The 61,653-nt window shown below is 38.1% G+C and overlaps 1 protein-coding gene across 3 annotated transcripts; it reads right to left on the reverse strand.

Moving 5' to 3' along the window:
- Nucleotides 1-22,330: 22,330 nt before the first annotated feature.
- kita (KIT proto-oncogene, receptor tyrosine kinase a) lies at nucleotides 22,331-53,186 on the reverse strand. 3 transcript variants are annotated; one of them, XM_066676642.1, is made up of 21 exons: nucleotides 53,065-53,186; nucleotides 44,849-45,109; nucleotides 43,183-43,467; nucleotides 42,352-42,491; nucleotides 41,460-41,628; nucleotides 40,624-40,810; nucleotides 38,556-38,671; nucleotides 37,884-37,998; nucleotides 35,017-35,201; nucleotides 30,967-31,073; nucleotides 30,310-30,436; nucleotides 29,777-29,881; nucleotides 29,120-29,230; nucleotides 28,862-28,994; nucleotides 28,645-28,724; nucleotides 28,365-28,492; nucleotides 27,023-27,145; nucleotides 26,572-26,683; nucleotides 26,377-26,476; nucleotides 26,036-26,141; nucleotides 22,331-25,931 (listed from the first exon to the last, which is right to left on the reverse strand). In XM_066676642.1, the coding sequence occupies exons 1-21, from the start codon at nucleotides 53,117-53,119 to the stop codon at nucleotides 25,755-25,757; spliced, it is 2,922 nt and encodes a 973-aa protein (XP_066532739.1). In that variant the 5' UTR covers nucleotides 53,120-53,186; the 3' UTR covers nucleotides 22,331-25,754. The 3 variants fall into 3 exon arrangements, with proteins under 3 accessions (XP_066532739.1, XP_066532738.1, XP_066532737.1); XM_066676641.1 differs by having other exon boundaries at nucleotides 43,183-43,470; XM_066676640.1 differs by having other exon boundaries at nucleotides 43,183-43,482.
- Nucleotides 53,187-61,653: the final 8,467 nt, after the last annotated feature.

The raw sequence follows: 61,653 nt of genomic DNA on the forward strand, positions 1-61,653 counted from the left end.
ATGGCCAAACCTCCTACTCAGAGCAAGTCTTCTGGGGTGTTCCTGATACGCAGTGGTTAGCACCAATCAAAAGTTGTGCAATGAAGGACAAACAGTACACCAGCAATAGGTTTGTAGGCTCACTGATGCAGGAGGGAACAAAGGGATCAGCACAGACATGCAGCCCATACGCAGCAAGCTGCAATACCCTGTGTGTTTTAAGTGCTTTCTATCATAGCTATAATTAACTTTTTAAGCTCTTCTGTGTGATCTGACCATGCTAGCCTTTGCTGTTGACCCACATCAGTGAGTAATGAGCACCCTTAACTTTGCTGCAAGTTCACTGGTTGTCCTTGGACCACCTTTGGTAAGAACTAAGAATTACATATGGCAACACCCAATAAAAATCTGCTGTTTCAATATGACCATCACAATTTGGTCCTTGTTCAACTTGCTCAATTCCTCGCCCAATGTCCCACTCTTCACATACTGCCTAATATAGTACACCCCTTGGCAGATGCCTTTGTAATGAGATAATTAAATGTTATTCATGTCAAATGTCAGTGGTTTAAACTTGTGATTGACCAGTGTATATATTTACACATCATGAAATTTTTGGTATTGAATATTTGTTAACAGAAAACAGATATCTGAGTGCTCTATTTAAAGTTTTCTCCAACAAAACCATCTAGACTCTGATCTTCAAAGTTAACTCAAGGCTATGTTTTGAAGTGACACCACAAATAAACCTCAGTCACACGAACTTTGCCAAGATAGAGCGAAAGCATGTGTGAGAAATAAATATGAAGCTTTGGTGGTTGTGTACGCTACATTAGTTGAACCCAAACCTCTGTCTGAACATGTCTCCTATTTCCATTGCCAGCAGCATGTCAGGAAAAGGATGTCTAAATCAGGCACCTTTAGAAATTTAGAGGGTGATTTGTACTTTTTCTGTTCTGTCTGTGTGTGGAAAGCCATAAGGCTCATCATTCAGCTGTGGATCACTGTTCTCTGGACTGATGGAACACCTTGGAGAAGAATCTGTGATCTAAACTAATCCAACATAATGTCTGAACTTCATTAATATTGTGTGGCTGAATGCAGTCAAAGCAATATTTAAAATTCTAGTACAAATCCTTCCCTGCCAAAAAAAGATGCTACTGCTGTTTTAATACCCTTTATTTAATTCAGAGGAAATATTTAAAAAGCAGGTTTCCAAAAACTAGCCATATACTAGCACACTCTGCAATGTGAGAGTGTTTTTTATTTTACATTAAAAGATATTCACGGATCTCGTCGGGCCTGAATGTCCCAAACACTTACTTGTCACAAACATTTCTCTAAAAATGGCAACTTATTAACAGCTGTGGACAAACTTGAATGAGAAGATTCTTCGGATGACTGAAGCTGCCCACAGAAAACACAACCACATTTGTGTTTTTGATTCTTCCAAGATGCCTGGCCAAATTCCGGAAAGCGCTCCTGACCTCTTGGAAATCCCATTTTAATAAGATGCCTCTCTTACCCATAGCCCCCTTACCCAAACAAGCTTATTTATTGGAAAGAGAGGAAGGGTACATGCCCTTGGGCTAACAAAAATAAAGACGCTCATCACACGGATATGAGAAAATGGCAGACAGAGAAGGATTGTTTTGGGTCAGCACAGCAGTGGAAAAATAATAAGGAAAGAAAGAAAAGGTTGCTTTTGCTGTGTGTTTTTGCCAAAAGCCGTTTAAAAAAAAAAATAAAGTACTGATACACATGCTGGCCACATTGAAGATAGCCACTTCTGGTTACACAATGTGTTCTTTATATTAAGATTATTAAGATTTATATGGTAGAGTCAGCCTTTCGTTAAAGGGGTCATATTATGAAAACAACACTTTTTCACTGTATGTGCACACTAATTTAGATATCTGAAGCTCCTTCCAAGAAGAGCAGAAAAACGGTGCAACTCTAACCTGAGGACTTCACACCATCTAAAGGCAGTTTGTTTGTGTCAGTGCCTTAACTTGGAACCGTGAGATCATACTGACGAATGTAAATGTCCAATGTTAATTCCTAAGAAACTGAGAAGAAGAGGGAGGGTTAGCTGGCAGGGGTAGAGGGGGCAGTTATGCATCATGAGAACTGTTTCTGCAAACTAGATAAATGAACAAAATCTTTCTGTTTCTCTTATTCTGCCTTAATTGATATGACAAAGGTATGTAAACATGCAATTATAGTGTATTATGAGAATTAAGGAGACAAACAGGACTTGGAGAAAACTGTGGCACACCCAAACAAAGTAAGTTCCTAAAAAAAAAACGAGAGAGATGGGGAGGGATATTCACAAATGAGGGGAATTACATGGCAAGATAGCACATGCAGATCTTAATTCATTACTCTCGTTTCCCTCGTAACTGTATGTGTATTAAGGATTGCACAAGACAACTTAATTATCACCTTCCCATATCTTTTAACCACTTCAACACCGAGGCCTGCATAAGGGGCCATACATCCTCATTCTGAACTGAATAAAGCCTGGGGTTTAAATGGTTAAAGCCACATTCCATCAGTGTCCCAAACTGAGCACTATCCTCAGCACAGATCTGAAATTGGGAAACATTCTCATGGAGATGGAACCAGAGAAGCAGGCAGGTCAACAGAGGATCACGCGGCTAACTCCTCTTAGTTTACACAAAGCTCAAGTTGGCCCCTTCTTCACCAGCTTCTTTTTCAAATTTGCTTTTCCACCTATAATTGTGCAGCAGTTAAATTCCAGTTTAACAGTACAATGTAACGGCAGCTACATTTAAGGTGGAGCAGTGGCACAAGAATGTAACGGCTGTGCCATGGAACTGAAGATGGTGTGGAAAAACTGAATAGTCTAATCTGTCTGTGGTTCATCCATCACAAGTCTAACCGTAAACCAAGATCCAAAATCTGATGCAGAGAAATTGGATATAGACCAGTTGTCACGGTTTCCTACAAAATTTGTCCAAGTATGTGATTAGTCAGTTTGTGTTTCTGTATATGATGTAAGCAACTGCTGATAAATGAACAAAGCTGGCTGCAGGGAAGAGCACATCTTTTTGTTAAATATAGTACACTCCTCAGCCAATCAAACTTTGTGGTCGGAACTAAAAGTTGTGTAATGCTTCTGAAAACTCCTTACATGGAAGTGTTATGAACATACACCCTAAAGCATAAGACTTTTTTTTTTTTATAAGATCTGAGATAATCATTCTAAGATGGAGAGGTGCATGCAAGATGTTTTAAGGCAAAAAAAGTCCCAACCAAACAAATGTATCATTATCAGCACTGCATATTGTTGCTGTTGGAACAAAAATTCATATCTATAAAAATATATAACTCTCTGTGTAAATAGTAATAACTGTAGCTATGCATAATTTCAGTAATCTTATCTTGGCATATATCATCATTCATGTGGAATACAAGCGAAATCACATTTTCTTACAGTGATTCCATTGAATTGTTAGATTCTGTTGGATTGTGGCATCAAGCCAACCGTTGCCTGCCTTCACTGAAGCATATGAGTTCCCATCGACTCAAGCTGATGTCTGTCAAGGTATGGAGATAAAGGTGCAGCCCCTTCTGGCTAAAGATTTTAAGACGTATTTAAACCAAATACGACTTTTCTTTGGTAGAAAAATGCAGAAATTCCATTTAACATGGTGAAACCTTAACATATTCAAAGTTGTCCATCATCACCGCTAACCAGGGTATCCATTATCCCAGTCTCTTCCACTTTCATCTTAATTTCCCATTTAGCATTGATGAAGAATTTGTACACAACAGGAACCAACATTCTACAAAAAGTCCAGACAGAGAAGTGATTCATCCACCCCACACTCATATTAAATTCGAAAATGTCATGTTCTGCAAATAGTTACACTGTTTGTAAATGTGTTCTACCACCATTCAACTGGTCTGCAACCAAGGCAACAGTGCTGTGATTGGATTGTTAATGACAGTCAATGCCAGAAAGTATGTCAAGTATCATTTTAAAGAATTAACTGAGGAGAAATATGGCTAGATTGACAGCTTTTTATTAAATTGGCCTATCTTTGATAGCTTCAAATGCTAAAAATATACGGGCCCTGTCCCTCTCTGAGTGTTTGAAATATGCAGTCTTAACATATGTGTGTTCATTGCAACACAATGTTTCGAATTTTTAACCCCTATTCTCCCATATTGTTTGTAGGGTACTTCTCAGAATATTGGCTCTTCCTTGTGTAATTCCAACCTGAAGGTGCTTTTGAGGTTTAACCTTGTAATTGCTTAGGTTACATTGCTAGTGTCATGTTTGCTGAACCTGCAGTTGCTACTGGCTCTTACACTTTGCGTGCACTATTACAAATAAATCTGTCAAAATGTCAGCTTTGACACCTCTGCAGTAAGGCCTAAAAATGCACAAAGGTTTCTTAAAGCAGAGGTCCTCAACAATGCTCCTGAAATTCCCTAAAATGACCATTTAAGAAATAATCCAAAAAGCTGAGGAAGGATTTAACTAGATAATCAAAAATATTGGAACACAACGTTAAGGTGCCAGGTAAAGAACTTCACTAGAATTGTAATTTTGAGCCAATAAGAATAGGAACATAATTTTTGGGTAATGAAACAAACTTGACAGTATCTATAGAGTGCTTCTTAATAATCCCAACAATTAAATTCCTAAAAAAATAATTAATTAAAAATATAATAATAAATAACAATAAAAAAAGTGGTGTACATCTTTAAGGATCCAGGCTGCAACACACCTTTCCCCCATCTGGAATTGTATTATGGAATACACCTGGATGGAAAGTTTCTACTTAAATGCTGATTTGATTTCAAATACCTGGCAGAAATTAAGCTTGTATTCATTTAATTGGCAGGAACATCACACTACACCAACAAAAATCTTTGGGCAAGTCCATTAATGCTAAATTCATCTACCTGCCAAATGCTGTCATGGTACTGCTGATTGTTCTGAATAGTCATATAAAGTATGTGTGTTGTAGTGCTTGTATATGTTTTCTGTTATGTTTGTATTGTTGTTGCCAATATTTTTGTTCTAAAGATTCTCCAAGAGTTTATTTTTTTCTTTTGCTAATTTACAGACAGTGGGGCTTCATGAATACAATAGATTGTTCACAAACAGATTGTAGAGCTAGCAAATGGTAGGGAAAAAACATCTGAATTTTATTAAAGGTGTGTTTTATTTATTTATTTTTTTTCATGATCGTGACTGTCACCTCTTCACCTATCTGTCAATCTATTCTTTCTTTGCTTCTTAAATGCTGTGTTTTAACTTTCTGGGCCACCATACCCCTGATAATATTTTGCCTCTCTCTCACACAAACACACACCCTCATATGTACAGTGAATCCAGTCCTCACTTCTAAAGCTAGGCCTTGTTTTTAACCGCTCATAACGCCCACATAACACACGACGATTGGTTCCTCCCTCCACTCCACACCTTAATGACCCTCTTTCACTATTCACTGCTACATCATGTAAATTATTCACCATTCAAAACAGAGGCATGAATGGTGTGTATAAGGTCAGTCTGGGAGTGCTGGGGAGTAATGGACAAGAGTTTGGCCTTGGAACATTCCGGGTGTGGAACTATCCGCTGTCTCCTCATTAAAGATGCAACAGCACGAGTGAGGGGTCACAAAGGCCAGCGCCTCCAGTTTCATTTTCGTTGTCATTGTCCATTTCCTTTGGTGGGGTGTCCAGTGTTTGACCGATCCCTGTTGAAACTTGCATGTGATGGCTACATGACTGTACTGCTCTAGTATTCTGTTCTTCATTCAGCTTCAGTGGCGTGTCCTAACTTCATTTACCGTCTCTCTCTGCAGTGACGAATGGGGGTTTTCCACTCAGTGTTTTTCTGGATTCCCAGTCAGGCGTAATATGAAATATTACAGTGATGACAGCCATTCACTTCATCTTGCCATTCCTTTACTGAGGGCTTTGCTTTTATATTTGTTTGTTTTTAAGTTTATGATATGGAATGGCAGATCGATACATATATATAAACACGTCAGTTTACTTTTAAGAATCAAATCTGGCTCCAAAATATGAACATAATTTGTTTATTTATTTTGTATGATGTCCTATATCCTAGCTGTCTATTAATAATATAATGCCACCATAAATAGTGTCAGAGAATATGAACTACTTCCCCTTCTGCCTTCTCTCCCTCTGCTGCCCCACACAGAGAACATGGCACAGGCAGCCACTTTGAATCTTTTGGCAGTGGCAGGCTTTATGCAGGTTTTCAGGTGGTATAATTGATAAGGCAATTTTCACAACTGACTGTGGGGGAGTGATTCACATCTTTTTAGGCTCTGTTTGTGTTTACATTTCCTGTCATTCTTTGAACAACAGAATGGCATGTTAATTCACTTAGTTATAAATATTGTATTATAATCATACACAGGATAAGATGTAAAATATCCTATGCCAATCCATTAGAGCTTTATATAGGGCCCACCACACTCTCTTCCTACCAGCAGCTAAATAATTTCTATTGTTCCAATCCTACAGCTACACCCTAAGGTTGCTGTGGCCATTTATGATCTGATCAGCAACCAGCTACCCTTTACATCTACAGTTACTCATTGAGCCCATCATGAGTACCCAAACCACCCACTGTATCACTAGCTCTTCACAGGGGTCATCAGGTAGGCACTTCCCTCGTCAATGTTTCACTGAATTAGGCCCATTTGAGGATGCAGTAGACGAAGCACTGCCACCCATGTTCCCTCATCTCAGCCGCAAAGTCGGCGTACTTCAGTTTTTTCCATTCAAATGCTTTGTCTACTGCATCCTCAAATGGAAATGTTAACTCTATGAAATAAACTCTCAGTTTACTTTCAGAGTACAGCACCATATCTGGCCTCAGTGTAGTCAATGCAATGCACTCTGGGACCTGCAGTTTTTTACCTATGTCCACCAGCAATTTCCAATTGTATGCTTTGCCCCATCTACCAACCCCTGTAAATAATCTACATTTAGGGTCTTCACCTACCCACTGTCCAAGATTTTGTGGATTTGGAAGGACATCATAAGGAAATAAATGTTAAATAAATATAATTATTATGAATTAAGTAAATAAATATAATAGTTATACAAAATTATTTTTATGTTCATCTGCCCTTTCTGAATCAATTTAAAAAATACTGAAAATATCAGTATCAGTATCGACAATACCAGCCTGGGTTTTACCTTGTATCAGCTTGGAAGGAAAATGTGTGGTATTGCACATGGCTAGTTTACAGCCCTCTTTCGAAAGTATGTGCCACTGTGTTTTAACCTAGGTTTAGGCTTAGTTTGACCTATGTTTTATCACACTGCTTTGATCAAAACTAAGCTTCATTAATTTATTTAACAATCTTCATTTGAATTTAGCCCCAGTGACAGTTCCATTGCTCTTCAGCGCAGTGCTGAGTGTTTTCATAACTCTACCCAAAACACAGCTGGGTATATGGGCATAAGGCTTGTGCAGAGGCTTTAAAACACCCCATTTCGTTTATTTTCTCCGCGATAAAGATAGTGCTGAACTAGCATTTTTGCATGCAAAAAAACAAGGTTAAATGCAGCAAAAGAAAATGATGAGAGCACAGAAATAAGAGTACTGAGTAAATATGAGGAAAATGAGAACAGAGACAAAAGAGAACTGAGCGAAAATGACTTAAAAACAGAGGTTCTGCTCCTCTCTCCTCCCACTCGATTGGCAGTACAGCAGAGTAGCAGTGGACATAGCAGTCACACTGGGCCAGCGTATACTGCAGAGTAGCAGTGAGGGAAAGCACCAATTTGGAGACTCTCTAGAAAGTACAATTATGTCAACAAAATAATCAAACAAAACCACACCAAAGACACAAAAGACATCTGTAGGTTCATATATGAACGGCTGGGCAATGCCAGTTCAACCCTCCTTTGCCATTGTATTGTGTATCTTGTGTAAAATGACAACAGTTCAGAGCAAAATCCCAGTAAAAAACCTGCGACTGCTCTGTCTTGAAGCTGTGTGTTGCCATGACAACATAAACAACTTTCTGTTATCCAGTGATAACTGTCAGTCATGCACTGTCATTAGTATATTGGACCATGCCCACACTGTTCTCAGAGAGCTCTGAGGAATGTATTATGGTCACTTTAAAATTAAAAATATATTTTTACATTTTTACCTAATATGTAAGAAATGCAAAAAGAGTAATGAACTAAAGGAACTAAAGGGACAGGATTTGTTAACATATATTTTTTGAATGTCCGGACACAAGTGGTGAACAGCACTTTGTAGTATTCACACAGTTTGCTCCATCTGGGCCTCAAATACCTCCACAGATGGTGGGAGACGGATGGTGAAGTGGACTGTTCAGTATAGACAGGGCAGTGTGGACCTGAGCACTGCCAGCCATGCAGGGAAAAACAAGCCAAGAAAGTCAAAGTCAAGGCCCATGCATGAATAATTAAGTAGGGCTAAAAAATGTGGTACATCCCTTCAGGGCAAAAACTCGCTTTATATAGCAAATGTGGAACCAACTCTGGGAAAAACTTTAATATGGAATAAGTGGTGACCTTTGGAATTGAGTGGACAGAAGGAAAATCATTTCACTGCAATGTTGTACTTGTATAACTTTGTATGTGACAAATAAATTGAATCTAATCTAATCTAATCTAATACACACACACACACACACACGTACATATAAATAACACTAAACAGTACAACACTGCCAACAGAATGGCATACTTGGAGCCCATGGAATTACCGTGCTCAGTACCATAGCATAGACTAGATGGGTATAAAGCCTGCAGCACTGGGTTGAGGAGTGGTTGAACTTTGTGTTTTGGACTGGTGAAGCACCACTCAATGCTCCTATTTGTTGAATGCAATCAAATTCTCTTTAAAATTTCCTGTTAACTCCTATTAAAGTATACACAATGAAACAAATCACAAATGCAGCGATGACCTGTTGGTTCTCATGATTGGCACTGAAGGATTAGGAGATCCCAACAGTCATTCGTAAAATAGGGTGTGTGATTAGGGTCATTTTGCTGTCACGGGGTTGTTTTTCTTCTTTCAGTGTGATACATTCATAGTCATGTCTACGTTTAAGCTGATCTTTTCAAGCTGTGTTTTTTTGAAGTTCGTTACCACGAGTGCAATACTTATAAGTATTTTTTTTTAATTCTTCATAAACATGTTTTCAAGGAAATGTGGGTTACTATGATTGTACTATGATGCAGGTGAGAGTTGTGTGTGTGTCTGTGTGTAGGCACTCATATATGAACATGTGGGCATTTGTGTGTATTTGTGTGTGCTACTGTTCTTGCAAAACTCCTGTGGTAGTGCCAGAGGAAGTGCAGTGTATCTAAGATAAACGAAGCACTTGTTTCCCCACTCCTCCTCCCTCTTATCCCTCTATCCTTCTCCACTGAGTTTTCAGACACATCTCTCTACCATTAAGTGGGTGTGAGTGAGAGAGAGAGAGAGAGAAGAGAAAGAAAAATGTAGAGAAAAGGAGGGGCAAGGAAGAGTAGACGGTTATATAGATAGGAGAGATAAACAGCTAGAGCATCAATGAGAGTTACAGATATGGAGGACGGGACAGCAAGAGACAAGAAAGTCTGAAAGAGAGTCCAGAAAGAGGGACAACAGGAGAAATGTTTACAGAATGCAAGAAAGACAGAGAGGGACGAGAGAGAAATTAAAGAAGAAAAAAAACACATGGAATGTGTAAAATGCCAGTCTAGCTTGACCTTCTGATGCCCCCACAACAGTGACCATCTACACACTCTACTGGCACACACTTGCTACACACACACACCCAGGACACACACACTTCCTCAGCAGCTGGGAGAAAGCAGGAAGTGGCAGCTCCTCAATACGTAACAAACACACACACACACACACACACACACACACACACACACACATATTTTGAAGACACACAAATACCCAGAACACTCTCTCTCTGCTCCTCACTCATATTCACCACTTGTACTGAGGCTAACACTAGCTCCCTCCCCTCAACACCCCCACCTCCAAGTTCCCAGCACTGTTAAATGTTCTTGAAAAACAGCCCAAGGCACTGAAGGACAATAACAGTCACTAATAACTCAACATCACATGGTGACCCATACCGTTCACCGCAGGCTGCTTCTGCTGTGCTGCAGTCACTTCCCAGACTGTCCTGTGAACATGCCCCCCACTACTGCAGTACAACCGCATACACAGCTCACTGCAAAACCATCAGGAGGCTCTCAGAGACACTATGAAGCATATTGTTATACATGTCCAAACGTTTGTAGAGTTAAGTTGTTTCAGCTACTTTGTGCTTACAGGTGTACAGTTTTATAGTCACAGCCTTGTATGAAATGAGTCACTACAAACGAGTTTAATGTCACCATGCTCAATAAAAGGTGAGATCTAGATGGGTACAAAGTTTTGGGATGGGATCAGTGGAATTGCTGTGGATGCTAATGAGCATCCTCCAATACCTCTGGTATGATCATTATCCAACACCAGTACCTGCCCTCGTGGCTACACCAGTAAAATGCTTACAGCAATGCTCCAACATCTAGTCCTCTCAAAAGAGTAGAGGCTGTTACTGCAGCAAAAAGGGGACAAACATCCTATCACAGCCAGCATGGTGGTGCAAAATGATGCTCTTACCTTGGGGTCTTGGGTTCGACCCTTACCTTGGATCACTGTAGATGAGCAGCTTGATTCATTTTCTGTGCACATGCAATGGTTATGTCTAGGTGCTCTGTTCCTCAGGCTGGTAGGTTGAGTGGCTATCCTAAATTGTCCATAGGTACTGGAAAGCTCAAAGATGGACTGATGCCCGGTGAATCCACTGTGACCCTGATCAGGATCATCATCATCTTTTCCACTTCAGGGTCGCAGTCCTGATCAGGATGGTTACAGAAAATCAAAGACTGGTTACAGAGTTACTTAACTTCCTATTAATACCCTTTATAACAGGATAAATGTAGGATAAGCTGCCATTCTGAAAACAATGCTCATATACTCAACAGAATGTGTATCCTTGACTAAACCACTGTAAAACGAATGGATATTCAACATATCACTGAATTAAAAACAGTGGCATACAATATGCCTGAACTTGACCATTGCTGTGATTTCTAGACCAGACATGACCTGACCAGGCGTGACTGTTCCTGCTAAATTAATACACTGTGTGGTAGCCCACACACAAACATGATTTTATAGTAATCTACAATAGGGATTCTAAAGACCTTGGAAACTTTAAGCATGGCTCCACGTGTTTTTTTTTTTCTTGCTTAACATGCACACAACAAGCAACAGAGGAATAAAAACATACTCTGGTTTTATTTTTGTAATTTATCCAGGCCCAGGCTAAAACATAAATGGGGTGGCCTACTTCATTCTCCACCAAACAGGTTCCACTCTAACATTCCCTTTCAAACGTTTACATTTACATGGCCAAAACAATGTGAACTTCATTCAGAAACAATGGGAATGTTGCATAGACCTCTTTTGGTTGAAAATTACTAAAAACGTATATTTGCAGGACAAGCAAGCATCTGCTTACGTAGTTCCATCTCATCATTTATGTTTGATAACGGCATCTACTTAAATATTTTATCACAGAAGAAAAATACACCTGTTTTACTGTCTCCTTTTAACGAGGATAACCGTTTCACCGTAGGTAATGTGTCAGTTTCACACTAAAAACTATAATTCATATGTCGTTACACATGAATGTTTCAGCTGTTGTTCTGGCACATTTGCAGCAGTTAAATTGTGGCACCAATAATTCAAACATTTAGTTGAAGACTATAATTCAAACCAAGGGCATAGGACTGTGTTAGGGGTTCTTCTCATAAAAATATAAGATACAAAATACAAATATTTTTATCACTAATCCATTTTGGAATTCACCTCATTTCCTTTCTTTGTCACTTTCACCTGCCCCGCCCTTGCCTTCTCATAATAAGACATTAAATGATATTTAAAACAAGGTAAAACTAGGCTAGGTTAGTGACTGATTATGAAATGATATTGTCTTTGTGTGTAAAACCCGTTGTCTACTTACACAAATGCTACTTTAAATAAAATAAATAAATGAATTAATAAAACTACACTGGGCAGCATGGTGGTGCAGCAGGTAGTGTCGCAGTCACACAGCTCCAGGGACCTGGAGGTTGTGGGTTCGATTCCCGCTCCGGGTGACTGTCTGTGAGGAGTTGGTGTGTTCTCCCTGTGTCCGTGTGGGTTTCCTCCGGGTGCTCCGGTTTCCTCCCACAGTCCAAAAACACACGTTGGTAGGTGGATTGGCGACTCAAAAGTGTCCGTAGGTGTGAATGTGTGTGTGTCTTTGTTGCCCTGTGAAGGACTGCGGCCCCCTCCAGGGTGTATTCACGCCTTGCGCCCAATGATTCCAGGTAGGCTCTGGACCCCTGAACTGGATAAGCGGTTACAGATAATGAATGAATGAATGAATAAAACTACAGTAAAGTTGTGTGATGGTTTTCTTTACAAAACAAATTACGTTAACACCGAGGTAGTTCGAGTTTGACTGAGACAAGATTAACATCAATCTTAAACAGTGAGGCTGTGCCCCATACATATTATTGATATTATTTATAATGTGTACCCATTAAATATTATTCATTGCAGCAGTATGCCATTTGGGACACGGACGGAAACTATAACGTAAACTTGCTGCATATTTAGAGTTTGTTCTCACATTAACACAGCTAACGTTAAGATTTTATATATATATATATATATAATCATAGCAGTTGAGCTTTATCATTATTGAATTAGACCACCATAGCAAATCAGTGATTGGAAAAAGTTTTTTTTTTTTTTAAACAAATGGGAATGTTTAAAGGGGGATTAAAGTAATTAAATACTGAGAAAAATTCATGGAATATTAAAAAGGACCAGCCTTGCACCCATTGATTCTGGGTAGGCTCCGGACCCACCGCAACCCTGAAGTACGTTACAGACAATGAATTAATTAAAAGGACCATAATTGGGAAAAAAAAAAATCTCAGCTTTTGACACTGCACTTCTGACTGCACCTTGTGTCACAACAAAACAACTAACAACAAAAAAATAAATTCTCCACTGCAGTGCACAAAAGATGTTATAGTGTATACATTCTACCAACTTGCAATGAGTAAATAAGAAGGAACAAGAAAACTGGAACTATAACCTTCAAAGAAAATTACATTGGCAGTGTAAACAATGATGAGGTAACATTCAGGGGACAGATGTTCTGGAAACTTTAAGAAAAACTGACTTTTTTCACTTTCAGGAACCATTTCCAAAGCAGACTTAAGAAAAAAAAGAGAACATTCCAGTGCAACAGTCCCAACAATAGATACAAAATACCAAAACACAACATTATGGTAACATTCTAAGAACATTATTTCCAAGACAACGTTCCTAGGATGTAATATTCTTGGTGTAAATGAGGTTGAGGTAATGCTCCCGGAACGTTTTTGTAATAAAAAAATATATATATATATATATTTATATAGATAGATAGATAGATAGATAGATAGATAGATAGATAAATTCACGTTGAGAGAACATTCCAGTGCAATGTTCCCACAACTAAAACGTTAGGGGAACGATCTGAGACCGTAATTTTGTTAGCTGGGTAAACGCTCATATTTGTTATATTCTGCAAATACACACGCTTGCTGCACTGAGCTATCAGTCAAAAACCATGGGAAGGCACCCCTGAGAAAACCCCGCCCACGCGAGAGGTTTCTGCCAAAACTGCTCGCAAAACTCAAAGCACGCTCAAAGGTCAGAGCGGGAAATTTTGTTTGCCAGTTATAAGTTTGGAGAAGTGTGGAAAGTTACTCATTCTTGAAGATAAAGCTCTTCTTTGCTTTGGAAAAAAGTCTCTTTGCTGCTATATGCGTCAAGGTCACCGCATGCGCCGCGCAGATCGTGTAGTGACACGGTATAATACCTTCTGACTTACTGCCAAAACGCGTTAACGTTGGTGGCGCACTTTCAAAATAAAAGTTTGCTAAAAAACATATTTTTCCCCTTTCCGTGGTATATTATTTCCCCCTTTCTCGTCTCCTCATGTCACGGTTACATACTGTAGGCAATGGTTGCCGTTTATGGTGAAAAAAAAAACTAACTGAAAAATAACTAGGCAACTGCAGCTTAGCTTCTTTATTTAGCACTCAAATCATGCAATATATTCAACAGTACTATTTTTTAGGTTTCTGTTATTTGGTTCATTTTTCAATCAGTGACCATATGTTTGCCTGAAAGCTCATGTTTTGTAAGGGTCAGGGGTGAAACATTGGTAAAAGTATTTATATGTATAAATATACATCCTACTTGATAAAAGCCACTGCATGAACATGCATACACGTGCACAGATAGACGATCAGAGTGGAACTGATAAACAACCCAATATTTCAGGCTTTGCTTAGAATATTCCTGATAATAGATGCTCTGAATATTCACAGACCGATAATCTGAGGCTGAGAATAGTGATACCCTTACTGAATAGATATTATTTTAAAGCACTTATAGGAATATCTAAATCTTCCATAACTAAAAACCAGTGGAAACTAAACCCATATGGCTCTCAAGGTCCTGATACGCAGCGAAAAGCCAGTGATTCTAGAGTCTGTGGCAAACCTTTGTAGACCACAGCTTACATGTCATAGATCAGAGTGGATCCAGTCACAAGAACCTTTATGAAATCATATAATGATATGATTAGTTATGTCATAAACACCACTCCAACTCATCCTAAAGGCATTGTATGGCATGCCATCACTCCACAGGTTCCCCTGCTCCACAGATCCTAGGGGCCCTCTACCACTCCAGCCCACACTTAGCATAGTGACCTAGGTTCTTGCTTTGCTTTTTGTGAAAGCTTTTTCTATAGAGATTATACAAGCAGTGTGTTAAAGTATAAAAGGTGTCAACATGTTTTTGGACACATAAAAATGATAGCAGAACCTTTACACATTTGCATAGCTCCACTCAGAGAATGATACTGAGTAACCAGTGACTTTTCTTCATCATTAGTGGATGCCAGAATGGGATTTGTCTAAGAGTGATAACCATACATAGAAATCCTTTATGCTACATGGGTAACAGGATGTTATGTGTTATCTGAAAGAGGGTCTTGTGTGAACAAAATTAAGTGGAATAAAGCTGACCGTTATATAAGCACAGGTCATGCAGGTTATGTAAAATTTAAAATTGCTTGCAATGTTCTTGTGAAACCCTCCTGAATTGGTGTGTGCTCCTTCATATCGGCTTTCTTAATCTCATTACCCCATCTTGTTTTACTGCTGTTCTCCTTACCGCTCCCTTCCCCCTCCTCCAACACTTTTCTGTTCTGTACACAACTCTGAGGTCAAACTGTCAGCAAAGCCACAGAAACCACGGGAAGGTGACATACTCATTAAAGCAGACCACTCTCTCTTTCCCCCTTTTCTCGGACAAGCACACACACACACACACACAGCAACTTGTCTCAACCACCACTGAAACTGCTTTTACCACACGTAATATTCTCATTTCTCACTCTCTGACACTGACACACACACACACACACACACACACACACACATATGAGAGGCCACCGAGGTTATGAAGGCTGAACCTGACCCTTTAAACCCTTTTAATAACCTTTTTAAAAGGTTCTGCTAATTTTACAGAAACCTTTTTCAGCACTAAACAACACAACCATTTGTGGATGCATTTGACATATACCCTTGAATCTTGACATGGGCCAGTCCAGTTTCACTTGCATTGGTGATTTTTTGGATTGAAGCCGAAGTAAAATTCAAACCCCAAAACTCACTGCTGAATATTTACGTTTGTCCCGAACCTGTCCTAAAATCTAAGATTTGGTGGTACTAAGGTCCAGTAGCAGATTTCTAGCATTCATACAAATATAAAGGCCATTTGAAGGAGGTTATGGTTTTGTAGGAGGTCACATGTGATTGTCACGTGAACTGCTCCCATGCTGTGTCACTGGCGGGAGAATACACAAGTATCATTTGTGCTTCTGCACCTTTCTCCTGCCTGCAGCCTGCATCAGCAATACATACTACAAATGAAACTATTGTAACAAGCAGAATCGGCTGACTCCTAGCCATTCCTGCCAAAAGTCAGCACGGCAGAGTGGAGAGAAAGAGTGTGTGTGTTTTTGTGTGAACTCAAGAAGAACTGAATAAACACTTTTAGACAGATGAGTATATGGCTTGGCTTATAAATGTGATCCTTATAAAGCATAAGCACTTGAGAACATGTGTCATAGTGAAAGAAGAATATATCCCAATGCAAATATAAAACAATATGTTCAAAAATTATTTGTTGTGAAATGGTTCATTGAATAAAATGACAGACTCAGTTGTCTTCACAGTTTTGGGTGTGAACCAATATGTCTTCAATACAAATACAGGCATTATAGTTATGATCCAAAATTTATAGTGATGTAATATAATAATATAATATTATGATGTAAAAAAAATAAGTTATAAGTGGGGACTTTTTCATAATGAAAATATTGGATGTACAAATATTTATTATTGTAATTCCAAATCCAAACATTCTTTTTCCCTTTGTCTTTTTATGGTAACTGTTGAGTAGTATTACAATTGTTATTTAATGAAATAAAAATAATTTAAAAATCAAGTGGTTTGAAAATAGTGAGCAAGAAGAAGAGGTTTGTCACAGAAAAAGTGCCTCCAAAGCATGTGCATCAATTTTTCTTGGGCTTAATATTGTGTCCAACTGTACATGTGAATTTAACTTTAGACGATTTAAAGACTTTACTGTTAGTGATCAGGAAAGTAGCATATTAATACATTACAAAAATACAAAAAATTAAAATAAATATCAGTATTTAAATAACTGGCCAAGTTTAAAAAGACCAAACTTAAAAACAGAAGGCGTGAAAAGTTAATCTAAATGTGAACTAAGACATATAAATGCCTATAAATAGCATTTAAATGTCAGCGATATGTTGGCTGGTCAACTGCTGTAGGCTGGTCTACAATGAAGTGTAGAAGGAGGCAGTCTTTATGTTTCTCCTTGGACCAGTAAGAGCCAGTACAAAATGATCCAAGGAAGTGTGTATATCAGGATGTATCCGAGAGCCATTCAGAAAGCAACTGGCAGAATCCTGACAGTGAGGCCAGGTTAGTGCACTGAAAGTATCAGACACAAACAACAAACAACAAAGTTGCATCTGGTGTAGCTACAAATCAGATTCCAAAAAAGTTGGGACACTAAACAAATTGTGAATAAAAACTGAATGCAAATGATGTGAAGGTGCCAACATCTAATTTTTTATTCAGAATAGAACACAAATCACAGATCAAAAGTTTAAACTGGGGGAATGTATCATTTTAAGGGAAAAATGTTGTTTCAAAATTTCACAGTGTCAACAAATCCCCAAAAAGTTGGGACAAGGCCATTCCCCCTTCTTCTTACAACACTCAACGTCTGGGGACAGAGGAGACGAGTTTCTCAAGTTTAGAAATAGGAACGCTCTCCCATTCATGCCTAATACAGGCCTCTAACTGTTCAATCGTCTTGGGCCTTCTTTGTCACACCTTCCTCTTTATGATGCACCAAATGTTCTCTATAGGTGAAAGATCAGCAGGCTGGCCATTTCAGTACCCGGATCCTTCTCCTACGTAGCCATGATGTTGTGATTGCTGCAGAATGTGGTCTGGCATTATCTTGTTGAAAAAAGCAGGGTCTTTCCTGAAAGAGATGACGTCTAGATGGGAGCATATGTTGTTCTAGAACCTGAACATAGTTCTCTACATTAATGGTGCCTTTCCAGACATGCAAGCTGCCCATGCCACAAGCACTCATGCAACCCCATACCATCAGTGATGCAGGCTTCTGAACGGAGCGTTGATAACAACTTGGGTTATCCTTGTCCTCTCCGGTCCGGATGACATGGCGTCCCAGTGTTCCATAAAGAACTTCAAACCGGACTCATCTGACCACAGAACAGTCTTCCATTTTGCCACACTCCATTTTAAAAGACCCCTGGCCCAGTGCAAACGTCTGAGCTTGTGGAGCTTGCTTAGAAATGGCTTCCTCTTTGCACTGTAGAGTTTCAGCTGGCAACGGCGGATGGCACAGTGGATTGTGTTCACTGACAATGCTTTCTGGAAGTATTCCTGAGCCCATTCTGTTATTTCCTTGACAGTGGCATTCCTGTTTGAGGTGCAGTGACGTTTAAGGGCCCGGAGATCATGAGCATCCAGTAGAGTTTGACGGCCTTGACCCTTAGGCACAGCAATTGTTCCAGATTCTCTGAATCTTTTGATGATGTTATGCACGGTTGATGATGATAACTTAAGTCTTTGCTATTTTACACTGGGTAATACCATTCTGATATTGCTGCACTATCTTTCTGCTCAACAATGGTGGAATTGGTGATCCTCTTACCATCTTGGCTTCAGAGAGACACTGACACACTGAGAAGCTCTTTTTATACCCAATCATGTTGTCAATTGACCTAATTAGTGTTAATTGGTCTTCCAGCTGTTCGTTATATGCTCAATTTCCTTTTTCCAGCCACTTATTGCTACTTGTCCCAACTTTTTTGGGATTTGTTGACACTGTGAAATTTCAATGAATCAACATATTTTTCCTTTAAAATGTTACATTTACTCAGATTAAACTTTTGATTTGTCATCTATGTTCTATTATGAATAAAATATTGACATTTGCCATCTCCACATCATTGCATTCAGTTTTTATTCACAATTTGTTTAGTGTCCCAACTTTTTTGGAATCCAGTTTGTAGATTTGCTGCCATTGTTTCCTTTTTACAAAAAACAGGCAATCAACTGTTCGGATGTCAGCAGTTTTTACAAATTACAATCAACCTTTTTTTCTAATGATATTTTAAACCAATTTCTTTAACATTCACTATACAAGGAAAAAGCTGTATACATTGTGATGGTGACAGTTGCTTGCATTCCTTCTGATTGGCTTGTCATTAGCGCAGTATTACCATAGTGCAGTTAATACGTCAGCCTCATGCATGAAATTTTGAATTTATTTTTATGTTGGCCCATATTTCAATTCTTCTTTCATAACAATGTCATTTTTGGATTTCTTCAGTATAGTCTTTAGCAGTTACTGAATAATATGTCTTAAGATGAATGACTGAATAATAAACCTGCTTTTTGTAGTCATTAATATAATCCTGTCTCACAGCTGCAGCAAACTCATCTGTCAAGTCTGACACATATACAGCATGACTCACTGGAAGCAAAGGAACTCCGCTGCATGAGTCACATTTGTCAAAATACGCTGATCTGCAATCAGTTTTAACAGTCTCTGAATTCTGTCTGTGTGAATAACAGGAAATTTACCTCGATCATCATTCTTCTCAGGAGACCTATTTTAACATGTGATTCTTTGCATACATTTGCATGGTTCTCTGTGCCAGCCCTGTCTATAAGGAAAATTTCATCAAAATTTCCTATTGTCAAATCTGATTGTAAAATGAGTGTATGCAAATGTTATTGTTTCATCATTGCGGTGTATGTATGATCAAACCTTTCTAATAGAAATGTATGTAAATGTAGATAATATGTCAACAGCCTGTAAAATGCAGTGTGTGGTTAAAAAAATCTACATTGTATCAGTATCAGTATTGTATTCCTTTTAACGTAAACATGTTTTTTTTTAACATAAAAAGCTGTGGCCTATAAATGAAGCAGTGCCTTTCCTACTCAAGCCACAATGCTGCTTAATATACAAAAATTGCGCATGATCTGTTTTATTGGCTCACTGTGGTACTTAAGGTACATGTTGAATAATGCAAATTGTATATTTTAAGGATGATCAACTCTGTATTTTGTTTGTTTGCTGAAAAAAGAGCAAATTATCTCTTGCTTTTCTCTGTTGGAAGTGACCTTGTGTTTAATCTGTAAACTTTTGGAGCTTTTCTTGTATCTGACACCTAGTGAGAAAAATTTCCAACACTAGAGAAAAATCAGTGAAAGGTCTGTCTAAATAAAACCCCCAAAAAGGAACCAGGGGTTTATGCAGGTGTTTCTCATCCAACAAAACATGACGTGCTGGTAAATTCAAACTCGCTCAGCTGCGTGTTGAGTTAGGCGCAATCCTCAGGTGCTGCTTACTCACTGTGTGTTTTCAGCACGTTTCAATAGTGGGAAATCCTTCTCGTCTTATCAGATGGATGAGCAAACAATGAGCTTGAACTGTGCTGGGAGACTCACAAGGCCCGGATATGGAGCAGCAGAGATGGGACTTTTCAGCAAATGTTTTGTTTTGCCAAAGCAGACCACTTAGTATCCAAAAGCAGGGAAAGCAGACTGCCTGCTCCAGGCCTGGCTCAAAACAAATACTACTGATGAGGAAAATTTTGGTCGATACATTTCATTTCATTTTATCAACTTTCAAAGACACACCATCATGTCATAAAAAGTTGTTTCTGTTTGTGCGATCATCAGCAAGTGATAAACTAAATACAGCAACAATACGTTTATCCACTGCAATGGACAGATGCCAGCAGGGGCTACACAGCTGGTGCATTTGGACAGTCTCTCCTCAACTGTAATTTGTAAAACAGTCTTATTTTGATCAGTTGGGTGGACATAGACAGTTGGTAAACTTAACAAATGAATGCTAAGCCTGCTCTGCTGTTCATATGATATCATAGAATGCTCTGGCTTGTAATAAGCCACAGCTCGTAAAGTTAAAATGAGGCATGGAAGCAGGACGCAGACGCAGGTGGTTTGGTTTTTAATGTCCAGAACAGAAACAAAAGGCTTCGAAAACAAAGGAACGAAGCTAGACTGACAAGAGTTAAGACAAGGTTAATTTCGCAAAACTAAAGGAAAGGACTTTTACATTGAAAATGAAGACGAGGGGTATAAATACAAAGCAGAATGACAAGCAGCACCTGGGAACATCCGGTAACCATGGTGACCGATCAGAAAACTAAAACCAAAGCACATGGATCAGGTAGTTGTTTCTCAGTTTAGCCAGATAAAGTTCATGTTAAATCTGACCTCTTGCCTCTTTCATCAGATTTAACCTGCGATTTCAGACATTTTTAGGTTCTGAACTTTTAGTTTTGGCTTTTAAGGTCTTTTCTCTTTTAAAGTTTTTATATGAGCAGAAATAGCTGTCAGCATTGCCAAACTGGACACTGAGCAGACAAACGTTTATAGACTTTGGTTGCTCTGTTAGTGACAAAATGGCTGATTTATATGTGCACAAATTCCATAATATTACAAGTTATCACCACCCTGGTCATTCCCTTGGAGCATATCATGTGCTCCCATTAAACCAGTGTCCACTGCGCTGTGCAAAATAAATAAATAAATAATAGTAAAAATAAAAAACATCTTGTGAATTCAGTGTTGTTATAACGTGACAGTATGAAACACACACTGTGCTAGGAAAAGGGATATTCTATTTTACTAAAAAGATGTAGATGTGTTGTGAACTAATATAAAGAACAAAGTTTATTTCCATGTTTGCTCCTTGATTGTATGGATTTACTTCATCAACCGCATTTTTGATTAAACCTAATGACGTATTTATTAACAAGGAAAACCAATGGTTGGATGATAACTTCAAATAACACTGGCCTTCCATGATGAGAGATTAGGAAAAGGTTAAAGCAACACATTCACATACGGAATAGCACCATTTACTGTAATAATTTAAATATTTATTACTTTGTTTTAAAGCAAATGAACACGTTACACAGAGCTTTTTAAATTTCATTTTCTCAGGTGCCTAACTTTTGCACGGAATCAGCAGTTTAGCCCCATGTATTCATGCTAGAGTTATAGATGAGTTAAAAAACATCAGTCTTCATGACATATCACAGTTCCTGAGTTTACCCTGAGTTTAACACTGCAACTAAAATTACGGATGCACCATTAGTAGCAAAACACGAGTTAGCTGTGCTGTACGGTGTTAGGAGCAGATGTCAGTTTTGGGTTTGATCCAGGACCAACTTAAACAAGGACATATGACTGTGTAACGACCAAAAAGCCAGTGTTTACACGAGACAGCCATCTCTTCTGAATGGGGACGCTGCTTCAACAAAAGCTCCCGGCATCCAACTGCTCAAAACTACCCACAGATGGCCATCAATATGTGTTAAAACGATACATCTGGTACACTGGAGTTCAGTCTGAGATGTTCTCCTCCACACACACACAATAAAAAAAACAAAAAAAAAAAAAAAACCTAACAGCAAACTTTGGAGTCATAAGGAGAACACAGCATCTAACAGTCATTTGACACTCAGAGCGGGTGTTTAAAGGTTTGAAATTTAATTATATTTCAGTTTTGCATAATGATTTTTTATTTTATCTGAAGCATGAAACCAATCATCAAAATGTGGCTGTATATTATGTAAAATAATATAGACTAAGACTTTCTGTCTATGGCCAAGGACCACAAAATACTGTCACATTTTGGTTGTTTATTTACAGTGTATAGTAACAAGACATGATAGACACACATGACAGGTTTTACACAATACTTACACAACATTTCAAAATTCATATTTGAAAAATATAAACTGTAAAATAAATATACAATAATGAAATGCACAGAACAAACCTTCTCTTCAAGGGACGGGACAAAAATACCTCTATCGTCATTAGTCCGAAAACAGACCTACTGAGATAATCCATGCATGAGAGTACGGTTTCATTACCAAGCTTCATGACCATATGTCCAAGTTATATCAGTGTACATGTGATTAGATATAAATTATAATCCAGCTGTACCAGATGTGACTGCAATTGTATACTTGCTACAGGTAATAAGAATGACAAGGACAAAGAAGTGGCAGAGTAACTTCTATGCAATGGATAAAGTGAATATGAACGAGTATGAAAACTTAGGAAAACAAAGTGTCGCACTTAATTTTTAGAGCATAAGCCAGAACGTACCACACTGCCCTAAAAACAAATGACGTAACATCCATCATCATTTACACAATTTATTTACATGGCGTAAGCAAAAGAGCGGCAAGAGTGCCATCATGTCCACAAACCGGTGGCCGAACGTCAGTTTATGGCATATAGCAGTAGTTAAACGATAGTGGCTCTATTGGAGGAACCATCAGTGCTCTGGTATCTAACCAGCAAAAATCACTTGCATTTAGGCTACACTGACCACACATACAAGGACACGCACACACGAGTGCTGACAGCAGCCAGATGCACCCTCAGAACTATGCTGCAGTGTGGGAAAAGGGAGAGAGATAGAGGGAAGTGTGGGAAAAGGGAAAGAGATAGAGGGAAGAGTGGTAGAGAGAGAGAGAGAGAGAGAGAGAGAGAGAGAGAGAGAGTATGACTGGGGCATCCCCAATTCGGCCGGCCGCCCTGGAAGCGACACTTCCGCTGGAGGAAGCAGCTGGACACAAAGAACAGAGGGAGACAGAGACAGAGAGGGAGAGAGCTGGGAAGTCAGCTAATGACTGGGTGTCCTGACTACTGATGTAACAGCTTAGACTACCTGGCATAGACTGAATCATTCAGTCTGTAGCTCATGATCTTAAAAGGTATAATTTAGAGATTGTGGCTCTAATCTCTGTGTCAGCACGAACAATCATTCTGATGCAGTTCCTTTACATTTTCACTGAACCCTCAGTCTATAATGCAAGGCTGCGTTTTGCCTGTTGGAAGGTCAACAAGGAATGAGAATCCCATTAGCTACACCTTCACAGAGAAATCCTCTCACTGATTTACCCTCAGAACAGTTACCCCTCCACCAGCATACCCACTGAGATCTCTCCCACGGGATATTCCAACAGAGAGCATGCACTCCATTGGCACCCAATTCTAAAGCAGCATTAGACTTCTATTATATCCTTCAACAGCACGATTCCCATTGGCAAGAGAGCAGAGTTCTACACTAAGTATTATCCATGAGGCACAACAGTTGGTTTACGAAAAAGTGAAAAGAGGTCTGAACATTGGTTGCTGAGAACTATCACAAAAAAAATATATATAATTTGTTGTGTCTTTTTGTCAAGAAAACACTCAGATGTCTCTAACTTTAAGCCTAACACTTGTAGCTTAACATAAATAACAAATATTGATTGGAAATTCCCAAGACACTTGTTCATGATGACAAAGAAATTGAGAGACAGCTTTATGTACACAGGATACATAAACAGACAAACTAGTATAAGATACCTTATAGCAACAAGCTGTTAAAAAAATTAAAGTACAAATTACCAGCAACATATTACTCTTTACCACCATTTTGAATGTCTGCTATTAATAAATGACAACTGCTACAATAGCTACTGTACTCCTCAACTAACTAAGTCTAGACAGAGCTACCTAAAATATATACAAATGTGGAAGTGTCAGAATCATTGGTAAGAGTTTTAACCGTTCAGCCACCTCTATTCAGGTAAGTGGATGAGAACCAGTTATATTTCAAGTAGAAAGTGAACGGGTCCTTCAAACACAAGCCTATTTAGAACTAGTTAAATGACTCCTCTAGTTTGTGACTACTGTTTTGTCTCAGAGCAGCCCAAAGGACTGTATCCAATTTTGTTTTTAAAATACTTGACAAAATCCTTCACATAAACAACCAAGCATAATACTGAATTTAACGCTGAATTGTTACTTAATAGAGAACATTCTGAAAGTCAACAGCATCTTTTGTACTTCAGCACGTTCAGATGTTTCTTGTTTCAATGATAGTCATTATTAGCATTTAAATACAAATAGTAATAGGTGTTAGAAGTGAGAATGAGACTACAAACTATATGGTCATACACTAAAGGAAATGGAAAGAAGCTTAAAAACTAATGACTACTTGATACATGAATGAATTAGAATTAAATGAGCCTGTAATATTTGGTTTATGCTATTGTGTCCTTGTAAAGCCATTAATAAGCGAAACCAAGACTGCAGATAGGGCTTACAGATGAAAATAACATTTACTTTACCTTGCTATTTGAAATTTACGGAAGGACTACATTGAAAATGCATTGATAACAGTCAAATACATGTAACTAATACTGAGATGATGTCCTGAAGCTGCCTAAAGCCATCAAACTAAACACAGCACTAACTGTTTTTTGAAATTGTAAAGTACAGTTTGAAAATAAAGGACACATCATGCTTGGAAACAAAAACAAACAAACAAACAAAAAACTACAGCAAACAAACAAATAAAAGCGCTGGTAAAGAGATGTTAAACCACTGATCATCTTTAAATGTGCCTACAACAACTAACTTACTAACCAAAAACAAAGATATACACACGATCCATAACTTATGACCCATAAAATATTGTGAGGCTTCACAATATTTTTCGTATGAAAATTCCCCAGTACCTTTGTGAAGTTAAGAACCGTACCGTGGAAGGAACAGTTTACGTCTGATGGGTAGAAGAGAAGGTGCCACTGTGTGAACCCCACACAGAGTACTGAACAAAGAGAAGTGTTAAACTCTCACTAAACTCCATGTACCATGATCCCACTGTGTCAAAGTAATGGGGAAAGACTAAAAGTTGTCTCTCCCCTCTGTGGCGGAGTATACATTGGAGAGGGAAGAGAGTGAGGGAATATGACTGTTTCTGCCCAAATGAGTCAGTGTTTCAGTCGTTCCACCCAAGTCTTTGCATGCTATACTGACCCAAAGGTCTGAAGGGCGTGAAGTCTTATTGGGTGCCCAGCACTGATCTGAACACCTTTGCATGCACCACAAGTTTTTGGTGGGGTTCTTTACACCCGTGGCAGTCTAGAAGCTGCACCCTCTAGGAAGACATCGTCCCTGGACAGTAGAGGCTGTGTTGGGGTGGTATGGTTACTTCCAGCTGAATTGAGGCGTGGGGACTGAGAGCTGGTGTCTTCATGGGGCCCCGTTACCACAGGCAACTTGGAGCTGAAGTTCAGATAGATCTGAAAGTGGCATGAGGAAAATAAAAATAAAAAAGATATTGAATTTTAACCAGCATATACACAATTATTTATGAGGGTTGAAGGTGTGTCTTTAAATGGCATACATGTTTAGTGCTGTCTGAGATCTGTTTTTCAATCTTCTCAACAACCTTGCCAAATGAGGGCCTCTTAAAAGGTTCTGCATCCCAACAAGAATGCATGATTTCATACCTGAAAGACAAAGCAACAATATTAACATATAGAAGTGGATAACCACTGCACACACAAGAATAATCTCTTTGTCAACTACATAGTTTAAATATAAGGTCAGGTTAGCAACATGCCAGTAAAACTGGCATCATCTTGTCTTGACATTCCATGTTCCATGCCTAATGAACACTGTATTCCACTCAACAGGTCCACCAAATAAGCACACAAACGGTGGCACATAGACTCAGAAACATACATTTCACTTGGTGCAAACTCTGGTGAATCCATCCTGTAGCCCTCTTTGATCATCTTGTAGAATCTGGAGTCTACAGGCATACCAGGATAAGGACTGCTCCCTGTAAAGTGCCAGCATTAAAACAAGGTTAGGCTTTGTTTTATTTCTTCTTTTAAAGTGTTAAAAATATTGCTGCAAAGAAGAAATGACACATACCCAGAGAGAAGATCTCCCATAGTAAGATGCCATAAGACCAGACATCACTCTCAAACGTGTACACACATTCGAAAATGCTTTCGGGAGACATCCACTTCACTGGAAGACGAGCCTACACAATATAGAACCAAGCCAACTATTATTTTATGCACTTTCATGCATGAAAGACTCATTTTTTAAAAGCACTTTCTAATTTCTGCCTAGCCTATTTTTCATATTCTTCAGGTATATATCTAATAGTTTGGATCGTCAGCATGACTTGTCACGGCAGTTGCTGCATTCCTTCCAGTAATGGTTCTGTGCATTCTGTTTTATCAAATCTTACCCGGATGTAATATTTAGTTATTTATTCTCGAGATTCAAACACTGCAACTCATGCAGTTCATACATATATGAATAATGATAGTTTATTTTATTTTTTAGTTTTTTAGGGGTAATAATATAAACTTACATTGCCCTTCACCACATAGTTGGAGTCAGTAGTGATGTCACGGGCAAGTCCAAAGTCGCAAATCTTGGCCACTCTACCTTCTGTGAGGAGAATGTTTCTGGCTGCCAGGTCCCTGTGGATACACTGACACAGACAAACAAACACAGAGACACAAATGTCAGCATACAGCCTTCGGTGTGTATACAAGCATATTCTATGAAAAGCACAAAACACTTTGAAAGGTATATAGAAACTCAGAAGCACAGGACTGCTAGACAAATTTTTTTGCGTATTTGTGCTGAAATACTCATAGGGTTTATATTTTTAAACCCTTACACCAAACCAAACTGAGTATAGATTACAGATCCAATATGCTTTAGTAGTGTTACACCATTAAAAACTCTTTATTCATATGCAATAAAATAATTTGGTTCCTCTTACACACATTTTCAATTTGTAATGTTTCACAAATTAAATAAAAAAAATTATTCATTATAGAAATGTCCATCTTCACAAAAGAAATGGTCTCCATTCTGATGGAGAAATAATATCCCAAGGACAAAACTGCTGTAAAGGATTCAGTTAATTCTAATGATACAAGAGGTACCACCAGCACACAATGAAAGCTGCTCATCTAAATCACAACCGTTCAAATCCCTCAAATACTAAACAAAGAACCAATCAATAAGAAAGTAAGAATAGTTCTTTATCAACAACAAATGTGTGGACTGCTGGAGTACCTCAGACTCATTGCACAGCAGGACATAGCATGGACATAACATTTCCAGGAAAGAAAGAAAGCTGTTTTCAAAACTGTTCCCAGCAGTAAAAGTTGGAAAACCTTAAAAACCTGAGCCTATTAAAAATTCAATTTCAGAAGATTGAATGTATCTGGAAACATTGTAATCAACAGACACAATCTCCAGTTGTGCTTTGGTTCTTAAAGTATGTGTTGATTATTTGCTTTAGAAACCTAGGTAAAGGATTCAGGGGTGGGGTGGAGGGCATATTGCAGATAATTTGTATCAAGAATTGAGATTAGCAAATGTGTTTTTTCAAAGTATGAAAATGCATTTTGAGGAATTGACAGTAACAAAAGCAATCGATTTCACATTGTATCTGATGATTACAGTTAAGAAATAGGAGACAGAACTGTCCAAATGTTTCTTTACATTCTTCGAAGTGTGTAAACATGTGTGCTCCTATGTGACCTGTAAGCTCTGTAAGCTAAACCATGACTGGAAACTCAAGATAGAAAATATGATACCAGAGCTTTGTGTGGAACGACTGAGAGGAGTATCATATTGCTATCACAGGAGTGAAGGTAGAAGAGGAGAGTAGGAAATGTGAAGAGAAGACCTACGTTTTTGGATGCCAGAAAGTCCATTCCTTTGGCCACCTGATAGGAGAAGCTGAGCAGGTCTTCAACGTCCAGAGACAAACCATCCTCCTGTAGGACCTCACTGACCACATCACATTCATTGAATGAGCCTAATACAGAGACACAGAGAGAGAAAGAGAGAGAGAGAGAGAGAGAGAGAGAGAGAGAGAACATGGTCAAGATGTTGCACACCTCACAAAGGAAATAAGGCAAATAAAGTGGTGAAGAAAAGTAAAGAATACATTATTATATCATTCCATACCTTTATTGGGCGAACGTTTCTCAGTAGACAAAACTCCCATAACTGAAGGTCGCATGGTCATATAGCCATTTCTACCCTCACTTTGTTTGTGTGTGAGAGGGGGGTGGGAGGGATGACCCAAAAAAAAAAAACAACAACCAAAAACACTTAAGAATAATTCACTAATCAAGATTGTTTTTACAATTTGAAAATATATGAACATGGATTTCACACTCACTCTGGCTGTAGCACGACATTTTTATAGTAACAATCCTCTCCCACACTGGTGCAATAGAAAGACTCGCGTTTTCTGCGCAGGAAGTTCAGCAGGTCACCAAAGCAACAGTATTCTGTTATCACCAGTGTTGGACCTAAGAGACAGTCAGAGAAAAGTGAGGATCATGTATAGACATGCATATCATATGGACCATTTAAATGCACTGATGCATTGATATGGACCATTTTAAAAAAAATTGGACCTCTCTCTCTCTTTTACCTCCAACAGTGCAGGCTCCCAGCAAGTTGACAATGTTTATATGGTTTCCGAGATAACTGAGCACCTTCAGTTCTGACATTAGAGCCTCTTTCTCTGTGGCATGGGCACTTGCTGCAGCAGAACAGTAAATGAAAATTATAAACAGAAAACAGAGATGAAATACTTTCCTGAAAAGTACACAAATCATGAGTCATCGTACTTAAATTCTGACAGCTGTAAAATAGATTTATTATTAAACTGAATAATTAAACATTAATCTTCTTTTACTCAAAGATGCCTCTAATGTAACTGAACAGCAATGAATATTCTCATTCATAAAATCATCTGCCAGAACATTTTTAAGGGTATATGAATACAGAACAAACAAAATAGGTGTAAAAGGTATGGTTTTTCTATTGTGCTACGGTTACTGTAATATTTTGTATTTTGTTAATATTCTTTAATTTTATTGCATATATATTGTACTTCTACCATTAAGTTCATAAATGGTGCTTCTCTCAGTCTCTCAGTTATCTCACCAATCCTGACATGACCAGCATGCTAAAGCTAAAAAACTAAAGCTTACAGATTTGTGGATGCTGAATACACAGTCTTTATAAACACCTCTTTTACCTTTTTTTGGACTTATTCATGTTTTTTTTGTTTGTCTTTACTCACGTTTCAGCATTTTGACTGCTACTGTCATTACTGTGTCTGCCTTGGACATTCCATAGGCTGTGGCCTCCACCACCTTTCCGAATGCTCCAGATCCCAGAGTTTTCCCTGTGGACAAAGAAAATGAAAATAATTCCCTGAGATACTGCTGAGATTCCACTTCCTCACAGATTTGAATTCGGTGTATATTTACTAAAACTACTCTAATCAGCATAATGTGACTGTGGTGTGCTGTCTAATATTTGATGCCTTGTTGGAATGACTTGTAATTTTCTGGAACAAATGTAATACTGTGTGGCTAGAATGGCAGAGAAAAAAAACAACAAAATTTCCAATTTTGTCTGCATAATGTGCTTTGTGTAGGTAGTTCACAATCTCCAGTTAAAGGCATAAAAATATTTTCCACTAATTTAAAACATTATCAATGCGTTCAGGTGCTAAGGAAAAAGGAGAAATATTATGAAGATTTCCTTTAAGTTTTTGGTGCTAACAGACAACTGCAGCTATGGATATCTGAAAACAGGAACTTAATTTACCAAAACGTAGTTTGTCACGGGGAAACTCCCATTGGTGGTCATACGGAAGCTGGTTAGGATCAATATATACGTAATTGTTGCCATGGATTCCCTCAATGACTTTCCACTGAATCTGGTACTTAGGTTTCTGAGTGAGGTAAAAGGGATGAATGTAAGGGAGGGTAAACAGCAAGAAACAGGTCAGATAGAAAAAAAAAAAAAACATGTTCAAAGGCACCAAAATAAAGATAGGACTACAGTGTTGCTGATTTGCAGCTAAAGACCTCCCTTACGTATCTGTGTACAGCATTAGTGCAAATAAAGAGCACGATATGGACAGTAGGAGCTACACCCAATGAGTAAAAGAGCAGAGCAGTATAGCCTCAGGTCTATTGACCTGGTAAATTAAGTGTGTGTGTGTGTGTGTGCTTTCAAACACTACTCTGCATAGTGGGAGCGCTGCCACATACAGCAAATAAAGAACAGATGAGGTCTGATATGGAAGAAAGGTCACAAAAATACATTTAAATATATTAAGGAGTTGCTTTATGCAAACTAAAATTCCTGGATCAATGAATTGAGTTGACTTGCATATATAAAGTCTACATGGAATGTAGCATTAATATGGCAATATATATTTTTATTAAAGTTACTACTGACTGTATCAAAATGTTTTACCTGCATGTACTTGTAGATCAGAACAAACAAGATGAGGCAAAGTATTGCTGCTGCTGCAACAAATCCAATGAGCAATGGAGTGAAGAGCTCTTGCTGAATAGAGTGGTCTGGAAAAAAAAATTCAAAGTCCATATTAGAAACTAATACTAATGATTCATTCATTCATTCGTTATCCAGTTCAGGGTCTCAGTGGGTCCAGAGCCTACCTGGAATTGCTGGGCGCAAGGCGGGAATACACCCTGGAGGGCGTGCCAATCCTTCACAGAGCAACACACACACACATACATTCTGACAATTTTGAGTCACCAATCCACCTTCCAACATGTGTTTTTGGATCGTGGGAGGAAACTGGAGCACCCGGAGGAAACCCACATGGACACAGGGAGAACACACCAAACTCCTCACAGACAGTCACCCGGAGCGGGACTTGAACCCACAACCTCCAGGTCCCTGGAGTTGTGTGACTGCGACACTACCTGATTTATCTCAATAAATCAGAATATCATCAAAACATTCATTTATTTCATTAATTCAATTCAATAATGAATCTCATATTATATAGATGCATTACAAACATTGTGATCTATTCCAAGTATTTATTTTTTTTTATGTTGATGAGTATGTCTTACAGCCAATGAAAACACAAAAGTCATTATTTCAGAAAATTAGAATATTATTATTAGACCAATTTAAGAAATGATTTTTAATTAAGAAAGGTTGGCCTACTGAAAAGTATTTAAAGTATATTTACTCAATACTTATTCTAATTTATTGAGATGCACCTGTATATGCAATCCCTTTGTCTGATGTAAATAAGTCAATATTACCCACATATAGAGCAATAATCTTTGCCATGCTTTTCAAAGATTGGAGGTCTCACAACTAAACAACTCCAGATGCCTTTTCTCTGCTGTGAGCAGAGAGAATGTGAGTCTAGAAACCAGAGGAAGACACTTTTTTAAACCGTTTACTGACACTTGGGCTTTGTAAACACATCAGACCTGTCTTCAGCATGCAAACAGACTGGAGAGCTACCAAATGGTGAGGAAACGAGGAATTTTATAAAAAAAACTATATATTATATAAATATATTAAAATTTTTTTTATCAAAATAACACTGTGTGCTCAAGCATAAAAATATTTACAGAGACATTTAATGCAGGTGAGCTTAAGCTTCATGTAAATAATATGAATAATAATAAAATGAATAAATAATTAAAGTAAACTAAAAATGAAAACATTAATCAAGCAGACTTTTAAGCTGCAAGTATATCATGTTGTCTATACATTGAGGGAAACATCAGTGTAGTAGTGTAGAAATGCTGTTGGAGCTTTTAAATCCCTGTCACTGCTGCACACCAGTCCACCAACTGAAAATATCCAGCCAAACATATTCTGTGAACACTTACAAAGTACTACAGCATGACCCTAACCCAGCATGCCATTTTTTATAATCTTTTTTCAGTATCAGTGTCAGTAAGCCATTAAAGTATTAGCTATTTTCTTCACAGTGGAGTGTCATTTAAGCTAACTGCATTACATTAACTATATATATTAGATGCCCCAAATTCATTCAAGATGCATTTTATGGTTTGTTGCTTAATTTGAATGGTTTGGAATGTGCTAATTTCTGTTGAAAGTAATTAAATGATTTTTTATACATATTTAATGTGATGCAATTAGTTTAAATGACAATCCACTGTGCAGGAAATAGCTAATATTTTAATGGCTTACTGACACTGATATTGAAAAACAAATTATAAAAAATGACACAACATCACTAAAATTCAGGACCAAGATTTAAAAAAAAATAAAAAATAAATAAATAAATAAATAAAGAAAAAAAAAAATAAAGTTACTGTTATTAAACCAACGAAAATTGATAAAGAGTTTCATAATCCTTAAAGATGAATACTAGTTTAGTGCCAAACACGTGGGATTGTAGAATTCAGTCCCAAGCTCAGCGTCACCAATATATCAAACCTTGGCCAAGACTAATAGCAATTTGGTCAAAAAAGTAAAATGTGAAATAACTTTTACACAGGCCACATTTTAGATTTAATTTTTCTCAAATACAAAATGTTATTTTAAAATGAGTTACCTGTAGATGTATCTGCATCTACATACACCAATTATGTAATTATTATACTAGGGATGCCCAAACATTTGAGCATGACTATGCAGAACATGTTTGAAATGCAGAAAGCTGTACTGCAGTAAATAGTCACATTAAACGAGTAAAATCCATTAAAGTGGCCTCATTAAAACTGCACAATCTGCATCATGTGTTAGTTATGTGGAGCATAGTACAAAAAAATACACATAAATTCTTGCCAGTGGCAGTTTTGCGTGACAATGGCCTACTGACTTTTTACATGTTTCCTAACAGCCGCTCTGTTTTTGGACTCTGCAATTCATGTGTGTGTGTGTGTGTGTGTGTGTGTGTGTGTGTGTGTGCTATTGTTTTTCTGCTTTGTACTCTGAGGTGTAATAAGCTCTTTAGCCATAAGGAGCTTTCTCTCCATTTCAAATCAGAGAATGCAGACTCTGCAGGAAGTAATCCCCTGTAAACCTGTCACTGGCTTTTTACCACCCTCCTCTGCACCCCCCATCCCATCCTCCTCCTCCATTGTCCCACTGTATCCAAAACAGGGAACCCTACATATCATCCCCTCTCTCCTAACACACGCAATCATTCACACACATGGCATGTGAAGCTGCTCTGCAAAAGTTAGCTTTAGCCTCCCAGCAACAGTCGTTCTACTGGCAACAACTAAAACCACAGGAGTTTAAATGAGTTCGTTTTGCTTCACTTAACACGCTTTACAGCTGGCAATAGGCACTCAGTCCCTCTCCACCCCAAATCCCAAATATCCTCAAAGACCCCTCAAACCCTTCATCTTAATATAAACAGAAAAGGAAGAGCCTAAATTAAAAAAAAGCTTGTATTCAGGACATCTGGTTAACAAAATGTGAAATGCTTCAATAAAATCTAGCTAAACTAGGTGACTGAACTTTGTTTCACCCTGCTGTACAGGCAACACACAGGTGCTTTGAAAGATGTGAAAGAAACACAGAAATTCACTGAAAATCCTTCACACTTCTCTAATGACGCGGCGTTTACAAAAGACACAAGATTAGAGGTAACATAAACCGTAACCCCTATTTATATAACACATTGTTTTAATCCAAAGGTCCTGCTCTACTAACCCTGTTAAGGTTCACTGCAAGCAGTGCATATGTTTTGTCAACAGAGCAAAACATAGGGGTGGGGTGGCGCCCGGGAAAGGGCAGATGCTTTGGATTATCTACAACAATTCAGGCAATACATGGCACAAACAACAGGTAAGGGAGGAGTGGAGGAGATTGAGGAAATTTCCTCTTGAGATTACTAGGAAACCAAGAGCAGATGGGACCAATTTTTTTCGCAACCAAGGTATAGGCCAGACCAGGCATGCAGGGCGACAGATAAAGTTAAAGAAATAACGCTGAGAGACATCTGATGAAGCCCGATTCCTCAACATAACAAAAGACAAAACAATCTAGAACATTAAAGAATTCTCTATGATAAACAATTATGTGACTCAAGTTTAGCAGACATTTTAGATTCATGGGAATCTAAAAAAGTTGTAGGCAAAAAATGATCCTTGTCAGATTTGGAGAAAAAATAACAACTGTATTATGCCTTAAGGAAAACTGCACCCAATAAGTTAAACACGGCTAAAATTACAGTATGAACGACAAAGGGATCAATTAGCATGATTTCAGTTACATAATGACTGCTACCAATTCTCCCAGTGATACCTACCAGTTTTCTTTTAGCTTTAGCCACATCAATGATTTACCATGAAGTTCTTTGTCAGACAAGCTGTAGTGTGTGCATGCATACAAATAAATATTTAAACAAAGAAACCTGAGATTGTTCAACAGTATTAACAGCCTGCTTTCTGGAGACAGACTGGGACCTGTTACCTGCAGTGTGAATCTTCTATTGCAACAGATTTTAAGACCAAGTACTTTGGGTGTGTGTATGTCTGTGTGTGTACTCACCACTGATGGAGAACAATGTGTAAACAATCTCGCCATTGGCTGAAGCCACACACTCCAAGGTGGGGTAATTGCTCTTGGTGATGTTAAGCCGACTCTCCACTGCTCCTTTCCCAAACGGTGGGTTGGTCATAGTTACTGTGACGACATCCTCCTCCTCTTGGGTGGCATTCAGCAAATTAGAACACCTGAGGTGTCACATAAATTCCCCATTCAGTGAAGCACTCGGTAATCAAGGAGGTAATGCAGTACTATATTTGAAAGTAACGTTAAAAGAGTTTTGCAAAATATAATGGTAAGAGTGCAAGTTAATTCTAATCTAACTTGAACATGATTACATTAGCTAACGGCAACTCAAAGTGAGGCTTTCCATTTGAGCAGCAAAGCATTATTCAACCTCATTACACACACCAGACTTTTAATTAGAAAACTAGTAAATAAAACCTTTTTTGCCACATAAAACTTGTTATTTCCTTTGTACAACTTTGCATGAGTTCAAATGTCAGTATTCCTAATATTTTTTAATGTATGAAAATTCATATATATGTAACCTATCCTAGTTTGCACTCAAGACTAGCAAAAAAGCTGGCTTCATTTAGAATGGTTAGGGGAAATTACAAAATAGTTGCTGAGAAATATTGTGTGACCTATTGATGTCAAACATAAACATCACCACACCCAAATATGAATAATCCAGAGGCAGAACACAGCAAAAAATTCAACCAGTCATAAAAAAATCCTTAAAGGGTAAAGAACAATTCACTACACTTAAGAGCATGTGTTTTTCCACTTCATAGAAAATACAAGGTACAATTTTGTAATTGACAAAATTCAGCTATGAAGAGGAACCAAGGCTCAAGAACAACTTAAAATATTAAAGTATTTGAAACATATAAACCAAAACACTTAATATGAAGTGCATACAGAAAATGACCAATAAGCTCTAGGACAAAGACACAGGGCTTATATACACATGAAGAAACAAGCGACACCTGTGAACCTCAGTCACGTCACACAAACAAGGGGAAGTGGCCAAAATCACACGAGGAAACAAGATCACATGGCTATGTAAACAAAACAGGGAGCACTACATGATTACAAAAAGCACAGGACATGGACAAAACATCCTGGTGATTCCATAAAAAAAGCCATTCATCTCTGCATATCTGTGGCACAGAAGAAACTTGGCTCCAACTTTACATGTTTAAGTACAAATTATCAAATATAATGAAAATGTACATAATGCAAATATGAATCATAAATACATTTTATACAAACAGGCCAAAGAAACCACAAGAAGGACACCAATGAAGATATTTATGGAAAATTCCAGACTCAATGTGCTTAATGCCAACGTCCCGATATTCAGATGTAACAATAGTCAACAATTACATGGCTGGCCTAAAGCCTAACAGGCCACTACCATCTTGGGTTTAATTAAGATCTCAGTAACTTACTGCTGTGCAATGACAGTAAAAGCATATTTCAATTCTAATTCAATTAGTCAGAATACAGCTCAAAACACTCTATCATACACGTGATAAAGTCAATCCCGATGTATGTATTAATGCAGGCTTCAGTCATACTGTAATGATTTTAAAACTTAAAACAAGCAATGCTCCCATCAGAATCTGTATCAGAAGCCATAGGACTACTTCATCTGTAAACTATTACACTGTCAGTGTGAAGTAAAACAGGGATATTTGCATCCTGAAAGGTGGATATTTTGTGTTTTTTAAAAAAACATATGGTAGGGAAGTTTCCAAAACAGCCCAAGGTACGACTTTCCACACGTGGCATACCAGAAAACAAACAAAAATTCTAGCCAGGCAACAATTTGTGCCAACCTCAGTACATAGGCTTCAGCAATTATTTCATCTAAAACTGTGTGCATCTTCATCTGAAATGGAAACATTTTCCATAAAATTAGGAAATTGTTAAAAAGATAAACCAAGCCCAAATCATTCCCCCATCATTCCAGTGGAATTCAAATATATCCAGAGCAGAGATGCGGATGAGGTTATCCTGGATGGACATAATCATGCTTAAGAAGTGATTGGACAATAGTCGATGACTCATTATTAGCTAAGATATGGATATACGTTTCCACGGACACCAGGTGTCCACTCTGTATTGTGTCATCTAAGAATAACCAGTCCTTCAAGAACTCACTGTTCCCCTGCTATCACATGGCTATTAGCAAACTAGTTCAAGTTCACTGCCTCAATCACGACAGAGTCAAATTACTTCATTCCACCAATGGCAGAGTTAATCCGCTCTGTCCAATCATCAAACATCATGTTAGCCGATTAACTAATCTGTGCAACGTCATGATGTGGCCTTATCTCAGCTATAAATGGAATATGTATAATGTCATTGCTAGTGGATTCACACTTGAAAAACATTAACAAAAACAATATTTAAAACCACACATTTGCAGTTTTGATATAGTCAAACAACCCTTTAATAGAGTACTCTATGTAGGAAACTGAAACATTTTGCATAGTAGATAATATTACATTTTATTAAGTAGTTTGCTGAAATAGAATGCTTATTCATAAATTAACCATTAAATCTGTGATACATAAGGACAAGCATACAACAAATTTTCTGGATGTACAGAGGAGATTTATAGATTTGAGACTTTCCCACTAATAGATATAGATCTAGACCTTTCTGCTTTAATTTGTAAGCTTTTTCCTGGAGAAAAACTAAAATGTGTTTTTATGGTATTTTGCAAGTTCCAGTGCTATTTTCTGAACATTTTATCCTTGGTTTTTAAATTGAGTTCTCAGTTAAAATGTCTCACTTTACAAGCTACACTGATTACAATACTCAAAAAACTATTACTGACTCTGGGGAGAACATACCTGGAATAGGGTTGGTCACAGTAATACCATGTGATCTGAGGTGTGGGATAACCCTCTGCCACACAGCGTACCTGCCCGTCAACCGGTCCTTCACGTGTAACAATTAGTGGCTTACCTGGGAATGAAGCCACATTTATAATGGTCAATTTTAATCGCAATTAGCAGAACCAAGATTTTAAGATGCCAAGCTATTTGGAAGCTTTCAGGTATCCTTCCTTGAGTCATAAGAAATAACAGTATAATGTAAATGTATTGTAAATGCAATGTAAATAAGTAGCAAAATGTCTAGAAATGGAGTAACTGAAAAACTAAAGTCAGTAATGTTGGTAATACTACTCTCCATAATAGTGAATGGTATGTCAAAAAAAAAAAAAAAAATCACATGTTTACAAAGCTTAAATATGATTTCCTGCAACCTGTAATTATTTCCTCTGCGCTGGTTTATATAACAATGAACAGGCTTAATGTCTGAGACTGACGGTTACAATTAATGAGTTATTTTAGTCAATTATACAATTATAGCGTTATTTTAGACAATATAACAGCAAACAGAGCAGCAACAATGCTGAGGTATCACATGACTAAAAGAAGCAGAACAAATATGCCCACTGGTTCCTTTCACATAATGAAAAATTGTAATATTTATTATTTACAATAAGCATATTAACTTACTTATGACATATACTTCAAACATTTGATGAATTGTTGCATCACCATTTGTCGCCATAAATGTGTAGAATCCACTCTCTGATACTTTTAAACGCACCAGCTTCAATTCACAGTTATACCTGAAAAATAAAATAAAAAAAAAAAAAAAGTCTTTCTCAGTGATTCTCAATTGTTATAGGCCAAGTACCACCAATTATCAAAACAAAACCTCCAAGTACAACCTATGAGTCATATCACAGAAACATGTGTGTGTTTGGTTCTTCCTCCATTCCGAAATAATTACTCTAAAATAATTAATAATTATTACAGACAGAAAACAAATAAACAGGCATAAAATAGATGTTTTCCATCCATCCATCCATTATCTGTAACCGCTTATCCAATTTAGGGTCGCGGGGGGTCCAGAGCCTACCTGGAATCATTGGACGCAAGGCGGGAATACACCCTGGAGGGGGCGCCAGTCCTTCACAGGGCAACACAGACACACACACATTCACTCACACACTCACACCTACGGACATTTTCGAGTCACCAATCCACCTGCAACGTGTTTTTGGACTGTGGGAGGAAACCGGAGCACCCGGAGGAAACCCACACGGACACGGGGAGAACACACCAACTCCTCACAGACAGTCACCCGGAGCGGGAATCGAACCCACAACCTCCAGGTCCCTGGAGCTGTGTGACTGCGACACTACCTGCTGCGTCACCGTGCCGCCAAAATAGATGTTTTAAACACAATTATACATTTATGAGAACAGACAAAATTTTGGGGTAATGATATTAAGCGTTTTGAATGAAATAAATGCGAGAAGAAGTGTCAGTTTAATACAGATTATGTGCTGTAAAGGAGAGATTTTAATTACATTTTTTAATATAAAATTCTCATCATCTGCTAGCTTTCCAACCTTATTGCTGGCTCAAACTGGTCTAATATTTTTACTAAACCCCAGTGTCTGTAAATGGGTTAAAAAAATGAAGGTTTACTCTGCTCAGGGCAGAGAAATGAAATCTGGAGTTTTCCAGAGAACGGCAAATTTTGAAAAGCACAAATTCCTGCTCCATAAGTGGGTAATATTGACTTATATACTGAATATTGATTAAATTCAGGAGACAGCTAACTGCTAAAAAGAGCTACAATGGTATTTCAAACAATGAATAAATCTTAACTCCAGCCACATATAAACAACAGTTCTTTTTTTTTTTCCTCAAACATAATGTTCCAAGACGTGAATCTTCTGAACATAAACAAACCAGAGAACAGCATTTGCCCACAATCTTAGACATTCCCTGTAGACTTTTTCATCACATTTACAGAATGCTAGTTTTGTTTTTGTCTATCTGTGCCTCTGGATTTTGCCCTACTTGGTTCAGTAGCATTCCTTGGTGTGTTCTCATGTTTGATCTTGGCTTGTTTTTCTCATTTCCACTTGGTTCTTTTTGTAATAAAGTCCAAATTGTCAGTCTCTAGCCTTTGCTTACGTTCAGAACATAAGCAGCTGAAACCATGGGATTTCACAAAATAATGGGGGATCGATTTCCCACGTTGAAAAAATTAAAAATTAAAAAGCAGGGGAATGCCTCCACCCCGCCTACCTATATATTCGAAACTACGGTGCCTATGTAGCCCATGTCATATTAGAAAATATAGTTTTGTAATTTTTTATATATCTATTTTTTTTAACACAAACTAATTATATTACGTCATTTAATGACATGATCATAAACACCATTTCCTGATTTTTAGATATTCTGTAATCAGTTCCTGAACTATTAAGCAATAAGTAAAATTTTCAAGGTTATCTCACGTGCCACTGGAGGTTTTAGATACCTCCAGTGGTAGGTATAACACAGTTTGAGAACCTTTTTCATAGTCACATTTGTGAATAAAAAAATGCAAATACAAAAACACAGTGGATGTCTTTCACTGTAAAGAAACTTAACCAATATTAGTTCATTATACTATTAACAACAATGTAAAAAGACACTGTTCAGGCTTGGTATTGATAGACTAATCCAGATGTAATGCTCATTGTTTTGATGAATTGTGTTGATGTGCATGTGTGTGTACCTGTGGGCATGTGAGCGTGTGATGATGACATGATCAGTTGTATTGGTGAGTTGCTGTCTGTTGTAGCTCCAGGAAGTGGTGTGAGGTTTAGGATAGGCATCCATATCCACACGCAGAGTCAAACTCTCTCCTTCTCGCACCCTCCATGTCCCATTGTGTACATGGGTCAGGTTAATGAATCCTTTACCTAATACAGACATACAAACACAATTTGAAACATTTAGTTTTCAACAGAAACAGTTAGCATAGTGGTCTGTAAGTATACGTTTTCAGCTTATTTAAAATCAAAAGTATACTCAAGGATCAACACTGGGAAAACCAGCGTTCGTGTTTAGAACACATGTTCAAAGTGCCAAGTGACACAACTGGATCTTTTTACCTCTTTAAGTTACAGCTAGTACTTACAGTCAAATGCGTGGTGCAAATCTGTATATTTGTTTTCAATTAAGTAGAAGAGGAGAAGTTTAAGAGAAGTATGGCTTGAACTTGGAAGCTATTTTTGGGCTTATGGTTTTGCTTTGTGGAAAGAAAAAACTTCCTTCACACTTTTGCCAGTTTTTATAAAGAATTTTTGGGCAAACCACAAAACTGAGAGCGCAAAACCAGTTATGCTCCCTTGAAGTTGCGTCTATAGACAGAACAGATATTTGTAAACTGAACTCTTTCATGACATGACTGTAATATTTGACATATTGATTGTGAAACACAAAGACATTGACCTACAGCATAAAGCCTGTTATAACAATGTTTCTGTAATACGAGTTTGGCTAAAGTTCAAAGAGGAAACCAAAAGTTGTGTGAATTTGTAGTGTGTGTTTTATGATATGCAGTCTTACTGAAGACATCAACCCAGACCGTCTCTGCACTGATCCCTCTGTAATTTTGAGCTTCACATCGATAGCTTCCAGAGTCATGCAACTTCACAGCCTGTATTTCAAGGAAGGCCTTGCGTACATGTGAGACGGGCTCAGTCAAAATATGAGAGACTTGACGTGTGGTTGCCGACTGTAAAGATACACAAAGTAATGTGTGGAAATTAATGGAAAATGAGTCTGTATTTGCCTGTTCTGTCACATGCAAAAATTTAAAAGCCCTTGGACAAATGACATTGTTTGTTTATTAACGTAAAATAAATAGTACATGCATCCTCTACAAACAACAACATAGTTGCACATATAATTTTTTGGTTTGTATTTATTATACTGGGGAAAAAATCACTGCATATAACAGGTCATTTGCAAACTGGCTGCATCGTACAGCTGAATGCATAGGAACGCACTTTTGCCATGTTTCAAGGTCTTTACATCAATGTGTGCTTTATAAACATGGAAAAAAAGGAGCCATAAAGAGACACACTTGCAGATTTATCTTATTTTTATTTTATCTGTACATTTAGAAGGCCATTTTGGGAGTGGCCCATACTATGTTGTATCAAGTCTCTTAACACAATATTGCATCATACTAAGATTTACATTCCTCAGATGACACTCCAGTCTAATTGCTCTATATTTACATATCAGCTCACAAGAATGTTGAAATACTGTGAAGCTCTCTTAGCCACTACAGCAAAAGTAAATAAAACTTGTAACAAGGCTATGTGCACTCTCATAACTGTCAGGCCATAATTACATAGCTATTATGCTGAGTGAAAAGGGTCAATCCATAAAGGCTGGGGGTGTGTCTCCAAAGGAACATTTCAAGTGTGTGAGATAAGGTAAGTGCGCTTACTACTCCAGTAGGAGGTATCCAGTGGATCTTGATGTCACTGTTAACGTTGGAAGTGGAGCAGGTCAGGCTGAGTTTTTGGCCCTGGGTCAGAAGCACTCTGCTGGGCTCAAGTAGGGATATTTTTGGGGGCCTGTCTGGAACTGACATCGAATCAAGACAAAACAATCATGAACTGTATAATCAAGTATTTATGAGACCACAAATATTAAGGGACCAGTTGTAATCAGTTCCTCTGGGCCACACTATAAGCACTTTTTAATTTCTAGAATTTACAAACTAAACCAAGCAGTTCACCAATTAATGCTTTCCTTCATATCAACTTTTGCAAGATTAGACACACTTGACAAACTGTGTGCGAAAATTATATTTAACCCAATGAGTTAGGTAACATGATCCCTAAAACTCACAGGTGTGGGGCATGGCTACAGGAAATCAGGGACCAAAACACAAAAGGACACAGACCAACCATGACATTTATATTTAAAAACTAATAAACACAGAAAAATATTCACAGTTTGTTTCATTATATGTATAAATGTATTAAAATATGTTTTATAAATATATAAATGTTTTATTCTCAGTAGACTGAATGTAATTTTTGCCAAGCTTCTCTAAAACATGTCTAATGTTATAGCAGTGTCAAAGAAAGACTGCATTTGTGGGTAAAGCAAACAGGTCAATTTGTTCATAGATAAACGAGTGTCTGGGCAAGGAAAAAATAGACCCTCCTGGGCTGGAACTTGTGACCCTTTTAAAGACAGTACATAACATGCAAGAAGAGAGCTGAACTATTCTTTGCTTTCTCTCTCTCTTGCTCTCACAGTTTCTTACCCAGTCGCACACTGAGTTGGTAGTTCACAGATGTGACCTCTTTTCCATTTAGGGATCCTATGCAGATATAGCATCCTTCAAAGTCTGGTTGAACATTGCTCACAGTGATGCCCGTCTCTGTGCTGGCAGTGTACCTCATCTCAGAAGGTAGGGGGCGCCTATCGCAGGTTTTCAATCTCAGGTCGGTCATGCTGGGGTCCGTAGCTAGGCATGGGATGGAAGTGATGTTACCTGCTGCTACCATAATATCCGTTATGATGGACCTCCTGAAGGGGTGGTCAGGATCTGCTGAGAGGAAGGCTAAATCAAAAACCAATGAAACACAACCAAGGGGCTTAGATTAAGACATGAGACTGCAAGAGAAAGAGTGACAGATGGAAAGTCCAAGACGGACAGGGACAGAGAGAAAGAGAATGTGGATGGAGCATAGCAGCACATGACAGACAAAAAGAGTGATAGCAGATACCCTCAAACACAATACACAACATACAAAAGCCTACGTGACAGACACAGACACAGCCTGTTCCCTAATGCAATTTTAAGTTCACTTCCACAATGTAGGAAGCTGCCCCTAAATATACACTAGATGTTTAATACTGTATGCTCAGCAGTGTACGTAAGAAGTCTATACAAGGGTCTATGAGGCTAGACTCCTGAGTGGGGCTACAACTAACATTGAGAAATAAATGAGTAAAAAGATTTCTGTGGGATTCTTTACCCAAATATTGTTGCAGGATCCAAACCGCAGCACACTGCTAGAAGATTATATGCAGTTTTTAACAATGTAGCTCTTTTCAGCATTATCTCAAGTGTATTTTAATCTGTTGATATATAAAACTCAGTAACAGGGCATGGATGTATCAACATATGATCATGGGATATGTTTCAACTCTGTGGACAAAACAGCTGGACATGTTGGGACTACTATATAAGGTGCAGACATATAAATCACAAAGAAACATACTGATAAATCCTCAGGTTTATGTAAACATAAATAGTATTCACAAACAATAAATTTTTATATGAGCAAATAAGATTTTTTGTGGAGTTTCTTAAGGCTTTTAGTCCATATGATTCTGCAAACTAGGTAACTTCAATGGCCTTGTGTCAGTAAACCCTAACTTTATTAATCATGGTCAATCTGCCATGCCTGTAACCAACCATATCCTATAGAAAATAAATTGTTTGTATTTTTTTTAAATTTAAAAGGAAACAAGCATTTTCTTGTCTTCTTTTTTACCCAGATCAACCGTATATATATTGTCCTACCTCAAGTGTACCACTCTGAATGGTATAAACCAAGTAAACTGTCAGGAAAATGTTGGAATTATTGCAGTTACGTTATTTCTAAGCTAATGACACACCGCATTCAGGTAAAACAACTACGCAGATGTGTACAGTAAACAAAATTGTAGCTAAATTAAATGTCTGGATCAATTTCCTACTTGCCAGTAAATGGTAATTTACTTTATTTAACGACCGCTGTGTCTAGAATTTTTAGTGTGTGTAAATTATAAGAAGGAATTGGTTATACATTTTTTTCTTGATCAAGTGATAGTAAAAACACATAAAGCACAAATACACAACTTTAGACATACATTCACTAAGTAGATATACATGACTGTAACATTTTGCAATATAGATATATCAACCCTCACACACATACCTGTAACAAAGACATAGATGGAGTTTTTGTCTCCTGAGTGCTCCTCCAAGCACACATATCTGCCCAGGTACATGGCTTTCACATTGACTACATTAATAGTAGACATACTGCCTTTCCTCTGCTGCTCTCTGACAGGTCGTCCTGGGCGATCTTCCCGATGCCATCGCACTGGGCCATCACCCTTGCAGCTGAGAGATAGGTTGCCATTCAATGGCACAGTGATTGCGTCTTTGTCCGGGTCAATAGTGAGTTTGGTACTGCCTGAAAAAATAGTCACAAATTGGACCATCAATAAAAAAAACATCACCAGCAATAATCCTGTGAAAGACTAATCATGCACTCAATAAATAATAACATACCATCAGAACTACCTACAAAAATGTCATTTAAAGATGTGATAAGCAAATATGAAAGAAAGGAACAATTCTTACTGAAGTAAAATAATGGCATTAGGGAAATACTATAACAATAAATGCAATTAAAAGCAATATCACAAGGTTTTTCAAAGTGTATTTCTAATTATTTATATTCAGCATAGTATATTTTGACATTTGATATTTTGATATTCTAGCTAAGTCTCAGGTAAGGCAATGTTCCACCACTAAACTGAAAAGCTCAAGGCATGGCAACTCATCAAAGACTGACATGCTCCAAGTTGAGTAACAGACACATTTGCATATACAGTGGGTGAAAAATGTATTGAACATGTCACCAATTTTCTAAGTAAATACATTTCTAAAGGTGCTGTTGACATTCTCACCAGATGTCGGTAACAGCCCATCCAATCCACATATCCACAATGAGCTCTCTCACAACCTTCGCAACCTTATTGTTGATGGCATTGGTTACAGAAGTATTTCTAAACTACTGAAGGTTACAATGTGCACTGTTGCTTGATTAATCCCAAAGTGGAAAGAACATCACTTCACCATAAACGGGCCATGGCCAAGTACTCCCCGCAAGATTTCAGACACAGGAGTTAAAAGAATGATCAGAAAAGTTGTCCAAGTGCCAAAGACCACTTGTGGAGAGCTACAGAAAGACCTGGAATCATCAAGTACAATTAATTCAAAGAAAACAATAAGTAATGCACTCAACCGCCATGGCTAGTATGCACGTTCACCACGCAAGACTCCTTTGCTGAAGAAAAAGCATGCTGAAGCGCATTTAAAGTTTGCTCAACAACATTTAGACAAGCCTGTGGAATACTGGGAGAATATAGTGTTGTCAGGTGAGACCTAAATTGAACCCTTTGGATGTCATAATACACACCATGTTTGGAGGTTAAAAGGCACTGCATATCACCCCAAAAACATCAAGCCAGTAGTGATGCTTGGAGGTGGGAACATCATGGTGTGGGGCTGAATTTCAACGTACGGCACTGGCACGCTTCATATAATTGAAGAAAGGACGAATAGACAAATGTACCAAAACATTCTTGATAAAAATCCCCTGCATCTACCAGAATGATGAAGATGAAATGAGGGTGGACATTTCAGCAAGACAATGATCCCAAACACACAGCCAAGGAAACGCTCAATTGGTTTCAGAGAAAGAAAATCAAGCTGCTAGAATGGTCCAGCCAATCACCTGATTTGAATTCATTTGAAAATTTATGGAAGGAACTAAAGCTCATAGTTCATAGAGTTCATAGAAGGAGCACATGGAACCTTCAGAATTAGAAGAGTGTTCCCACCTGAGCCATGCAACTAATTTCTGCATACAGTAAGCGTCTTGAAGTTGTCATCACCAACAAAGTTTTTAGTACGAAGTATTAAATACATTTCCGTAAGCGTGTTCAATACTTTTTCCCTGAGTCATTTTGTATTATTTTACATAACTTAATTTACAGAGATCTGTGGTTTGATTTCTTTGTATGTGTGGATGAATGGGTTGTTACCAACATCTGGTGAAAAATATGTCAATAGCACCTTTCGAAATATATTTACTTAGAAAATTGGTGACATGTTCAATACTTATTTTACCCGCTGTAAGTTGTCCCTGTAGAATTTCTAATCTAAGCATTTTCTTTCTTATCATTTCTTAACTGACAGCCACAAAATTTATTTCATTTCCTCCTTTGCGTAAATGTAACTAATTGTAACTAACTGTTAATTAGAGTGCATTATCATAAATTTCACCTTACATGTATTTGTTAAATTGGTTAGCTAAAAGGTTGAACCCAGCCAACAAACCAGGAAAGCAAAAGAGCCAATAAAAATGTGGTCCTAACACAGATGCAGGTGTTTACACAGAAAGCTGAGGAAACCTACAAAAAAATGTGAAACATTTTTAAATATATGCACAATACAAAAGCAAATAGGGTTTTTGCAGAGACACGTGTACAGTGCAAACAATATATAAATGAAGAAGCAGTTATGACTCTGCCCTTTCCCAAAAACTCAGTTTAGTTATAATATATATAATAAAACCAGTCAAACAGGTGCATTTCAAGGAAATCTGCACTTCCAAGCAGCTCCAGCAGAAAATCTATTCAGAATTGTGTGTGTTCTGCACACAGCACGTGAACAACTAATTGACTGAAAATAAACATAAATTATACTCAGTCAGGCAACTTCCTCAAACAAAATTTATGTCTGGCAAAGGCTAAAGCATCTGTCTTGTAATAAGTCATTTTAGTTTTTTAATGTTCTCACACTAATCTGAAGGGAAAATGGAAAGAGAAGGATTTAGAGGTAAAAGGTGAAACTGTTGTGAAAAGTAGCAACTGTGTATGTGTGAGTGAGTGAGTGAGTGAGTGAGTGAGTCAACATCGGGTATGTTCTGTGTGTGCATGCTCTGGGATTATCTGCTGCTGGCATGTTTACTCTGGTTTACAGGTTCCTGGTTTACAGATAAATGCTCTATTGTGTGTGCTTTGACAGGTTCCTGTAGGCTCCTGTTTTTTTTCAAATGGATATGTGGTCTTCTGATGGTTTCGGTAAATAATAGATATTGAAGCCCCTAAAGGTGAGAAAAACTATGGGACCTACACCTTTTACCAGTTCACTTGCAGACCACAATGTGCTGTTGCCATTTTAGGCCAAATATTGCAACCGCTTATGTGGCTGTAGAACTTACAGCCATGAAAAACAACCCATTTATTGAAAATGCATTCATATACATATAAAAATATTCAGCACACAATGACCTATTTTAAATACACTGTGCTGAATAAAAAATATACAGCAAAATCTAAAGCCATTTAAAACTGCTGATTGCATTTTACATATTTCATTTTATATATAATTTTATATTCAGCACATGAATAAAATGCAATTATTGCTTGAACAACATGACCTGACCACTATTACAAAAGAATTTTCTTTAAAAATAATTAATGGGAAAATTACCCCATGGTAATTATTCCTACAAATCTATGTATTTTATACATATACGTATACTGTAAACAAACTATTATTTTTTATTCTTTTAGAAAGAGAAAGAGAGAGAGATAGAAACAAAAAAATGTTTAGTCTTTATCTGAAAAAGCAATGTGAATTATTCCAACTACTATTCTACTCAGAATGATTGGCTGAACCGATACAGCAGTGTGAAGAATCTGGGACCTCTAGAGAAACAAAAAGAGAAAGATACAGAGAGAACCAGAAAGCTACAAACCCAGGAGGTGATACTGCTTGTGAGCTCACTTGTCGGCTTTCCTGAAAAAGACTCCGGGCAATCACACTGAGCTCCGCAGGGAGTAGGAATTCACACAAACAGGTACCACAGTCTGTTGGTGTGAGTTCCTGTTCTTCTTTCATAATGATGCCCCTTTGGCTTTTGGCAGCAAAACATGTTTGAACAAGATATTCAGTTGCTGGGGGGGCAACAACAAGATAACATGACAATAAAATGTGCTGCCTTTTGATGGAGTGAACACTGAAGTGCTGGCTGCACAGATGCAGATTGGCCTGGTAGTCAGCTTTGATCCCGCATTCAACACAACGATGAAAGGTATTGACTTCAAAACATAACACAGACCTATAGTGTTCTCGAATTAGGCCTGCCCTGCATATATTTCTGCCAATACACCTCTTCATATTATTAAGAAATCCATCCTATGTAGTACCTCTAAAGCACTGAATTAAAAACAAAAATATAAAGAGAGATAACATACGCTTACTACAAAAGACAGATCTGACAAGTACACACTTCAAGACAACCTTCAGGGTTTTACCTTGTTAACATGTCTTTGTGATTTTTTTTTGTATGCTAGAAAATGTATCATAAACAAAGTAAGCTGTCAGTCCCATGACTGAGCATATCTGCTTTGACACTGCTTTGCAGTCTTCAAAAGAGTTTTAAACAGCCAGAGTTTCTTACATTGTCAGCTTGCATTGTGGGGCAAATTCCATACCATTAGAAAATGCAATGTTAAAGAACCAAGAGGAGAAGCCAGCAGAATTTTTCAAGCTAAGATTCACTATTTCTAAAACTCATGGCAGAGAACCATCAGTATGAAAACTTGGCTGAGAGGGGCTTCACATCTCACAAAGCCCATGCACAGGGGATGTTTAAGGGGGTTGTGAGGCAGGTGCAAGAGAAAAGTACTGTAGCCAAGACCATGACTAATGGTGAGACCCTGTGTTCTTTCAGCCTGAAGGAACTCTTGTGCAAGGTTCTAGCTTTATGACGGAGCAATGAGAAGGCACAATTGAGCTTCAGTTGGAATTATTTCGAACGTTTTTGGGATTTTCTGAAGGGGGGCGATTTGTTTGCATTTGTACACTATATGGAGAAAAGCATATGTGACGTCCCATTCTAAATCCATAGGCATTGCTATGGAGCTGACTCCCCCTCCCCTTTGAAACTATAAGAGCTACCTCTTTTCTGGGAAGGCTTTCTACAAGACTTTGTAGAGAATATGTGGTCATTTTTGCCCATTCATCTAGAAGAGCATTTGTGAGGTCAGACACTGATGGTGAATGAGAAGGCCTGGCTTGAAATCTCCATTCTAGTTTATCTCTAAGGTGTTCAATGGGGTCAGGGCTTGGTGAGGGTCAGTCATGTTCATCCACACCAAAATCACTCAACCATGCCGTTATGGACTGTGCACTGGGGCACAGTCATGTTGGAACAAAAAGGCTTTCCCCAATCTTGTCCAAAATTACTTGTTACGCTGTAGATTTTCTACCGGGGATTAGGAACTAAGGGGATTAGGTCAACTCCCCTGAAAAACCACTCCCCCACCAAACATCGAACAATGTAATCATGCAGATAATGTACTCCTGGTATTTGCCAAACCCAGACTTGTCCACCAGACTGCTAAATCTCCACACTCCACTGTCACTCCACAGAACATTTCCTCTGCTCCTGAGTCCAATGGCGGTGTGATTTACCTGACTTCATCTGACGCTTGACATTGTGTTTGATGATTTAAGGCTTGCATGCTGCTGCTTGGGCATGCTTTGCCTTGAAGCTCCTGGTTTGGTGACTTTTATGCACTATGCACCTCAGTGTACACACTCTGTAACTTCATGTGTTCCACCCCTTTGTAACTGGGTTACTGTGGTTCCTAAAAGCTTCCACTTTTCAATAATATCACTATCAGTAGATCATGGACTATTTAGGAGGGAAGACATTTCACAAGCTGACTTGTTGCAATGGTGGCATCCTATTACAGTACCATGCTTGAATTCAGCAAGCTCTTCAGAGTGACCCACTCTTACACAAATGTTTGTAAAGGCAGATTGTATGGTTAGGTGCTTGAGTTTATACCCCTGTGGCAATGGGACTGAATGAAAAATCTGAATTCATTAATTAGGAGGTGTGTCCCAAACTACTGTTTATATAGTGTATAGCTGATTTACTCCAATATTAACATTTGCCAATGTGTAGTGTACAGTTAAAGAGAAAACAAGAAGAGTTTTGACTGTTTTATGTGCAGAGTCCAAGATGTACTGGTATGCTTTAGCTTCAGGGGAGGGCGTAAGCAGAGTTTGGGACTATTTGCATATTCATCCTCACATACTGAGTGAAGAAAAACCTGTATCTCCATTTTTGTTAAGTTTTGAACACAGCAGCTGTTCTTCACATTGTGGGAAAATATATGGACCATAAAATGTTCAAAAATGACTTGAAATGCAGTATTTTGACACTGACAACCATAGAAATATAAGCCCCACCCCCTTCTCCTATTTTGGAGATAAATATTTTTCTTTGGACAGTGATAATATGTAAGCTACTTTTAAGGATTTGATCATATATATATATATATTTTTAATTACTTTTAAATATATAATTTGGATGAACAGATATGAAATTTTTACATGTTTAATTGATAACTTGTAGGGGACTTTAAGACCCCAAAAAAGAAAATAAGTCCCTTTGTTTAATATTTAAAGCAGGGAGGGAATGAACATCTGACAGGTTCCCTAAATTAATATTGCCCACTGACATTTTCACCAACATTACAGATATAAGTACAAAGCCAGTATGTTTGCACATGACACAAAGTGAAGCTTAATTCAATGTCTCTTCTCAGTACTTGTAAAATATTTAAAAAGGTTTCTTTCTTACACTTGTTCATCTTAGTGACATAAATTGATCATTTAAGTGAAAGAAATGACAATCGTGCATGCCAAAGGTACAGTTCCTCGCGCGTCATAATGCATAACACACTCACACATTCTGTATTCACGTGTTTGTGAGACACCTCCATAGACTTCGGTCTGCACTGTTGACGTTAAATGGTCTAAATATATAGTGGTATGTGGTTTAGCATTAAAAAATGTATTCAATAATCATAACTGCCAACAAAACAAGAGATTTTAAAGCTTCTTATTGCATATTTTAGCAGCATTTTAAAGTCCTAAAAAAGCAGTAAATACATCACGCTCACACACGCGCGCGAACGCAAAGAATTGAGGCCCCGAAAATGTAGAGGGGTTTAGGCTCTTAGTCATCTGTCGTTTCCCAAAGACTTAAGTGAACGGTCGCAAAAAGACCGCGAAAAACCCCCCCCCCAGCAAATAGCCAAAAGAACACACGCCACTTGTTGCTCCGCTGAGTTAACGTGCAGATACAAACGACCGCTGTATGCAAAGTGACTGCCCGCTCTTATTTGCCTGCTTCACAGAAACCCCTGTTTATCAGCACAATGATTGAACGTTGACCGGTCCACGATTATAACGACACCTTTAGAGGCGAGAACGAGCATCGAGCGCGACCATGCGCTTCCAGATACGCAGGATTCAATCCACCCGAGTTAATAATAAATAGTCAAAGCGTTTGTTTCACAGCCCTCGCCAACGGCTTCCCATCACTTACCGCTGTTTCCACTCTGCTAGCATTTCACCTGCTCTACCCCTCACTTTCAAATGTGTAAATGTCATCTCCTGTATGGTTATTGGGAGCCAGTAGCTAGAATTAAACGTAAAATGGCTGTTTTGACACTCCGTGTTTTATGAATTATTGAGAGCTGCGCTCGAGCCTTATCCGTTACCGTCCTCAGCAACGGCTCCGCGCTCAGATCCGGTTTCTCTCAGCGGCATCAGTGTCAGAAAGAAACAGATCTCACACACAGCGGAGAGAGGTGCGAAGATCTTCACATTTACACTAACCGTGAAACTTTCGAAGCTGTTAGAAGTTTCGTTTGAGCTAAAATAATTACCAGTAGTCCGTTAGTGACGGTTGGCAGGTCTTTTACTTCACCAGCTTTGTTAAATTTTCTGTTCCTTTTTAAATTATACAGCCGTTATATTCGACACACCTGAGTTTACACATACTTCACTGACCCTCTGTGGTGATGTAGCCGTTGCGTTCACCTGCACCGTTTAAGGTGGAATGAAAAATGTGACTTAAAATCTACCGATTAAGTAAAATTGACACTCGCCACACAGACACGCGCAGGCTACCAAACGTAAAGGTCGTTACACTGATGTAACCAAAAGAAAAGCTGATAAGCAGTTTCACACGGCTCATCATCGCCTCTGCAACTCTGGGTGTGAAGTCTGCCGAATAAACAGCTAAAGCAGACCAACCTGCGATAATACTCTGCTAATCACCAGCAAGACGATCGAGTAAACTAATCTAACCTCTAGCTATACATCTTCCTGCAGAGCAGGTGAGGTGCCTGTTCTGGAGAAATGAGTTCAGATCCATAACGAGAATAAATAAGTCCACCTTTGTCCCACCAACCTCTCCCGCACTCCTCAAGTTCTAATTTCTCAGGAAAGTGGCAGATTGCTCCCTCACTCAGTTAGTTCCCTTACCTGGTCGGAAGATGAACTGCAAAAAGACACACAGCAGTACACTGTGGTATTCCATAGTTATAATTCCATCTATTTCGCGTGTGTGGGTGTCTCTCGGGGTATGTGTTTGTCCACTCGGTAGTCTCGCTAATGCCACTGACGGTTCAAGCAAGTGGTGCGAGGCGAGTGCTCCTACAAATGAATTTAAAGGGCCAGCGCTGTTTTTACCCAAACCGACTCTTGTGTGTTTAAGCGCTGAGGCAGAGGGGCGATAAAGGGGCGGGGCTTTGGAGCTGGTCATATATATATTTATATATTTTCTCATTTAATAAACGGTTTGATCATATTGGGAGTCAAAACAAGTCCCAGTGGAATTGCTAAGAGCCTTCATAACATTTTCAACAGCTGTCCGTTATTAATTTAAAACTTGAATCAAAGATAACCTTATATGATTTAGTCATATTAGTAATAATGACAAAGAAGAACCACTAATTTTACCTGTTTATATGTTACAAATATTAATGGTTTTCAACACATCTCAACTGTGCATATCAACTATTACAATGATTATGATCATTTTTATTTTGGGTAGGTCCTGGGGCAGGTTTGGGGTGGGGAGATTTTTTTTAATGTTCTGGCATTTCTTTATTTCTCTGTGCTGTGTATGTTCTGTTAAATTAGAATTGTTATCAATGTGCTGATAGTTCACAGATTTGGAACTTCATAAATCTGCACTGCTGAATATGACTAATATGTCATATGAAGATTTAGTAGAATGTCTGATTACACAGGTCTATGGTATGTAACATGATAGTTAAGCAGTTAGTTGTTAATCTATATAGAATAAAATAAGAAAACACGGCACATTACAAGCTTATTCTACACTGCAAATTCACTTTCACTATCATGTGACTTTAAATGACTGTTATTCACTGTTGTCAACATGAACTGGTTTCTAATCAGTGCAGTTGTATGAAATATTTGTGAACATAGTAATATTAAAGAAATAGCCTAGCCTTTTTCATGGCCAGTAAATTAAATTCTGTCAATTGAAGTGTTGATGATGCAGTGGGCTGTGCTAGCGCCCTCTCTCACATACAGCTGACACTACATAAAAGTCTAAATTTAATTAAGAATGAACGTCTCTAAGGAGTTGGCAAAAATCAAGTTATATTTAGTTACAAATTTTCTTTTTAGTTCTAAAACATTGCCAAGGTGACCTCATAGCTGGCTATGGGCATGAGTATACAACAACATTTTAATGGTCCTACTTGTTTTTGTTAAATTAGTCATCATATTTACAACCACTGTATTAATTTCCTTAAATGTATATTTCAAATCAGCCTAAGAACTGGGATGAAAAGAATTGCTCAATTCAGGTAATTGAGACTGAATTGCTGTATAATGGCTATAGTTTTCTAACCACATTGTAGACCAACGCTGCAACACTACATTACATATCACAAATAACGAAGTGTCAGATATATCACAACAAGTGCAAGTCAATTGAAGTCTGGTTGATAATTAAATCCCAATTAATTCCTGATAGACCTAGAACTATGATCCCTGCTTCAAGTTTTTATGCAGACAAATTATGCTAAGCAAATAAATTTACAACTGAGTGTGGTAGTAAATGTTGTCTTCCTGAAAATAAAATCCTGTTATGATAAGGTAATATATAGGGTTTCCAGAAAGGCAAAAGGTTTTCATTCCAAACAAGCAGAAGCAGATTTATGTCAAACAAGTGATCTCTTTCTCTCAAAAATAAATAAATACATAAAAAAATAAATAAAGAAATAAAAAAACAACAACAAACAAACAAACAAAACCAAAGGATTTATTGCTTCTTCCTGCAGTGGTACCCACAATGGTACTCCTCTGAATCTTATTTTAAGAGGCAAAATAGTACAATATTGCATTGCAGATTTTATTTTAATATTGCACTGACGTTATATATGCAATATGTATTTATTTGAGCCTTTTTAATGTTATTTCATTCATTCATTCATTGTCTGTAACCGCTCATTCAATTCAGGGTAGCGGTGGGTCCGAAGCCTACAGCGGAATCACTGGGCGCAAGGCAGGAACACACCCTGGAGGGGGCGCCAGTCTTTCATAGGGCGACACACACACACACTCACTACTTTTTTTCAATCATTTTAAATGCTGTTAACAGGATGTGTCTTAGGAGAAGCTGTGGTTTACAGCCATTATCCTTGGTTCTCTCTCTGTTCTGTTCTTGTTTTCTGTTTAACATTGTCTTTGTGATCTCATATAAACATGGGTCCCGCACTGTGATTCTCAGATGAGGGGGCAGTGCAATTTTAAAATCTCAGTACTATATGTAGCAAGCACAGGAAAGTGATTTTTTTAATGTCCACTTTAAAGTGTTTCATTTGTTGAGGGTGTCAGGACCCTCCATACTTGACTCACAACCCAAAAACACAAGGCTCAACATACATTATTAAGATTCAACACACACACACACACACACACACACACACACACACACACGCATACAACAACATGCAAATGCATGATGAGTAAACAATGCAGCTGAGATTGTTTTTCAATGACACCAGCTATGTTTCAAGGGGGAGCTGTGGTAGTGGAAAACGAACCAGGCACTAGGCGCTAGGTTCCAAAAATCAAGCAGACTTGAGTGGAGTTAAGTAGTATAGGTATATTGAAGTGGAAAGTGCCATAGTAGTCAAGACTTGACTCACACTTGGACCACAGAGACTTGGGATTCTACACACTGAGTCCAAATTGCTTCACAGAAATTCAAAAAGCAGAGCCTTGAGCCTCGACTCACACCCATAAGATTTCACACTCACACTGCAGAGAGGCAGTCCCTAACTTGCATCCCAGAAACTTTATACTGTACTCGCACCAGACAATTCAGACTTAAATCACACCAGAGACTCGAGACACTACTCACACCACAGAGGCCAGAGGCATACTCCAGAGACTTTAGACTCTGGAATGTACTCACACCACAGAGACTTGAGACTTGCCCCCACATCATAGAGATTCTAGACTCAACTTGCACTCACACCCCATAAACTCGAGACTTGAAGCAACATGCACATCTGTCCAGATTTGACTTGGACATGAACTTGTGGACTTGAAAAACTGTCTGGTAAACATGAAAATGTACTCAATCAATGTCAGTGCTGGAGCCAATTAACCAGCACAAATGGATATTTCCTCAAAATGTCTTTTGTCTTGGGTTTCCAAGAACTATTGCTTCAGGATAGACATTGAAAATGCTGCTGATATTGTAGGTTTTGATGTAGCAAACGCATGAAACTGCAGATTAATTTGAATCACACCCACCATGTATTTTTAAATTGTCTGCTGAAACTGATCAATATAAAGTTAAGATTTGGACAATAAACAAATGGTCCAAAACGATTAGAAGTGAAACCCCTCTAAATAATAATTAAGTACATCACCGATTAATAGGTGAATCCTTTTATAGGTGAATAGATTTATAAGTCCAGCCCAAAACATGGTTAATCTCTCTGATGTCAATAATTTATTTGAACAGTTGGATCTCCTGTCAATAGAAGCTGATTAAAAAAAATCTACATTAACTGGGATTAAAATAGCTGTAATGGCATAAATAAATAAATAAATAAATAAATAAATAAATAAATAAAGTGTTACCAGTGTCAGTTGTTTATAATCAGGAAAAAAGTTTCTAAATAATGAAGTTTTCCAACAGTAAACAATGATTAACCATAACATTTGTTAATAAATGTAATAATTGCACATTTTATAAAGCAGAATGCCCTTCAGATTTATTTCCAGTTGTATGCAATAATACAGAGTGAGTCAAAAGTCCCAGGCCACACTTTTATCTAAATACCCCAGCACGTAAAGTGTGAGGGGGCTTATATTTTAGGCTATGTCCAGAATATGGTGCCATCTTGAAAGCCGCCCAATTGGATCAAGAGGTAGTTTTTCCAATGTGAAGGTGGTCATGAAGCATATCAAAGAAATGTCATGTGACTTTTGACTAATCTTGTAGTGTGTGTGTGTGTGTGTGTGTGTGCCTTACACACCAACAGGCCTTTGTATGAAAAACTTATACAAGACCATCAGTAAGTTATATGGTCACATGCTATAAGGCCCCTGGTTTCTACTGCTTCCTATCATGCTTTTTCCCCTTGAACTCTGCATATCATTCTTATCACAATTGTCTGCTCTTTAATCACTGCTGTTATTATATATAATATAAAAACACATTTTCAGATATTATACCTCTAATAGAAGATTTAGGCCCTATTGGGATGGGATAAATTATATGTGGGGAGCTGGGGTAATGTCATTTTACTACAGGATTTTAGCAATGATTATGATGAATTTATACTGGAGAAGAAATCTTGGTGTAAATAACATGCATAGTGGATTGTTTTATGCATGTCTTTCACAGAGTGTATCATGCATAACATTGCTACTAAAGTATTTATTGTCACTACTATTGCTATTAAAGTATTTACTGTCACTGCTGAGAACAACACACCAACCAAATACTTCCAGCCCTCAAGAATATTATCTTCCATAACAGATGATCAGCGAGAAGGTGGAAAAAGCACTATTACAGCTGTTTAACAGTAGTAAATTAATTTGGTCAGGTAGTAGTTCCTAACATGTACAAAGAAGTATTCACTCACCCATCCAAATCATTGAATTTAGGTGGTCCACTCACTTCCATGGCCACAGGTATATAAAACCTAGCACTTAGGCATGCAGACTGCTTCTACAAACATTTGTGAAAGAATGGGTCACTCAGGATCTCAGTGAATTCCAATGTTGTACCGTGATAAGATGCCACCTTTGCAACAAATCCAGTTGTGAAATTTCCTCACTACTAAATATTCCACAGTCAACTGTATGGTATTGTAAGAATGGTATTATAACAAAGTGAAAGCAATTGGGAACGACAGCAACTCAGCCACAAAGTGATAGGCCACGTAAAATGAAGAATCAGTGCAGAATCAGTGAATGCTGAGGTGCATAGTGCATAGAAGTCACCAACTTTCTGAAGAGTCGATTGCTACAGTCCACCAAACTTGATGTGGCCTTCAGATTAGTGAGTAGTGAGCATCATGAAATGGGTTTCCATGGCCGAGCAGCTGCATCTAAGCCTTATATCACTAAGCGCAATGCATAGCGCATGACGCCATGGTGTAAAGCATGCTGCCACTTGACTCTAGAGCAGTTGTAGTCATGTTATCTGGAGTGGCAAATCACATTTCTCTGTCTGGCAATCCGATGGATAAGTCTGGTTTTGGTTGTTGCCAGGAGAACGGTACTTGTCTGACTGCATTTTATAAGAAATGTAAAGTTTGGTGAAGGGGGATTATGGTGTAGGGCTGTTTTTCAGGAGTTGGGCTCTGCATCTTAGTTCCAGTGAAAGCAACACAATGTTTCAGTATACCAAGAGATTTTGGACAATTTCATGCTCCCAACTTTGTGGGAAGAGTTTGGGACAGACTCTTCCTGTTCCAAAATGACATGTGCATCAGTGCAAAAAAAATATATAGTGTATGTAGGCTGCTGCTGTGCACAATACCTATAGATGCCAGAATTTGAGTGTGGTGCTTTGCTTACAACCTGAGGTTAGCCATGTACTTGAACGATTCATCCGATTTGTCTACTGCATCACTAAAACCCTACTCCAGTGCCCCATTTTTGAAAAAAAAAAAAAACAGTAAAATCTATGACAGAACATTCACCCACATGTCAAATTGCATGTGAACATAAATATTCACTGATTGTTTTAGAGCAGCTAAAAATGACTGAAATGGTCTATTCAGATAGGACTTAAATGAGATACTCCAGTATTAAGTACACTACCCCATTTCCACAGGTAAAATTAGGCTTTCGTCATACTCTGAATATCTGAGGTAAAGGTGGGAGTGAGAGCCTCTCACATATAAACACTGCTCTTATACTTACCACACACTGAGAAGTATAATTTACACAGAAGTGTGATAACACATTGCTATGACAAAAATGGAGAATATGAATTAAAATTCTAATGTTTATTCATATTCATGTTTAAATGTTTGAGATCTAGGGATTGTGAAGGACAGAGAATGATTGCATCATTTACATACTTGCACCATTCATCTACATATCATGCCATGTGATGCTGCTCTCCACAACTTTAAAAGCCTCGCAGTGCCACAGTGTGAGGAACCAAACTTTGAAGCAGAAAAGTGAAAAGTCAATATATAATGATGCTTTTATACGGTATAGTTCTTGTTTAAACTTCCCCAAACACATCAGTACAGTCTAAAAGTTGCTTACTATTTCATTCCACCTTAAAAAATGACAGGTATTTCCAAGTTTCAGTTCCACCTTAAATGCTGTTGCTAAATTCACACAATCACTCTAATACAGGCATTTCTGATGTTTTTGTTAAACACCTTAAACAGTGAAGCAGTTACAGGCGCCTGGACAAAACTACTGCATCATTTAAGGTGACACAAAGCTGCAAGCTGGAGAATAAACAGTTACATTTGATTATTTTTAAGCACTGCAGCTGTTACAGAATCAGACAAACACTGACTTGGATGCTGGTGGGCTGATCACAAGGTTAATTATGTTAAAAGTGTTTATATATTGTTTTTTTTTTGAATAACTACTGTTTGTTTACCTCATTTTGTTCTATGGCTGACTGTTTATTCCTAAGCCAAAAAAGGAGGGTGAGTATTAGAGAAGTCAGGTGCATCCGTCAAAAATGTTCACATTTTGGCTCAGAGTTTAAAATTTTGCTTAGGGCCCCAGGAAAATCTGGACTGGCCCCTGTGTGCAGATGGCTCCTCTTCTTCTTGCTCTGGGTCAGACTGAGTGTCGAACATATAGTGTGGTAAACTCTCAGCATAAACATGGGATGGGTGGGGTATGGCCAGCAACAGTGACAGAGCCTTTAAACGACTCATTCTGAAAGGGACAGAAACTGGCAAGAATAGAGCTGGTGATATCTCTTTATGTGAGAGTGATTTTGTGCAAAGACTTCATAAACATGTTTTGTATAGTCCATAGACATATTTTAACTTGATTAAAAAGACTTATATGTCCACTTCAAACTTGTCATTTAAAATGTCATTGTTTTTAATTTGTAGCAAATTTAAAGCACAGTCTCTATCCAAAAAAATAAACGTAGATACATTTATATCCAGAATTCTTCCAAATCAAAGTTTACTGAAGAGTTTACACCCTCCTCTTCTTTTATTTCCCAAAGGGGCAATAAGACAGACTAACTGCCTAAAACAAACAAACAGAAAGTGAATTGGAGAAATGTTGAATGCCATAGATATGCTGTTTTTTTAATCTTTCATTTGCATTTTTTAAGGTGCAGACCTTCATCAGCTTGAGTAATCATCACTGTTTGCAACACACTAAATTCTACAAGACACACACGCACACAACTCATGAAACTTCCCAGACGCTTGTGGAAAGTGCTGGTCGATAGAAGGGTCAAGTGGTTAGCTTTAAGAGGAATGTGATCTGGATGTAAATTAAATCAGAGCATTTCAAACAATTAACCCCATCTTCTTACAGCCACATAAATATCCTTTCATAACACCATGCATTGATTCTCTAGCCCAGGCCAGACTGGTCTATCCTCCAATCTATTACACGACCATGATACTTAAGCACAACATACTCTACCCATGGGACAGCTTGCTACTGCTGAGGTAACAGTGATCCATCATATCACTACAGAGCCCTCAGGTGCACTCGGAAACACTGAATACATTGTGGATAATGTTCCATGTCCAAACAGTGCCTCCTTAAGGGACCTCTTAAAGACAACATTGAAGTGGGATCACAAGATAGTGGATGCTAAAAAGAATTGATGAAACCACCTTGGTTCTGCCTTTTCTTGTATGAGTCCATGTGTTTGTGTCTATGCAGCAGTGTTTTACTTTTTGGATCTGTTTACCATTGCCAGACTTAAAACCGACAGAACATAGACAAATTTGTGTATTCACACACAAAAAACCCATATGCTCACAGGCCACAGACACAAGGGCCTGTGTGTGTGTGTGACATTACAGCTGCCCCAATGCATGTCCTTAGGCAATGCAAAGAAAAAATATTTTGGCACTATTTTATCACTCTCAATCTCAATCACATGACGCATGATCACTCTACAAGTATGTATGTGAGATACAGTCTCGTTAATAGTACTTTTTCAGCTTCATCAGTTGGATAAATCTAATGCACACATAGAGAAACCCTAGCCACATTTCTAACCTTAAACTTCATACGACAAACAAACATCTGAATGTTTTTCCAATGGATAAACCATAGTGAGTTATACATATTTCAAAGAAATATTTACAGACAATAATTCCATTGGAGGGCGGCTCCATGGTGCAGCAGGTAGTGTCCCATCACACAGCCCCAGGGACCTGGAGGTTGTGGGTTCAAGTCCCGCTCCTGGTGACTGTCTGTGAGGAGTTTGGTGTGTTCTCCCTGTGTCCATATGGGTTTCCTCTGGGTGCTCCGGTTTCCTCCCACAGTCCAAAAAACACGCTGGTAGGTGGATTGGCGACTCAAAATTGTCCATAGTGAATGAATGTG

The sequence above is a fragment of the Hoplias malabaricus genome, chromosome 7 (assembly GCF_029633855.1).
Source record: "Hoplias malabaricus isolate fHopMal1 chromosome 7, fHopMal1.hap1, whole genome shotgun sequence".
In the NCBI taxonomy this organism is placed as follows: Eukaryota; Metazoa; Chordata; class Actinopteri; order Characiformes; family Erythrinidae; genus Hoplias; species Hoplias malabaricus.

Bases quoted from the DNA above. Each gene is read 5' to 3' on its own strand.
- kita (XM_066676640.1), bottom strand. From the start codon at position 53,119: ATGGAATACCACAGTGTACTGCTGTGTGTCTTTTTGCAGTTCATCTTC. The intron at 31,074-35,016 runs GTGAGTACACAC...TTTTTTTTCCAG, and splicing joins CACATTGTTCTCCATCAGTG to ACCACTCTATTCAGCAAGAG. The intron at 28,493-28,644 runs GTATGGAATGAT...TCTCTGTATTAG, and splicing joins GAAACGTTCGCCCAATAAAG to GCTCATTCAATGAATGTGAT.